We start from the raw sequence: 72,089 nt of genomic DNA, 5'->3' as shown, positions 1-72,089 counted from the left end.
CAGCTCTGGGAGGTGGGGAGGCTCTGGTTGGTTGGTATTGTTGTTCTTCCTATGAGGTTGCAAACCCCTTCAGCTCCTTCAGTCCTTTCTCTAACTCCTCCATTGGGAACCCCATGCTCAGTCCAATGGTTGGTTGCAAGCATCCGGCTCTGTATTTGTCAGACTCTGGCAAAGCCTCTCAGGAGACAGCTATATTAAGCTCCTGTCAGCAAGCACTTCGTGGCATCTGCAATAGTGTCTGTGTTTGGTGTCTGTATATGGGATGGATCCCCAGTGGGACAGTCTATGGATGGCCTTTCCTACAGTCTTTGCTTCACACTGTGTCTCCCTATTTCCTCCCTTGAGTATTTTGTTTCCCTTTCTAAGAAGGACTGAAACATCCACAGTTTTGTCTTTCTTCTTCTTGAGCTTCCTATGGTCTGTGAATATTATCTTGGGTATTCCGAGCATTTGAGGTAATATCCACTTATCAGTGAATGCATACTATGTGTGTTCTTTTGTGACTGGGTTACCTCACTCAGGATGGTATTTTCTAATTCCATCCATTTGCCTAAGAATTTCATGAAGTCATTGTTTTTATGTTTTTGATCTTAGCCATTCTGAATGGTGTAAGGTGGAATCTCAGGTCGTTTTGATTTGCATTTCCCTGATGACTAAGAATGTTGAAAATTTCTTTAGGTGCCTTTCGGCCGTTCAATATTCCTGAGTTGAGAAATCTTTGTATAGCTCTGTACCTCATTTTTAATAGGTTTATTTGATTCTCTGGAGTCTAACTTCTTGAGTTCTTTGTATATATTGGATATTAGCCCTTTATCAGATGTAGGATTGGTAAAGATCTTTTCCCAATCTGTTGGTCTCCATTTAGTCCTACTGACAGTGTCCTTTGCCTTACAGAAGCTGTGCAATTTTATGAGACCCCATTTATTGATTGTTTATCTTAGAGCATAAGCCATTGTATGTTCTGTTCAGGAAAATTTTCCCTGTGCCTATGTGTTTGAGTCTCTTGCCCACTTTCTCTTCTATTAGTTTCAGTGTATCTGGTTTTATGTGGAGGTGTTTGATCCAATTGGACTTGAGCTTTGTACATAGAGATAAGTATAGGTCAATTTGCATTCTTCTACATGCTGACTTCCAGTTGAACCAGTACCATTTCTTGAAAATGTTGTCTTTTCCACTGGATGGTTTTAGTTTTTTTGTCAAAGATCAAGTGACCATAGGTGTGTGGGTTCTCTTGGTCTTCTATTCTATTGATCAACCTGCCTGTCTCTGTATCAATATTATGCAGTTTTTATCACTATTGCTCTATATTGAGGTCAGGGATGGGGATTCCCCCAGAAGTTCTTTTATTGTTGAGAATAGTTTTTGATATTCTTTTTTTGTTATTCCAAATTAATTTGCAAATTGCTCTTTCTAACTCTATGAAGAATTGAGTTGGAATTTTAATGGGGATTGCATTGAGTTTGTAGATTGCTTTGGGCAAGATGGCCAATTCTACAATATTAATCCTACCAAACTATGAGCATGGGAGGTCTTTCCATCTTCTGAGATCTTTGACTTCTAGGTTGCCCACTCTCTCCCTACTTATTCAATATAATACTTGAAGTCCTAGCCAGAGCAATTAGACAAACAAAAGGTGATCAAAGGGATACAGATTGGAAAGGAAGAAGTCAAAATATCACTATTTGCAGATGATGAAATAGTATACTCAAGTGACTCCAAAAGTTCCACCAGAGAACTCCTAAACCTGATAAACAACTTCAGCAAAGTGTCTGGATATAAAATTAACTTAAACAAATCAGTAGCCTTCCTCTACTCAAAGGATAAGCAGGCTGAGAAAGAAAGTAGGAAAACAACACCCTTCACAATAGTCCCAAACAATATAAAATACCCTGGTGTGACTCTAACCAAGCAAGTGTGTGACAAGAACTTCACATCTCTGTAAAAAGAAATTGAAGATCTCAGAATATGGCAAATTCTCATCAAATTCCTGCGTCCAATATGTAAATGGACAGTGTTGTTGCACTGGACATCCTCTGGGAGCTACCAATACTTTTTTGATTTCATTGAACACATTGCCATGATGTAAGTCTGTGGCTGGAGGAGAGAAGGCATCACCTCACCATGAGCATGGGAAGTTCTAACCTGGCAGTGGCTAAGACTCTGAAGGTCAAAGATGCTGTGCAGCAATTTCCTCCAAGATAAAACATTCTCTCCTGGGAGGAGGTTCCTTATGATTGGGGGGTGTTTTAAAGGGAGGTGTTTAAGGCTCATGCATAAACAACTCAGAAGCTTTAAGAAACCCCAGAACCTGACTCAGTTGCACTGGGCCACTACCTAATCTAACTTATATGAGGACCCTGGAGATGCTCTTTTAGATAACCCAGGCTAGAAAGGGCAGAGACTAACTGAGATTTACGGAAAAGGCACTGTCTAATCTGTGGAGCTGCCTGCGGGTTGTGCAATAAGCTTTGGCTTTCTAGCTTTTGTGAGCCATGACCCATGCTTGGGAATGCATTGGCCATGTGCAGCTATCTTTGATCATTTCTGCTCCTGTGAGTCACCCCTCACCTATACCTATAGGTAACCTCAAGAAAAGTCACTGGGTCGCCAAATTGGACTTTGGCAGTATCCTTAGTTTAGTCTATCTATCTGCTGTGAGATCCCTATCTGAGATGAATAGACATCTGGTCACCTCTCTCAGAAATAATGTCACACAATTAAAATATCATTGATAATAATAGCAATTTATTTTTAATGCTGGTGATTGAACCAAAGGTATTACATGTTCTAGGAAAGCATTCTAGCACTGAGCTTATATATCCTTAGCTCCAAAATAGAGCTTTGAAAACAAGTTTAAAGCTTTAAAGTTGTTCCAGAAGATCCAAAACCACTGGATCCAGAGAAAGAGTTGAAGATTTAAGATGAAGTAAGAAAGATGTTTTTGTATGGGGAGGAGGCCACATATACCTTTGATAGTCTCATCCTTTCTTCCCAGACATGCCCACAAAGACACAGACATAGAATTCTGTAAAATGTTCGTTTGGTTATGAGACATGAGTACTTCTTCCTAAGGACTTTTCCAGAATGTTTAGGGACCTAGGCAAAATGTTAAAAATACTGAAAATTATACGGAAATTTACCTTGACCCTCTTTGTAATTTGTCTTCCTCAGCCATACTGGCGTAATTTACAGCTGGGGAGTCACGTTGTCACTCTACTTATTTCCAAGATCCACCTCCTGTAGACTCCCTTCTCAAGTAAGATGCATGCAGAAGCTGGATGCACCTGGCCGGAGACACAAATCTAGATAATGAATCAGAGGCTCTCACTGTTCAGTACTTTTAAGTCCCCTGTGTACAGTTAATGTTTTAGGAGCTAGAGCCTAGCCTCTCCATCACTTGTTTCTCTTATATGTCTGAGGTAACTTTCTACTTATAAACTGTTGTCCTTGTGGGCTTAAGTCAGCTTTCAACAGAATTGTGATTCCAGGCAGTATGTGGAAAGAATGTTTTTCTTTCGGTTTAACTGTTATTATAGTTAGATGTTTATAATTGGGTTATGGATTAAGGGATATTACTATGATAGATATCTGATTTCTAAGTTCTCCCTGCTCATCATGAACCTAATGCTACTGGAGTGAATGACAAATGCATATGATCTTGGATCATATGCAGAATCTCCAGTCTGCCCCTGTGAGTGGCTTTTCTCTGGTCCAGTGGCATTTACCTGACATCTGTCCACTGGAGTTCCTCAAGGAAAGGCTGTTCTGAAGCCCACATATTGCTTTATTGAAAATACTCAGAATCATTGTTGAGAAAGGAATAAACTCCTCACAGGCATAGACTTGGAAATGCAGAAACACTGGCACCCAAAAATAATACTGATAATATTGTGATCTCCTGAGATTAACTTTATATTTGGATCAAACCTTCTCTCCCTCCTCTCCTCCTAGTCTCACCCTCCCACCCTCTCCCCCCAGTAAGTATATTGTTAAGAGACTTTCAAAAAGATTTTTTTTGTTATTCTTAATTGGGTATTCATCTCTATGTGTTCAAGAGTATAGATACCTGTAGAAGCTGGATGTATCAGGTACCCTGGAGCTGGAGTTATTGAACTACCAGTGTGACTACTAAGAACCAATTTCTAGCTGTTTGGAAGAGTAGCAAGTGCTCTTAGCCACTGAGCTATCTCTCTAGCCCAAAGGCAACACTTAGAAGAACTCTCCTGTATGTGTTTAATGGTATCCTTCCAAAGATACCTTTCTTCTAATACTACTAGATCTGTGTTTTACAACCTGAGTCATGACCCCTTGGAGGGGGAATTGAATGACCCTTTCATGGAGGAGATCACATATTCAATATCCTGCATATCATATTTTTACATCACAATTCATAACAATAGCAAAAATACAGTGTTAAAGTAGTAGCGATAGTAATTTTATGGTGAGGGTCACCGTCACGCGAGGGGCTGTTCCCTATTAAGGATATCAGCATAGGGAAGGTTGAAAGACACTATACTAGAGTCTAGCACCAGCTTGGCGCAGTGCTTTAGAAATCAAATGGCATTAGCAAAATCCTTAAGTTCTTACTGGGTACAAGCACCTTTACTGTAAATAAGTTCCCAAACCATCTTGGTGAGTTAGAGTCCGAATGGTCTTTCTATTGTGATCCCATTTTTTAAAATACAAGTTGTGCAACCTGGACTTCAGAGGAGTTAATAAAATGTGATTCTGAAATAATACTGAATGTTTAAAGCTTAGTGTGCAGGGCATGGAAAAAATGCCTCACCATTTTTCTTGCTGTCATTTGAAAACACAGACGTACATTCATCACAGTCTTGGGGACACATTTGGAAAATGCCAATACCTCCATTGCCTATATGTCTGTCATAATTAATGCTGATGGCTTCTGCAGTACTGTTGTACTCTGCTCACACCATGAGTCCTCTTTAATACCCTGGTCTGTAGCCAAAATAACATTGGTGGCTCCTTCCAATATTCTAAATATTATCACCTCCAACTTTCTCCTAGGTCTCTTGCTCAGTCCTTGGACCCAAGAATAAATACCCAATTAGTCCTCTTGTCTCATGAACTTTCTCATTGTTTCTTTTTCCCGTTTCATTTCTTTTAAAAACAAATTATTCTGGTTAGTTTTAAATCAACATAACATGAACTAGAGTCATTTGGGAGGAGGGAACCTCAATTGAGAGAAAAACGCCTTCTCCAGATTGAACTGTGGACAAACTTGCAGGCCACTTTCTTGGAAAATTATTCATTCAAGAGGGTAGCTCATGAAGGGTGGTGCTAGCCCTTTCTGGGCTGGTAGTCCTGATATAAGATGCTATAAAAAAGCAGGCTGAACAAATCATAAGGAGCAAGCCAGTAACAGCATTTCTCTACAGTATTTTCTTCAGTGACTGTTTTTAGGTACCTTCCCTGACTTACCACAGTGATGGAATATGTCCTGAGAATTACAAGCTGAAAATCAAACAAACAAACAAACACCAAACAAACAAAACCCCACAAACCTTTCCTTCCTTAGAATGATGGTATTTTATCATAACAATAGAAACTCTAACACACACACAGACACACACACATGCACACATGCACACACGCACACACACAATTTTAAGAGTCATAAATACAAATTTATAGCATGAACTTAGAAATGATATAGAAGTCCGTCTTCTTGAAGGTGAAAAGTCTTTTGTGTGAGACTTCTCTTCTTGGATACATGTATGTATTTTCCTGGTAAGATTGGCAAAAGAGGAGCATTTTAAACTTGCAAACTAATTCTCCTCAGTAATGTCTTCCGTGTGGCATTCTCTTGCAGGCAAATGCTTAACATTGGGATCCTCTCTATCTCTCCCATCTACACCATAAGATGGCTCATTGCCATGCATGGGGAGAGGGCCACATGGCAGCTTGCAGAGGGAAGGCAGGAGGCATTATCAGCTGCTATATATCCTCTAGATTCTTCTGTTTTTATCAGAGTGATGTGCACAGAGGCTGATTTCACACCATCTAGATTTCTAGAAATGGGTGCTGGCTTGGATCTTTGAAGTCTGTGATTCTGGTCAATTTCTTTTTACTAAAAATCCTCACATACTGCTTCATCTTCGGACTTCTACTCTGTGGCACTCCAGTTGTTGTCTTACTTCCTTTGCAAGCTCCCTGCCAGGCATGCAGAACTCCACAAGCGACAGAAGTCGTACGGAACTGGAGGGGAGCCGGAAGCGGAACCTCAGGCTCATCTGCCTTGCCGTCTCCATCTGTCAGAGACACCTATTCCTGCTCAGTGCTGGATGTGGCACCAGAATGACATGCCAAGTTACTTCGACAAACCTTGGACTTCCATGGCCTGTGCCAAAGAAGTGCAGTCCTTGTCTGGGTCTCAGGGCCCTGACGGCCTCACTCTCATTCCATCTACAGTTCGCAGCAAGATCTGGAAAGCAGGACACAATGAGCTCTGGGTGCATCTCTTTCCAGCTTTGTCCCTGGCTAGGGGTGTCATTTATTTCCTCTAACAGTCTGGAAACATTGGAAGATAGAATGCTAGATGATGCTAAGGAGTACAGAATAGGAAAAGAGAAGGAAACACTTCATTTAAAAATTCCAAGCAGTCAAGCAAGTGTCCCTGTGGTATAGTGGGGCACCTTTTGTGTATATACTCGAGTGTATATACCCTGTGGTATAGTGGGGCACCTTTTGTGTATATACTCAAGTGTATATACCCTGTGGTATAGTGGGGCACCTTTTGTGTATATGCTCAGGAGTGGTATAGGTGGGTCTTGAAGTGGAACTATTTCGTTTTCTGAGAAACCATGAAATTCATTTCCAAAGTGGTTGTACTAGTTTGCACTCCCACCAGCAATGGAGGAGTGTTTCCTTAACTCCACATCCTCACCAGCATGTGCTATCCCTTGAATTTTCCATGTTAGCCATTCTGACTGATGTAAAATGGGATCGCAGAGTTTTTTTATTTGCATTTATCTGAGGACTAAGGACTTTGACCATTTCTTTAAGTGTTTCTTGGCCATTAGAGATTCATGTTGAGTAATCTCTGTTTAGCTCTGTACCCCATTTTAAAATTCAGTTGTGTGGGTTGTTGGTGTCAAACTTCTTGAGTTCTTTATAAATTTTGGTTCATAGCAGCTTTATTTATAATAGCCAGAAACTGGAAACAACCTAGATGTCCCTCAAGTGAAGAATGGATAAAGAAAATGTGGTACATCTACACAATGGAATACTAACTCAGCTATTAAAAACAAGTTCATCATGAGATATGCAGGCAACTGGATGAAACTTGAGAATATCATCCTGAGTGAGGCCACCCAATCCCTAAAAGGACATGCATGGTATGTACTCACTTATAAGTGGATATTAGCCATAAAGCACAGGATACTCATTCTCTACTTTACAGACTCAAAGAAACTAAATAAGAAGGAAGCCCCAAGTGAGTATGCTTGAATCTTACTTAGAAGGGGGGATGAAATAGTCATAGGAGGCAGATGAAGGGAGGGAACTAGGTGGGAGAGGGGACGTGGTGGGGAATGGAGAGGGGGGTTCAAGATCAGGTGTGGGGAGAGATAGGGGATATGACAAGAAAGTCATGAGAATTAATGGAATCTGTAGCTGGCAGAGGGGTGGGGTATGTGCCAGAGACCTGGGATAGAGGAGATGCCCAAGAATCAATGGAGGTGACCTCAGCTGAGATGTATAGCAATGGGGATATAGACCCTGAAGAGGTCACTTCCTGTAGTGAGGTAGAAATCCCAGTGGAGTGATAGGGACATTAGCCTACCCACAAAGCTTTTATTTATCCTGCTTACAAGAGATGCAGGGCTGGTGGATGGAGCAGAGACTTAAGGAATGGCCAGCCAACTACTGGTCCAACCAGAGACTCATTCCATGAGCAAGTGCCAATACCTTACACTATTAATGATACTTTGTTATGCTTGGAGATCAGAGCCTAACATGGTTGTCTTCTGAGAGGCTCCAACCAGCAGCTGTCTCGCAGCCAAACAGTGGATGGCGCTTGGGGAGTCTTATGGAAGAGATGGGGGAAAGACTGAAGTTCCCGAAGGGGATAGAAACTCCATAGGAAGATCATGAGAGTCAAATAACCTGGACTTTGGGGGTTTTCAGAGACTAAGTTACCAATCAAAGAGTATACATGGGCTGGACCTACCCTACCCTCACCCCCACCCCCACTGCCCATATAGCAGATGTGCAGCTCAGTCCTCATGTGGGTCCCAAACAACTGGAGTAGGGCTGTCCCTTAGGTCAGTGCTTGTCTGTGGAACCCATTTCCTTAACTTGGATGTTTTGTCTGGCCTCAGTGGGAGAGGCAGTGCCTAGCCCTGCATAGATGATATGCCAAGGTTGGGGGATACCCAGGGGCACCTCCATTCTCCAGAGGAGAAGGGTATGGAATATGAAGGAGAGACTGTGGGAAGGGGTCAGAGATCTGGATATAAAGTGAATAAAAAATGTTATAAAAAATATCAAAGTAGGGGATGGAGAGATGACTCAGGATTTAAGAGCACTGGCTGGTTTTCTGGAGGACATCTGATTCTCAGACCTCACAAGAGGCCTACTACCTGTAACTCCAGTTTCAGAGGATACAGTGCCCCCGTCTGGCCTCCACGGGTACTGTATAACATGGTGCACAGACAAACATGCAGCCCAAACAACCACTCACTTAAAATAAATTAAATAAATAATCCTTTAAAAATTCAAAATAGTCCCACAGAAAATAAATTTATATAGTTGTAAAAATTATTTTCTTAAGAATAACACCCTTGGAATAAAAAATGACGGTGTTAGAAAAGGTACCCTTGTTCTGATTCTTTATCTATTTGTAGACTAATCCTACTTGAGGTTTTCTACAATTATTTCTGTGAGTATTTCTCTGGGCCTGGTAAGTGAGTGAAGAAGCCTTTTCTATAGCCTCTACTACCTGGATAAATACATCATCATCTCATAGCTGCCAATCATTGAGGATGCTGCTGATGTCTGTGATGATGCTTGTGTAAGGACACAATATCCTCTCCTACTATGGAAATATTTAGAAAAGAGTCCATGAGGAATCTGAGCACCAGGGTGAAAACTTGACCTCTCTCCTTCCACAGCTGCTTCCTGTTCTGTCTTGGCTATGCTCATCATGTGTAAATGTCTCTACACAGTAGGCCATGAGGAAACAGCTAGGTCAGTCCCTTAAAGGCTATTCGTAATTCACATGAAACCTCTAGGGATGTTTTCAGCTTTAGAAAACCATTGTGTATTAGCATGCCTCTTTTGCGATTCATTATGGGCTAAGTGAAAGGACAAATCTAACCTCATTGTATCTCTTTCAGAATCTGGGATATGGTTATGGAGTCAAGCCAGTAATCACAATTTCTTCTTCCAGGATACCTTTGTTTGAATATTAGAAGTCTCCTTTAATTCTTGTGCAAATGCAAACTTTATGTTTACTCTGGGGTTCCTATCTCCACACATGCAGCTGCCTTCTCTGCTGCTCTTCCTTTGCTGTCTTGCATTAGAGAATCTGTGATCCCCAATATGAGGCCCTCATGAAATGAGGGCTTCTAACATTTCTTTATGGAGAGGAAGGAGCTCAGGATGGGGCTCATGCCTTCACAAACATGCAGCCCAAACAACCACTCACACAAAATAAATTAAATAAATAATTTACAAGCCTTCACAAAATTCCCCAAAGATCATTCCCTCTCTGCAGTTGTGTGAGCTGAATGATTGATTGGGGTTTTGGTCCCTTTTGCCTGTAGTTTCCCAGGGGATACTTCAGTGAAGCAACTGTCTGAATGTTACTCATGCTCCCATAAGAAACCCTAATAAGCTCATTGGTTCACCAAGCTAGACTTGGACAGAATCCTTTGGTGCCCTCTCTGTCTGGGATGAATTAAATGTTTCTTTGGACTTTTGTAGGGAAAGCCCTGTGAAACACATAATTTAAATAATTTACAAATATATGCTTTTCTCTTCGGTTCTGCCTAAGTGGACAGAAATACTTTGTGAGCTTTCTGCTCTCTGTCTCTGTCTCTGCCTCTGTCTGTGTATCTCTGTCTGTCTGCCTGTTTGTCTGTCTGTCTCTTAGTGATTTGGTGGATAACATAAAGTGATAGAAACACTCAACATGTTTGGTCACTGTTTTCAATTTCCAAATTATATTATTGATTATATTAGATTTCATCTATATGAGAATCATCTGAGTAAATTTTTCTGATTATGTTTTCTTCCTTCTTCCTTCTGTGCTTCTTAGAATTAGTTTCTCATGGTTCATGTTCTTTTTCTATAACGTGTTACATTGCTTTCTTATGTCCTTTGCTATCAAACTGGGATAGAGTAAATTAAATGTGGTAAGATGGATTGAAACTAGCTCCCCTCCCTGCTCAAATTAGGATCACTCTTAAGGTCTTGGGAGACTACACCATCTACACTGGTTAACTCAGAACCATTCTCATGGTACTCACATTATCATGTGAGTACCTGATAATAACAGCAGGATGAGTAGCCATCAAATGCTCCTTCGGCAAAACAAGCCAGCTCTTTATCAAAGTTCTCAAGAAGTCAGTTTAACAGTCACAGAAAGATGAGGAGGGCCATGCTTTCTTCGTGTCTGAGTGGTCTGCCTATCCCTGGGATAATCTGTTCATCTAAAGCAATTAATTAATTCTTCGTGGGATGAGATACACATGTCCACAGTTAGGGAGGAAGAGTGTCGACCTCTGTGGTAATAGTAAAGAACAGGCAAGAGTGAGCAGAGGCTATTTATTCAGTGGTTGCCACAGAGAGAGAGCCACTTGTGCTTGGCAGAGACTGCAAAGGCAAGAAGACTGGGAAGCTTAATAGCGGGAAGAAGAGAAGGCTTCAAATGTGCCCTGCTGGAGGCAGTTGGCACGGGGAAGTTGTAGGCTAACTAGAAGTGAGGTGTTCCACATGATTGCCTTGGGGTGAATATTTGGCTTATTCTCTTTAGACCCAAGTGGGAAATGGGGACAAAAATTATGGATGTTGCCAGTTTTTAATCAATTTTTGGCTGTTTGGGGCCAATTTTTACTAGAGCAGTTGTTTAGCTTCTTGAATGGTGTCCTGGAGCTCGCGAGCTGACATCTTACAGATCTGACATATCAGGCTGGCCTTCCGGCTCCTTTCCTGACTCATTACTAAAGACTGCAGGGGTTCTCTTGTTACATATGGTCTGGCCACTGTCCATGTGTGTGTATTCAGCCCCTCGCTTCACTAACGGAGAGCCAATTCAAACCAGACCGTATGTTGTTCCCTTTCACACATTTATGGTGCTAGGGTTTGTCTCTGTGGATCCAGAACTTCGGGCAAATAAAACCAACTGAAAACTCTGGCTCACAATGAATGCATTACAATTTGCAAGAGTTAATAGGGCACTGTGGCATTTCTCAAATGAGAGAGCGGTTCCTGAGGGAAGAAGGTAGACACTGCTGCTGCTTATAGATAAGCTGAAGGTACCTGAAGCAAAAGGTGAGGGGATGACCACGGCAGGAGAGGGCACTTTCCCAAAGCCTAACCTGAAGTGGCAGACCTCACTTCCTAGTTTTTCTTGTTTTGTTATGCTTGTCTGGTTCACATTGAAAACAGTGATCATCTTTGTAGTAGACAAAGGTTATATAAGACAGATGGATAAGGTGACACCAAGAAGGAAAACTATCAGATTAGCTGGTTGGGCCCTGGATGAGAAAGGCTGAGGACCGTCCTTCTTCTTTTCTATGACATGAATACTGTTTAATGAAAAGATCTGAAGGATGGTAAGCATGTTCCTTGAGCAGGTTAGACTGCTTTTTTGGATACTGCTCTGGAGTTCCTTGCAAATTAAGGGAGTATGTACTACCTAGGCAATATTTAAAAATATCCCTAAAGCAAAAATCCAGCAATGGATACACAAATTAACATATTAGATAACATTAAGTTATCTAATAACCAAACTCCTTTGGATTGTGTTTGTACTTATTTGAGTGAAGGCTACTCTTACATAAGAATGATTTCTACACTGAGACTTTAATATAGGCATTGAAATAAAATGTTTAAATATATTTATTAACTTCTAATGAATAGGTTTCCTTTGCCAAATATTTTATTCATCAAGAGGTCGTAATAATTAAAACCCCGAGAACTTCCTATAAATAGGTTTATGAGATGTTCCATTTCATGCTAAAAGAGTTCATCTGATACTACTAGTCAAATGAAGATTTCTGATTTATGCTCTTGCTTTCAGTGCCAGGTCCTGATCATGGTAGGCAAGTGATTTGCCAGGAATCAACATACCAAGCCCTTAGCTTGAACCTTTTAGGTTATAATACTGTGCATTATGAAAAAAGAAAACCAGGTAGGTCTTTGATAGTTGCGAGCTCAGGTTTATGCTTTTATTTTTTGACTTATATAATTCCTTGCAACATAACTATAGTTTTGATACAAAAGGAGTATGCCATTTTATAGGTGGAAAAGATTTAATACTAAATTGATTAGTTTAATTTAGATAATAAAGTTGAAACTGAGAAGAGGAAAAGTCAATACCATTTTAATGGTACCTTTCAAATGTTCCACTTATCTCTATGGAATGCATATTTGGGAGTGATGAATAAATTTGCCGTAAGTACACAAGTAGAAATAGAAACTGCGATACGAGGGTTTGTGATTTCAATGGTGGAGAAGAACAAAAACAGCAACCCAGTGGCCAGGCTTGGAGGCTGGGTTCCAAGGCAGAAATTGAATTCCTACATAATGTCCAAACAGCATGCAATTTAGCTGATATGTGGCGTTGAACCACAGTTATTTAACTTTATATTACATCTGCTTTTAATGCAGTGCTTGATCTGAAGTAGGGCATGAGGATGTAGCTCAGTTGGCCAAGTGCTTGCCCAGCACGCGTGAAGCCTTGATTTGATTCCCAGCGCTCTCTAAACAGGGCAGAGTAGGACATGCCAGTGATTTAAGCACACGTGAGGTAAAGGCAGGAGAATCAGAAGTTCAAACTCATAGTGAGTTTGAGGTTAGCCTGAGGCCTGTCTAAAATGATTGTCAAACATACAAACACAGAAGTGACCAGAGTAGTCCGGTTTTAAATGTGATAACGCCAACCAGGTGGCAGGAAGGGAGGAGAATTCAGGGCAGCAATCGTACATTAAAATTTAGCTGACAGGACCTATCTGTATTATTTGTATGTATATGCTTTTAAAGATGACTTCTTTTGTTTATTTTTGCGATTGTATTTTAATTAGAACATTTTCCCATTTTCCTTTTTCACTTTAGATCCTCCCATATACCGCCATATACACATTTTCCCAAATATATATACACATTTTCCCAAATATAACCCGGAGTCAATATAACATTACTTGTCTGCATGTTTAGCACTGGATGCACGATTGGTTTGCTCTTTCTTGGGGAGGCCCACCTCTCCTACTCCCAGAAATAAATTAAATGTTGTCAGAAATAATTTTAAGTGCTGATCATGGCCAGACACTGACCAAAAGGTCCTCGGACTACAGAGATATAGTATTGCTATATGAGTCTCTCATATGGACGGCACATGTACACTCTTATTAAGTCACGGGCTGTATGCTGTGGCATCACATTTTCTCTTACTGTCTAGGTCTTGTCTGTGCTTCTACAGTGACTGGTCCTGTGGAGGTGAGGTTTACCTTGCTCAATCAGAAAACAGCGTAGGTGTTCAAACACAACCAGCATGAGCATTGCTGCATCTGTGCCGTCATCCTTCCGAGAAAGGCAGAGTGGAGCATGCTTTGTTCTCTCCTGTGTCCTGTTCTACCAAGGTTAACTCGCTGATGATTTGAAAAATGATAGTTTCCTCTCTCATAACATGTCATCTCTTCACCTCCTGCATTTATATCCCAAATTCTGGGGCCATATTCTCCATGTGCAGTATAATTTCTGTCTCCGACTATTTTAAAATCTTTCCCAATTCACAGTCATTTAATATGGATCTTTAATTTATCCTTTGCCGTATTCCAACAGAGATGGGTCTACTCTCGGAGTTCATGGTATTCGTTATTAGTGGTCTCCTTAGAGGTCCCATTGCCATCAGTAGTTCAGTATCTGAAACCACATTTAAAACTTTATTTTTAATTAAAATATTACATCACTTCCTACTGCTTCTTTTCCTTTATCCAGCCCCTTCCACATTTCTGCCCCCTTAAATTCATGTTTTCCTTTTTCTTAGTTATTGTTACACACACACACACACACACACACACACACACACACACACACACACACACCATTCTAAGTCCATTTAGTATTATTTTTATGCATATGCATTTTAAAGATAACATCTTTTTCTTTTACATATATTTGGGATTGTATTTTAATTGGACCATTTTTCCATTTTTCCTTTTCCCTTCAAACCTTCCTGTATACGCCTCCTTGCTCTCAAATTTATGGTCTCTAATTCATCTATTGTTACTGTATGTGTATATGTATTTGAATGTACATATATATTTCTATATGTCTATGTTACATTACTTGTTTTCAGGGCTAACCATTTAGCCCTTTCTTTGTGTAGGATTGAGTCCTTGAGGATTTTTCCTGCAGAAGTTGGAATGTTTAAGTACAACTTCTCGATCCTCAGTACTAATGGGCTCAAGCCCTAGGAGCCACACTGCCAGGGTTGTTTCTTTGTCCTCCCAGTCCTGACCTCTGTACCTAGAGGAACGCTTTGCCTTGCTTTGTGTAGTGGTCTGAGATAGTCTCCATTTCTTCTGCTATCCTAATTCTACATCAAGTATAACCCTGACCAACATTCAGATGTACCTAGGAGTTTCCCTAGTTAAGTAGTCCACCAGGACCACACTTCTATACTAACCTACTTCACCATCAGTAACTAGCAATGTCGCAGTATGCTTTCAGTTTGGAAAGCATCGTCACACACAGCTATTCCATGGTTCAGTATCTATCTTCAATCTCTTAAACTAGCATATGTTTAGCCTGTCCCCTTAGCTAGTGATAAGCATTTCTCATCTCATTTTTCAAATATTATTTGGATTGCAGAAATGTCTCTTTTTATGCTTTTGAATTGAGAGAAGTGGTTACTACAGAACACAGCATAGATTAGGTTTTTATTGAATATTTCAGTAAAAATGAACTCTTTGTCTGGTGATAAGGGCTTCACTTGGTGACAGAAATGAGAACAGAAGAGTTTTATGTAAGGACAGGTTTAAATTGAGCTAAACGATTATACATGGATCAATTACTGAGCCTTGGGGAGAAATATAAGCCACATTAAATCAACAGTGACAAAACCCATCATCTGTCATCTATCTCAAGGATTAGAGATTGAAACAGTGGGATTATTTTTGCTTTGTCTGCAGAATACATGACAAGTAATAATCTTCTATTTATAAGAGATATTTACTCCTGAACTTTACATTATTTCCCCATTTATTTGTAAAATTATGTGTAGTAGTTCAATAGCTGTTGAAGACATTTCTGCTCAAAATAAAACTTCAGTGTAAGAGCATGTGAGATGACTTCATCCATCCTTTTCTTCTTGTGTGTGTTCATACGTGTGGAGGCCAGGGCTCGAGGGCAGATTTCTTCTTCAGTCTTTTCGTGTGTCTTCACCTTAGATGTTGGGAAAGGCTCTTTCACCATACATGGAGCTTACTAATTTGGCTGGATGGGTTATCTGACAAGCCCTAGGATCCTGTATCTGCCATTTTCATTCTCCATCCTGCCACACTGCTGGCTTTGTTTGCTTTTTGTTTCTTTGCTTTTATGTAGATGTTGGAGACTTGTCTGGGGTCTTAATGGTTGTACACTAAGCACTTTATTGACTGAAGCATCTCCATGGCCCTGTTTCATCAATCACTATAAATCCATCATATATATTTTTTTAAAAATTCAAAAGATGACATCTATATTTTAATGTCCTTAAAGATATGTTCGTCTCTCGTGTTCCAAGCAGCAAAACCTATTTAGTTATCTCACTTAGTGAGGCTTTCTGGGAAGGAAACTGGAGGTGAGAAACTATTTCCTCAACTGCAGATAGGTCCCTGTGCCTACTTCTTGACTCTTCTCTGGTGGCTTGTATATATTGATGACTTCTGCTGCTCCTTTTTCTCTGTGGTCTCCTGACTTTTATCTCCTGTTGTCTGTTAATTCTTTTTGGAATTGTTTTGTTGAATTTCCTTGAAAAACATCTGACTCTGTAATTTATTCCCCTACTTGTTCTTAAACTCTCGCTAGTGCACTATGATTTGAGAATCAATCTTTGGTTTAATTAGCTATGGCGAGAATGGTAGGTGACGTGATGCTTAGAGCAGGTTCTCATTAGGCTATATTTTACAGTTATGTTTATCCCAGGCTGGATTTTACCCCATTGGTTTAATGTGACTGTTTCATTAGGTACCAAGATAGGAAGATGTGGGGATACTGGAACTTCATGCTGAAAAATTTATAAGCCCGATTTCAATCCAGAATATCATTGCTAATTTAGAGGCAGACATTCAGCTAGCATTCAAATTAGATATTTGTGTCTGCCTGACCAATTTGTTTTTGTTCTCAATGAGAAATATAAGGTGGTGTGCTGATTGGCCTGGGAAACATACTCTCAGGTTCTTCGGAGCATTGGAATGAAGTGTTAGTACCTCCCAGCTCATTCCGATTCCTGCCCATGACTCCTCGCACAACTGGCTGAATGGAAATTGGCTCTACTTCTGATTCAATAGACTGGTACTTGGTACAGATTTATTGAATGTGAAAGTTCTCCTCTACTGAAATTTTTGGTGGAAATAAAAATCAATTCTTGCCAACACCAATCTATCTCTCTTGAGTTTTCCTTTGTTACAAAATAAACATCTTCTTTGCATTGCTGACGTAGAGACAGAGCATCAGCTTCTGAAAGTGTGCAGAAGTGACTGTTACTTCTGATCTTGTCCTGCATCTTACAATATACACAGGTGGCACAGCTATCACCTTCTTCGGTTCTAGATACCTGGATTTCCATACTTAATACCTTCTTTCAAACTACCATCACCCAAATTAGGTGGGTGGGTCAACCTATCCATGAAATAATTGAGACATTAATTTAATAGGACCATTAAGTTAATATGAATCTAATTTTAGACATTAAGATTTCGGATCCCACTTAAAATAATTTATACACTTCTGGTCAAGCAGCCCTCTGCTGTTATAAAATGATTTCCCTTCTTCTGTATTAGTTGTGTTTCTATTGCTGTGATAAAACACCATGATCCAGGTAACTTACAGAAGAAAGAGGATATAAGGGTTTATATATTGAGGATTAGAGTCTGTGATCACAGAAGAGGCAGCAGGTGGCAGATATGGTGGCTGGAGAAGAGGCTGAGTTGAAAGCAGAAGCAGAGAGAGTTGGAAATGGGCAGACACAGTGGCACTCTTCCTCCATAGGCTACACATTTCTAACCTACCCAAACTGTGCCTCCACCTGGGCACCAACAATTCTTCATTCTTTTCTCCTTATCTGTTTATCTGTTTCTTTTACTAAATCTTTAGTGGTATGGGGCCTAGGTGGAGTCTAAGTGCTAGGAAATAATACAGCATCTGATTCATGGATGGTTGAAACTGATTTGTCAAGATTTATTTGATTCAGAATTTTTCCTACAAATGTCTGTGATGAAGACTGATCACAGAATTGAAGGTTTTCCTGAAGAGTTAGCTTAGATCCTTAATGCCTTGAAATAACACCATCAGGGTCCTCTTCTAAGCACATGACATCAATATTGATTCAGTTTTATATTTGAGAGCGAACCAACAGAATGCGTTTTAAGAACATGTTCCAGCCTATTACTTTAGTGTTTGGATTTGAATGCAGCATTGAAAACCTTGACACACTCACCACACTGAATGTCTCCTTACTGGGCATGAGTCAGCAAATAAAAGTCCTTAATTCTTAGAGAAATGAAGTTAGTTTTTGCCCTGCATGAAGAAGCTGTTTCTTTATATCTTTTTGTGATGTCATGTGTGTGTGTGTGCACATACATGTGTATGTATCATGTCAATTCCCCTATCACCAATGCACAGCAAGGCAGTCTCTCTTGAAGAGCTATTATCTACTGTTAGTTGCAGTACAAAGTAGGTTCTCATGTATTGTCTGCTACACTAATTAAATTGAGCGAGGTTCTGAGACCCTAGCTGTAGTGGTAGAGCTAATGGCTGCATGTATTAGGGACAGCATGATACAGTTGAAGAAAAATGCCTTGCTTTAATTACTTCATTGTAGCTGTCAAGGAAAGAATGACTTTTCTTTCAATTTGGAAGTAAAGTCTGTGATCGTATGAGTTGAAAAGCATTGTTTTAGGTCTCCAGACTAACTAATGTTAAGTAAACATTTTTTTCCTTCATTGATTATATCCATTTAGGGACTGCAAAATCACTGCTTCTAATGGGATTCTAAATTGGTATTGATACTAACTGTAGTTATTACACTGTTGAAAAACGAGCTTTAAGAAAGATGCATTAGAAATATGGCATCTAGTCACTTAAAAAAAAGCCCAGCAGAACCAACAACTACCGCTTGTGCTGAAGATCTTGTAATAAAATAGACATAGAAAAACAGACACGTCATCCAGAACGTTCTTGCAGGCACAAGGCCCTGTCTTCTATGTTTCTAGTCATATTTCCAGTACCTAGAAAATTACCAGTCAGAGAGTAGGTTCTTAAATGTTTGATGAATGAGTAAAAATTATATAAAATAACTTTTCATCCATATTCTCCGCGGTACTTAAAGTTTACATTGAGACAATTTGTTAGTTCATTAGGATTGGACATAATATTGAAGCTACGCAACTAGGCCTAGACATTTGGTTGATTGGTAGAGCACTTACCTAGCATGCCTGCATTAATTTGTATGAATACCCCCTTTCAGGTATTAATTTCCAGTTAGAAATTTGAGAATTAGGTTTTAAGAAGGCAGGAAATTGCTATGAGTAGTGCCACTCTGAAGAAAAGTAGCTGTCTTGTGGTTCTCTCCAAAGCAGCATCCTTACTGCTCAGCTAGGGCAGCTAACACTGCCCGATCTCTATTTGTGTAAGAAATATAATCAGAGTGCTACACCAGTATGCAGGTGAGAGGTAAGTTTTAAAAGAAAATGGGCTATTAGTTGGATTCACACCAGCATTCATGCAGATTTACTTTTCTCATTGAAAATAGATACTTTCGGATCCCACCTTTCTCCCAGTTAGCATTTGTCAGTTTTAGTCACCTGTTTTTCCTGTTTTTTTCTCTCTCTGACTTCCTGCTCATGTTCTACTTCCAGCAGGCTGCATCTATACATTTTGTCAGTGCCTCCTCTTTAAATATGCTGCTCTTCAAGGCTGGGGTTTGCAACGCAGCTTCTCGGCCCTCCCATTCTTTTAGCAATCAGTCTCCTCCTACCTCTTGGCTCCAGTTACTTCATATGTGCAAATAACTGAAACCTGGAACTTTGCATTGGTGTGGGTCTAGAGGCCTCTATGTCATCAGCTTGGCATCATCTTCTCTACCATGTTTCCAGAAGCTTGCAGCTTGTTCATGACTCAACCAAACATCCTATCTATCCTCGAAACCTTCTCAGTGGACATCACTGAGGCAGTGTGCCTGGGCTGAATTCTCCATCCAAGACTTGAATCTCCAAGAGTGTGATTTGGAACAACAAACTATTTCTCACCTCATAATTAATGAAACATAAATAAAAGCACTCATACTTATTTCAAAATTGTTACTTTATTTACAGTATATATGGAAAGCAGAGAACAACAATGGACAGATAAAAAGTATCAATGAACTACACCACCATTTCCTACCCCGTTGCTGTAAAACAAACAAACAAACAAACAAACAAACCAAACACCCCCCAAAGCTCATGAGTATCATCTTAAAAAAAACTCTCACTTTCCAATGATTTCTCATTTCTATCCAACCATACATCAAGTTTTTCGGTAGCTAGTTATATTAGTAAGTTTGGGGCCATTGATTTAAGCCCTTTCCTTGTAATCAGCAGCTTTCAAAACCAGAAACTGAAGCTATAGGACTCTGATTACTACCTACAAGAGTGGGATCTGAACCATATCTATCACCTTGGATAGTACATGACATTCTGAACTGTATAGAAGGCCACCAATAAGTAACTGTTTAAACCTTATAAGGTTTCTATCTGAGTTAAATACTTTCTGATGGAGAGGATATTTGTTGTCCTTTCCATAACCCTCGATCCAAAATAGGCTTGCCAAGTATCTGGACAGGTAGATACTCCCTGGGAAAAGCTACTTGGCATATGGAATTTAGAAATAATATTCAGAATACATTAAATGTGAACTGAACGGTCCATATCTTTTCTCACCCTTTAAGGACTTTCACCTCACTGTGTAATAAACTCTATGTGTTTTCTCTGAATTTCTTCTTTTAAATATTTAAATATTTATTTATTTATTTATTTATTTATTTATTTATTTATTTATTTATTTATTCATTATGTGTGCATATGTGCATGTGTGGGAGAAGGTGCCTACTAAGTCCAGACTGGGGTACTGGGTCTCCCGGAAGTGGGGTTACAGGTGAATGTGAGCGCCACACAGTTGCTAGGAACCAACCTCAGGAGTGTCCTCTGAAGCGTTTCTCCAGCCATGGTTCTAAATTCTTCTGCCTGAGATTACAGGGAGCGGAGAGCTGAGGGCATCCCAGAGTAAGACTGGTAACAAAGCCGTAATCCTTTCCTTCCTTTTCTGACTAAGGGTCTCTAAAAGATGCTTGTATGCCGCTTTGGTTATTATTCAGTCTTTATCTCAGGTCTGAACCGGAACTTAGAAATTCACTTTCTTAGTTTATTTCTGTCCCCATGTAGCTCACCTCTGGAGTATGACCAACACTATCAACAACTATCTGATCACAACCCAGCGTGTTCAAAGCCCATTATTTCTTCCTAATTAGAGCTAGTAGAGAGGTTATGTCTCCCAACACTGGGACAATGAGATGAGAGATGCCACAGGTGCTGAGGCTGACTGAGGATCTATTCCCCTAGGAGAGAAAGAAAGAAAGGAAGGAAGGAAGGAAGAAAGAAAGAAAGAAAGAAAGAAGGAAAGAAGAAAAGAAAGAAAGAGAGAAAGAAAGCCCCTGAGCTCATCCACAGGCCCAGCGTGAGGCTATTTAGACCCGTGGATGAGGATCTGTTTTGAGTTATTTTTCCTGATGATTCCTTAATTTCAGAAATCTAGATTGGAGTTTGGAAGCATTTCAGGGAGTCAAACTAAACAGAAACAGAACATTAGATAACATAATGTGTATATCTGGCTGGGGAAACAAGAAAGTTATATGTTAATTTTATTAGCTGGTTTCATGAATCTTGTTTAATGTAACTGTAGACCTTTGGTGAAGACATAGCAGGAGAGGGGATGTTCTATGTTGTTAGTAATACTAACTTGAAGCCCTGACTGGAAGGAAGACATTCCAGAAAGAGCCTTGCATGGTCCTACCTTCAGATATCAGGAAGTTACTCTTTCCTACTTGCAAAATTAGTGTATTTAATAGGAACTCAGGAGTTTGAAACTTGAAGGCAATCTCTAAAAGGATGGAAAAGATTTTATACTTCACCCACCAAAAGCATTAGTGAAGACTTCTACCAGTGTGTGGGATGTAGGATTCCTACACATTCTTGTAATACTATAGAGTTAGACTCTGGCTGTTGCTCAGGCCATAATACTGTGAAGTGGCTCTCTGACTTTCACAGATGTCCATAAGCATCCCGTTGAGACTCTGTGAGTCTCTAGATAGCAGACTTCCCAGGACCAAGATCTCTCACCTGGAAAGTGAGTTTATACCAATGACCATACATTCTGTTTCCCACCCTGCCTCTTACCTGGAAATCAGAGTCTGCCTGCAGGCTAGTGCTATGAAACTTTCTCCATCCTCAGAATGGTTTAAGAAGAGACCCCAGTTCTAACATAGAGTCTCTGATTCTTCTTTTCAGAGACACAGCTATATTGTCTCAGGTGCTGGGACTGGGATGCTCCTCAGCTCTCCCACTATGCTTTTATCATTCTGTCTTTCTATCCATGGTGTTAGTAACAATGCATTTTATAAAAAAGTTAAGGAGAGCAGGAATATGTTTGGTGGATGTGCAGTCAGGTGTGGGGCAAGGGGGTGCCTCTGCCAGTCCATGCTGAGGTATCCCTTCCCCCTGAGGGACCAGCCACATGATGGTATAGTATAGAATAGAGCTTATTCAGGGCATGGGCAGGAGAGAGAGAGAGAGAGAGAGAGAGAGAGAGAGAGAGAGAGAGAGAGAGAGAGAGAGAGAGAAGAAGAAGAAGAAGAAGAGGAGGAGGAGAAAGAGGAGGAGGAGGAGGAGAAGGAGGAGGAGGAGGAGGAGGAGGAGGAGGAGGAGGAGGAGGAGGAGGAGGAGAGGAGTCGAGGCTGGCTGGCTATGAGCACATGCAGAGAGAGCAGGAGGGGAATGGAGAAAGGGGGTGGGGCTGGAGAAAGAGGACAGAGCAAGAGCAAGAGGGCAAGAGAGAGAGGAGGGGGCAAGCACTTCCTTTTATAGTGAGTCAGGCACACTTGGATGTTGCCAGGTAACTGTGGGGTGGAGCCTAGAATAAAAGCCAACAATAACATTCCCAATAAACTCCTTTCTTTTCAGCAATCCATTTCAGTATCTCTTTGAACCCCCATCTCCAGTGGAAACATTTAATTTCTTTGTCTAGCTCTTTATCCAGGACTCCAATCCTTTGGTAGGTGGAGAGCCTAGGCTTTTAAACTTTTTTTTTTGGAGTCTGTCTTAGTATTATGTTGCTATATAAAGAGAAACCATGACTATGACAACTCTTATAAAGGAAAACACTTAACTGAGGGTGGCTTACAGTTTCGGAGGTTTAGTCTATTATCTTCATGGTAGGCAGCAAGACAAAAGAGAGATGGACATTGGGACAGGCTTGGGCTTTTGAAACTCCAAAACCTACCCCCAGTGACACAATTACTCCAGCAAGGCCACCCTAAGGCCACACCCCCTAATCCCTCTAAAGTAGTGCTACCCACTGTTGCCCAAGCATTCAAATATATGATCCTATGGGGCTATTCTTATTCAAAGCACTGCAGAGTATATCTTCAAGATCTATACTCTTCCATTCCCACTAAACAGGCTAATTTTCTAAGTGGAAAACAAAATCTAATAGCCTGATAGTAGAAGGGAAGGTCACAGTGTGGAGCCAATGTTCCTTAGCAAATGTTATTTCTAGGTGCCTATACGAGGACTTTATAGATCCAGGTGCCCAGTATTGGAAGGACTTGCCAGTGTCACATTAGCAAAACCTAAATGGAAAGTATTGTTCCTCATGTTTATTTGGTTATGTGTTAGTATTGCAAGAAAAACAACAACAGCAACAACAACGACAACACACACACACACACACACACACACACACACACACACACACACACAAAATACCTTCTTTTCTCAAAATGATTTTCACCTTAGTATTATACCTACTCAAGAGAATACTCTGGAACAGAAAAGATTACAATGGCCTCTGGGCATACTTTCCTAACAATTAAATTGGGCTGCCTTAGAAAGCCATTTCAAAGCCATTTTCTGTTTGAAGCAGTCAGCCCGTACAATGTGAAAAGATGTAGTTGATTATCTTCCTATAAAACAAGGAAAAGGCCTTCAGGTGATTTGACTCAGAGGAAAAGCATGACTCTGGGAGAGAGAAAGAAAGCTTTGGGGTTAAGGGAAGAGGCATAGTGCAAAGGCAAGGAAGGAAATCTAGAGTACACAGGGAAATGAGAAAAAAATCTAGGTTAGGTACACTGGGAAAATCTGCTGGCGTCAAACATTCTGGGAATGCTTGCTCCTTTTCCTAGTCAAGGACAAAAGATACACATAGCATGGGAATCAACTGGCACTATGTTTTCTCCAGGGAAATGTCAGGTTGATGATCTCTTAACAAAATACTACTTATAACAGAGGTTTTGAATATTTTGTGTAGTGCTGTTCCAGTGTCTTAACTTAGTTTCTATTCTGTAGCTGTGAAGAACATCATGACCATGGCAACTCTTAAAAAGGAAAGCATTTGATTGGTGCTGTCTTATAGTTTCAGCAGTTTAGTCCATTATCCTCATGGTAGGGAGCATGGCGGCATGCAGGCACACAGAGTGCTGGAGAAGGAGCAGAGAGTTTTATATTTCTTTGACCGTTGTCAGAGAGAAATTGTACTGCTGATGTGTTAAAGAGAATGGGCGTGTTATTCAGGGCTGTTGTAATGGGGTGAAAGGGTGAAGTTTAACTTCACAGCTACAAAAGGGAGAAAAATTTCAAGCCATGGGGGTGAGCTAGTGGGCAAAGTCTTGAAGAGCAGTAGGTAGGAGGTTCGTGGGTGTGATTAGGTCACCTATGCTTGCTAATTGTCCATTATTGCAGTCAGGCCCAGTCTAATGACTTTTATCATTGCTGGGATAAAGTACCCTGACAAAAGCAAGGTTAGGCGAGGATTTGCTAGTTTTGCTGTATGGTTCCAGAGAAATACAGTCCTTTATGGTAAGGAAGACATAGCAGCAGGCTAGGACAGCATGGTGGCAGAAGCATGGGGCTGGCTGGTCATCTGTATCTGAACTCTGGAAGCAGAGCAAGAATATGAAGTAGGGCTAAGCTATAAACCTGTAAGGCGCACCTTCAGTAACTCCTTCCTTCGAGGCAGTTCACCTCCTAAAGTTAATCCAACCTTTCCAAAGGATACCTTCAGCTTGGGACCAAACACAAACAGCTGAGCCTTTGGGGGGCGGGGGTTGCATTTCACATTCAACATGTAATGGGCTTCTATGGTTCCACAGAAGGTAGGAAGCGGGTATTAGCATTTCAAAGAGACAGTTTCCAGGCCCTTGTAAAAGATAATCTTGAACTATTACACTTCCTGTTAAAGTCGACAGAGCATCAGTAATTGCCCATTAAAAGAAAACTATTCTTCTGTTCAAAAGGGTGAAGCTGCTGGTGGAGACCTAACATTCCAGTTGGGCAGGGTCATTGACCATGATAAGGGGCTATTCCTTAAAATGTGGGTTTCACCTAAAGTTATACTAAAGAGGTGAGAGGAATAATGAGTCCTTTAATAAGATACTCTTGGTTGAGAGTTGGACTGATGAACTGAGACTTTCCCTGGGGACCTGGACATATGGAGAAGGAACTTCTTTAAAGCCATGAATATGCCCGGTAGAGTCAATCATGGTCTGGGGATAAGGAATTGGGAAGCTGTGGCTGGTTATCAGTCCCCAGGCTGCTGTGTGCTCAGTCTGTATTATCCTTGAGATACTCTATGTCCTCTCAGTGCAACATTGTCTGATTAACTTACTGCTGACTTAGTCCCACTGTATGATAGTTAGATGACTGTTTTATCCCCCTCACCCTGGGAAATAGTATATAAGATGCTATACTTCTTAATAAGCTTTCTTGATATCAGACAGAGCTTATGCAAGACCCCTTGATCCCGAACTTTTAAAAATCTTTTCTATCCTCTATTCTGCTTATCCATTGGTCTCCTGGTCCTTTTTCTCAGGACCTGTCACTGAAGAATGACTTCCTGGCCCAGGTCAAGTATACTTTTTCTTCCCAGAATTTCTGCTTGCTATTGCAGTCCTTCTAAGCTGCCATGAGGGTCTTTTGGTCTGTCTACCTTTCTGAGGCGTCGCTCAGCTTCCTTTATTTCTATCTCTTTCTTTATGATGCTGATTTGAACCGAAGTATACTTTTTCTGATACTTTGGGTGTACTTACTCTTTATTTAAAGTCTCTTTCTTCATGTCTGGCAGTGAGGTGGATCTTTGTGAGTTCGAGGCCAGATTGGTTTACAGAGTGAGTTTCAGAACAGTCAGACCTTCAGAGAGAAACTCTGCCTTGAAAAACTAAAACGAGAAAAGAAAGCCTTTTCCCGCCTTCCTCCTTCCCCTTCCTTTTCTCTCCTTCCCCTGTGGCTGATCTCTGTGCTATCTTAAACAGTAGGCCTACTTTTTCCTTATGTTCTTTAGTTGCTGAGATTTACGGCTTGCCTGCTCTGGGGTGTTTTTCTTTTAAATCCTAATAAAATTGTCCTCTGGCTTTTTTCTTTTTTTTTTTTTTTGTATTAATTTAGACTAAGAACACCTGGAGTTCTTCAGCATCAAAATGATTTTCATCTCAAAGGTACAGAGAAGTGTTTGGAATTGTGAAGTTCTTAAAGTAAGTGCCTACCTTAGAAAGAGAAAAGTACTTGCCTTATAGTCAAAAGGAAGCAGGTTTAAATTTCAGTCAGGTTGAGTGAAAGATTAAGACTGTCTTGGACAATCTTGGTTAGGTCTGGGCTCTTATGTTTAAGAGGCTAGAGAAAGAAGCTAGATCCAAATCTAAATGGTCCTGATGTGGTGGTAGACATCTTTAATCTCAGCACCCGAGAGATATAGGTAGGAGGACCAGGGTTTGTGGTCTTGTTTCAATAACTATAACAACAACAACAACAACAACAACAACAACAACAACAACAACAAGAGTTAATGATAAAAAAATTAATGAGTAACTGACTTGAAGAATAAAGAGTAAAATAATGGATATATATGATCAAAATACCTTGTCTAAATGCATTAAACTTTCAAAGAATAAATAAAACACTAAAAAAGGAAGAAAGGGTATGTTTCGTTACTTATGACATGGATTTTCAGATAGAAGTTTAGGAATATTTGTTTCAGGACAGAAAAATGCATTTGCTTATCTCCCTTAATCTTCACTTTGTCTCATGGATCCTGACACAACACTAACTCTGTGGAGAAACACCAGGTGCCTGCCAGCAGTTTCCAGGACTAAACCATTCTTCACATCCTACAAGAGTCTTGAAATCTACACAGGAAAAGAATGAAGAGTTTTCTTACATAGGTGGAATATCTCCTGGAATTTATTGGCTTTGTTGAATCACATGTTTTCCCCTAAGCAATTGCATGACCACAGAGGTGGCTAGGTGACCAACTCCTTACACATTTGGCTGGGAATAACAGGACATTGATTAGTCTGCAATGATGTTGTAACAAAGGACCACAAACCAGGTATCTTAAAACAACAGGACAGCCAGTATTCTGGTTGGGGAGGCCAGAAGGTTAAAATCAAAGTATATGCAGATTCCCATGAGGCTCCCAGGCAGGAGTCATCTGGTGGCTTCTCTGAACCTCTGGTGCTTCCGGTAGCCCTGCGCATTTCAGCTGCACAAGTTTTAATTCTGCCTCCATCATCTGATAACATAGCCCTCTCCCGGATGTTTCTTGGCACAAGATTTTCCTCTTGCAATGTTCCAACTCATGTTGGGTTAGATCCTCTCTTATCCTACATATTTATATCTACAAAATCCTGTTTCAGGGATAATTTTTATAGATATCATGGGTTAAGGCATCAACATCCTTTTGTAGATCCAATCCAGTGCATATAAAATTGGATTTCTTTTGCTATCAAAAGGGTTGGGGGTAGGTGCTGCAGAGGTAACCAGGAATGATCATGTTGTTAGGAACGGTACAATTTGTCATCTTACTCTGTTTCCCATCTTTTACTCCAAGAATTCTTTGTTGGTAAAATTTTTACTTTAGTAATTTTGCTATCCTCATAGGACATGCCCTGTTTTCAACCCACTGGCTCTAAGACCTCCCTTTCCTCCCTGTTAGGTTTGGATCATTATGATCACTCTCTTGTACATACCCAAAGCATATTCTTCCTCCTTTCATTGGTGAAATCCATTGTACAAACCACGACATTGCCTAAATATCACACTTGGTTGTGCAGCTAAACCTGAGTCAGAACATAGCTCTAGAAAGCATACTTAATATGAATGAGTCTCACTTGAAACTGTGACCATAGCCCTAGTGGCTTTAAACCACTCATTAGACAACCTATTTTAAAATTTTATTTTTATTACTCCTCCATAAATAAAAATGACTTTATTATTTTAAAAAGTTAGACAAATTATACAAATAGATGAATTACCACATGATCTTTCCCCAAATGTGTACTTGTATGTAATGTTTCCTTTTAGTTTTTGCATATGTGCAGTGTACGTTGTGTGTGGTGTTATGTATATGTGGTTCATGCATATGGATGCACAGTTGAGAGTATGTATAGGTGGAGGCCACAGTGGGATGTAGTGTCTTTTTCTGCTTCTCTCTGTCTAATTCCCCTGAGGCAGGTCTCTCACTGAACTAGAACTTCCCCCTTTTGCTGGAGTATAGGCAAGTGTTAAGGATTTGCCAGCAAGCTCTTGGAATCTACTTGCCCTAGCTTCCCAATGCTAGGATTACAGAGATGTGAAATGAGGCTTATTGATTCACCTTGGTGCTGTGGATTAGAACCCACGTCCTCATGTCTGCAGAATCTTCACACTTACTCTCTGAACCATCTCTCCAGCCTCTATATATGTAATGTTTAAACCAGATTTATTCATGGTGGAAGCATCAAAGTCCTTTCTAGTTTTTTTGGTATATAATGGATAGTGGACCTACAGTTATCTTACTGTGGAATACCACAACAGGTTAGACATGGCTCTGTCTTCCTGGTAAACTCTTTCCTCTCTTTGGAACCTACTTTTTATCTTCTTTTATTCTCAGACCCTCAACACCTGCCTATACAATCCTTGCCTGTACTCCTATTGCCAACCTTGCTTCATTTTACTGATGAGAATAAGAAATCAGAACCTTTGTAAAAACTATTGATATATTGTGGGCATATAAAGGTGATCTACATGAGGCGGAAGAGTACGGGGTTGGGAAATCTTCTAGAAGAAAGGTTACAGATGGATAGGTTTGTCTTTGATGGCAGTAGAAAGAATTCACCTTTTTTGATGTGAAAGAAAACAAACTTTATGCTTACCAGTACTTTGGTAAGACTCCATTTTGCACAGCTTCTCAGATGAAATCACCTGTCTTGTTAGGGGAACAGTACATCTCCTGAGGCCAGCTAAGTCTTAAAGATAGTAAGAGAGGGCATGTCTTTGACACATGGACAGAACCATCGTTCTTCAGTGTGGTTTGAGTACCTAAGGAGGCAATGTTCCTGTGCTTTAGTCATCTGAGGGCCATGTGCCAGGCATCTCACAACCATCACTAGAGTTCAAAGCTCTCTGATAGCAGACTAGCCGTTCTGATAGCAGACTAGCCGTTCTGATAGCAGACTAGCCGTTCTGATAGTAGACTAGCCGTTCTGATAGCAGACTAGCCGTTCTGATAGCAGACTAGCCATTCTGATAGCAGACTAGCCGTTCTGATAGTAGACTAGCCATTCTGATAGCAGACTAGCCGTTCTGATAGTAGACTAGCCGTTCTGATAGTAGACTAGCCGTTCTGATAGTAGACTAGCCATTCTGATAGCAGACTAGCCGTTCTGATAGCAGACTAGCCGTTCTGATAGCAGACTAGCCGTTCTGATAGTAGACTAGCCGTTCTGATAGTAGACTAGCCGTTCTGATAGTAGACTAGCCGTTCTGATAGCAGACTAGCCGTTCTGATAGTAGACTAGCCATTCTGATAGCAGACTAGCCGTTCTGATAGTAGACTAGCCGTTCTGATAGTAGACTAGCCATTCTACCATGTTACTCTTCCCATCCTTGCCTTTCTCATGGAATCCCCCTCAAAGGAATTGGCTTTCATTTTCCTTTCTTCTTGTCTTCTGCCTTCCAACTGCACAATGTCTTTCCCATGAGGCCTTGTGTGGTGTGCTGTGCATATTATTTATGTGGGAAATTTATTAAAACATTCTTCCAATGGCATTAGCCTCCCTATGTAATCACTCCTTTGTAAGTTAGATCTAAGTGCAATGCAATTGGAAAGTCAGCTAGCATTTGGCTAATTACAAAAGGACCACAAAACAGCCTATAACTCTATATTCATTTTTAATGAATTTATTATAATTATTTCTTAAAAGTAACATGCTTTATGGAATGTACCCTATGTCTTTGAATTGCAGAACTAATCCTTATCTGTGATTCTTACCCAGATGCAGACATAGGAGTGTCTTCCTCCTTTGTGCATCTGATCTATATCATGCTTTTTTTTCAAACACATTTATAATTAATAAAAATTTAGTCACAAATAATGTATCAGTGTTGCATTAAGGAAAAGGAACAAAAAGCATTCTCCTTTGGAAAAAAATTAGCCAAAAGCAAGCCAAGATTTGCATTCTCTATTTCTCCCTTCCTGAGTCTTCTGAGCTTCCCTGCCTATGTCTGTTGGTTGTATGAATCTGTACCCATGCATGCCTGAATGCTATCTTGTGAATTTGTCTGTTCCCATGTCCGTGTCTGTTTGTGTATGCTCCAGATTTTATTGAACAGTACAGGAAGCTATTAAGAAAAGGGATAGCTGGCTGCCGCCGCAGAGAGCCCTTGGGCAGCACCCCGCAAGCAAACTTGAGCCTTGGGACCACAGGTAAGACCAACTTGTCTGTTGCAAGAGAGCTGCCTGGTGAGATCGGGACACACAGAGGCAGAGTTCATCTAGGACCGGGCACGTCCTGTGTTTGCCGGAGGTCCCATGCCCGCGGATCCCGGGCCCGCAGCAGCTCTCTGTTCCCAGACCCTGTGGGAAAGAGACCTCACCACCTGATCAGGTGGGCACTCCTGAGGCTGCAGAGCGGAAGAGACCACCAACACTGCCCACCCCTGCCCACATCCCTGGCCCAAGAGGAAACTGTATAAGGCCTCTGGGCTCCCGTGGGGGAGGGCCCAGGAGCGGCAGGACCCCTGCCTGAGACACCACCGGAACCTGAGGGAAACAGACCGGATAAACAGTTCTCTGCACCCAAATCCCGTGGGAGGGAGAGCTGAACCTTCAGAGAGGCAGACAAGCCTGGGAAACCAGAAGAGACTGCTCTCTGTACATACATCTCGGACGCCAGAGGAAAACACCAAAGGCCATGTGGAACCCTGGTGCACTGAAGCTCACGGAAGGGGCAGCACAGGTCTTCCTGGTTGCTGCCGCAGCAGAGAGCCCTTGGGCAGCACCCCGCGAGCAAACTTGAGCCTCGGGACCACAGGTAAGACCAACTTGTCTGCTGCAAGAAAGCTGCCTGGTGAGCTCAAGACACAGGCCCACAGGAAGAGCTGAAGACCTGTAGAGAGGAAAAACTACACGCCCGAAAGCAGAACACTCTGTCCCCATAACTGACTGAAAGAGAGGAAAACAGGTCTACAGCACTCCTGACACACAGGCTTATAGGACAGTCTAGCCACTGTCAGAAATAGCAGAACAAAGTAACACTAGAGATAATCTGATGGCGAGAGGCAAGCGCAGGAACCCAAGCAACAGAAACCAAGACTACATGCCATCATCGGAGCCCAATTCTCCCACCAAAACAAACATGGAATATCCAAACACACCAGAAAAGCAAGATCTAGTTTCAAAATCATATTTGATCATGATGCTGGAGGACTTCAAGAAAGACATGAACACACTTAGGGAAACACAGGAAAACATTAATAAACAAGTAGAAGCCTACAGAGAGGAATCGCAAAAATCCCTGAAAGAATTCCAGGAAAACACAATCAAACAGTTGAAGGAATTAAAAATGGAAATAGAAGCAATCAAGAAAGAACACATGGAAACATCCCTGGATATAGAAAACCAAAAGAAGAGACAAGGAGCTGTAGATACAAGCCTCACCAACAGAATTCAAGAGATGGAAGAGAGAATCTCAGGAGCAGAAGATTCCATAGAAATCATTGACTCAACTGTCAAAGATAATGTAAAGCGGAAAAAGCTACTGGTCCAAAACATACAGGAAATCCAGGACTCAATGAGAAGATCAAACCTAAGGATAATAGGTATAGAAGAGAGTGAAGACTCCCAGCTCAAAGGACCAGTAAATATCTTCAACAAAATCATAGAAGAAAACTTCCCTAACCTAAAAAAAGAGATACCCATAGGCATACAAGATGCCTACAGAACTCCAAATAGATTGGACCAGAAAAGAAACACATCCCGTCACATAATAGTCAAAACACCAAATGCACAAAATAAAGAAAGAATATTAAAAGCAGTAAGGGAAAAAGGTCAAGTAACATATAAAGGCAGACCTATCAGAATCACACCAGACTTCTCGCCAGAAACTATGAAGGCCAGAGATCCTGGACTGATGTCATACAGACCCTAAGAGAACACAAATGCCAGCCCAGGTTACTGTATCCTGCAAAACTCTCAATTAACATAGATGGAGAAACCAAGATGTTCCATGACAAAACCAAATTTATACAATATCTTTCTACAAATCCAGCACTACAAAGGATAATAAAGGGTAAAGCCCAACATAAGGAGGCAAGCTATACCCTAGAAGAAGCAAGAAACTAATCGTCTTGGCAACAAAACAAAGAGAATGAAAGCACACAAACATAACCTCACATCCAAATATGAATATAACGGGAAGCAATAACCACTATTCCTTAATATCTCTCAACATCAATGGCCTCAACTCCCCAATAAAAAGAAATAGATTAACAAACTGGATATGCAACGAGGACCCTGCATTCTGCTGCCTACAGGAAACATACCTCAGAGACAAAGACAGACACTACCTCAGAGTGAAAGGCTGGAAAACAACTTTCCAAGCAAATGGTCAGAAGAAGCAAGCTGGAGTAGCCATTCTAATATCAAATAAAATCAATTTTCAACTAAAAGTCATCAAAAAAGATAAGGAAGGACACTTCATATTCATCAAAGGAAAAATCCACCAAGATGAACTCTCAATCCTAAATATCTATGCCCCAAATACAAGGGCACCTACATATGTAAAAGAAACCTTACTAAAGCTCAAAACACACATTGGACCTCACACAATAATAGTGGGAGATTTCAACACCCCACTCTCATCAATGGACAGATCATGGAAACAGAAATTAAACAGAGATGTAGACAGACTAAGAGAAGTCATGAGCCAAATGGACCTAACGGATATTTATAGAACATTCTATCCTAAAGCAAAAGGATATATACCTTCTTCTCAGCTCCTCATGGTACTTTCTCCAAAATTGACCATATAATTGGTCAAAAAACGGGCCTCAACAGGTACAGAAAGATAGAAATAATCCCATGCGTGCTATCGGACCACCACGGCATAAAACTGGTCTTCAATAACAATCAAGGAAGAATGTCCACATATACTTGGAAATTGAACAATGCTCTACTCAATGATAACCTGGTCAAGGAAGAAATAAAGAAAGAAATTAAAAACTTTTTAGAATTTAATGAAAATGAAGGTACAACATACCCAAACTTATGGGACACAATGAAAGCTGTGCTAAGAGGAAAACTCATAGCGCTGAGTGCCTGCAGAAAGAAACAGGAAAGAGCATATGTCAGCAGCTTGACAGCACACCTAAAAGATCTAGAACAAAAGGAAGCAAATACACCCAGGAGGAGTAGAAGGCAGGAAATAATCAAACTCAGAGCTGAAATCAACCAAGTAGAAACAAAAAGGACCATAGAAAGAATCAACAGAACCAAAAGTTGGTTCTTTGAGAAAATCAACAAGATAGATAAACCCTTAGCCAGACTAACGAGAGGACACAGAGAGTGCGTCCAAATTAACAAAATCAGAAATGAAAAGGGAGGCATAACAACAGATTCAGAGGAAATTCAAAAAATCATCAGATCTTACTACAAAAACCTATATTCAACAAAACTTGAAAATCTTCAGGAAATGGCCAATATCCTAGACAGATACCAGGTACCGAAGTTAAATCAGGAACAGATAAACCAGTTAAACAACCCCATAACTCCTAAGGAAATAGAAGCAGTCATTAAAGGTCTCCCAACCAAAAAGAGCCCAGGTCCAGACGGGTTTAGTGCAGAATTCTATCAAACCTTCATAGAAGACCTCATACCAATATTATCCAAACTATTCCACACAATTGAAACAGATGGAGCACTACCGAATACCTTCTACGAAGCCACAATTACTCTTATACCTAAACCACACAAAGACCCAACAAAGAAAGAGAACTTCAGACCAATTTCCCTTATGAATATCGACGCCAAAATACTCAACAAAATTCTGGCAAACCGAATCCAAGAGCACATCAAAACAATCATCCACCATGATCAAGTAGGCTTCATCCCAGGCATGCAGGGATGGTTTAATATACGGAAAACCATCAACGTGATCCATTATATAAACAAACTGAAAGAACAAAACCACATGGTCATTTCATTAGATGCTGAGAAAGCATTTGACAAAATTCAACACCCCTTCATGATAAAAGTCCTGGAAAGAATAGGAATTCAAGGCCCATACCTGAACATGGTAAAAGCCATATACAGCAAACCAGTTGCTAACATTAAACTAAATGGAGAGAAACTTGAAGCAATCTCACTAAAATCAGGGACTAGACAAGGCTGCCCACTCTCTCCCTACTTATTCAATATAGTTCTTGAAGTTCTAGCCAGAGCAATCAGACAACAAAAGGATGTCAAGGGGATACAGATCGGAAAAGAAGAAGTCAAAATATCACTATTTGCAGATGATATGATAGTATATTTAAGTGATCCCAAAAGTTCCACCAGAGAACTACTAAAGCTGATAAACAACTTCAGCAAAGTGGCTGGGTATAAAATTAACTCAAATAAATCAGTTGCCTTCCTCTATACAAAAGAGAAACAAGCCGAGAAAGAAATTAGGGAAACGACACCCTTCATAATAGACCCAAATAATATAAAGTACCTCGGAGTGACTTTAACAAAGCAAGTAAAAGATCTGTACAATAAGAACTTCAAGACACTGAAGAAGGAAATTGAAGAAGACCTCAGAAGATGGAAAGATCTCCCATGCTCATGGATTGGCAGGATTAATATAGTAAAAATGGCCATTTTACCAAAAGCAATCTACAGATTCAATGCAATCCCCATCAAAATACCAATCCAATTCTTCAAAGAGTTAGACAGAACAATTTGCAAATTCATCTGGAATAACAAAAAACCCAGGATAGCTAAAGCTATCCTCAACAATGAAAGGACTTCAGGGGGAATCACTATCCCTGAACTCAAGCAGTATTACAGAGCAATAGTGATAAAAACTGCATGGTATTGGTACAGAGACAGACAGATAGACCAATGGAATAGAATTGAAGACCCAGAAATGAACCCACACATATATGGTCACTTGATTTTTGACAAAGGAGCCAAAACCATCCAATGGAAAAAAGATAGCATTTTCAGCAAATGGTGCTGGTTCAACTGGAGGGCAACATGTAGAAGAATGCAGATCGATCCATGCTTATCACCCTGTACAAAGCTTAAGTCCAAGTGGATCAAGGACCTCCACATCAAAGCAGACACACTCAAACTCATAGAAGAAAAACTAGGGAAGCATCTGGAACACATGGGCACTGGAAAAAATTTCCTGAACAAAACACCAATGGCTTACGCTCTAAGATCAAGAATTGACAAATGGGATCTCATAAAACTGCAAAGCTTCTGTAAGGCAAAGGACACTGTGGTTAGGACAAAACGGCAACCAACAGATTGGGAAAAGATCTTTACCAATTCTACAACAGATAGAGGCCTTATATCCAAAATATACAAAGAACTCAAGAAGTTAGACCACAGGGAAACAAATAACCTTATTAAAAAATGGGGCTCAGAGCTAAACAAAGAATTCACAGTTGAGGAATGCCGAATGGCAGAGAAACACCTAAAGAAATGTTCAACATCTTTAGTCATAAGGGAAATGCAAATCAAAACAACCCTGAGATTTCACCTCACACCAGTGAGAATGGCTAAGATCAAAAACTCAGGGGACAACAGATGCTGGCGAGGATGTGGAGAAAGAGGAACACTCCTCCATTGTTGGTGGGATTGCAAACTGGTACAACCATTCTGGAAATCAGTCTGGAGGATCCTCAGAAAATTGGACATTGAACTGCCTGAGGATCCAGCTATACCTCTCTTGGGCATATACCCAAAAGTTGCCCCAACATATAAAAAAGACACGTGCTCCACTATGTTCATCGCAGCCTTATTTATAATAGCCAGAAACTGGAAAGAACCCAGATGCCCTTCAACAGAGGAATGGATACAGAAAATGTGGTACATCTACACAATGGAATATTACTCAGCTATCAAAAACAACGACTTTATGAAATTCGTAGGCAAATGGCTGGAACTGGAAAATATCATCCTGAGTGAGCTAACCCAAACACAGAAAGACATACATGGTATGCACTCACTGATAAGTGGCTATTAGCCCAAATGCTTGAATTACACTAAATGCCTAGAACAAATGAAACTCAAGACAGATGATCAAAATGTGAATGGTTCACTCCTTCTTTAAAAGGGGAACAAGAATACCCTTGACAGGGAAGAGAGAGGCAAAGATTAAAACAGAGACTGAAGGAACAGCCATTCAGAGTCTGCCCCACATGTGGCCCATGCATATACAGCCATCCAATTAGACAAGATGGATGAAGCAAAGAAGTGCAGACCGACAGGAGCCGGATGTAGATCGCTCCTGAGAGACACAGCCAGAATACAGCAAATACAGAGGCGAATACCAGCAGCAAACCACTGAACTGAGAATAGGACCCCCGTTGAAGGAATCAGAGAAAGACCTGGAAGAGCTTGAAGGGGCTCGAGACCCCATATGTACAACAATGCCAAGCAACCAGAGCTTCCAGGGACTAAGCCACTACCTAAAGACTATACATGGACTGACCCTGGACTCTGACCCCATAGGTAGCAATGAATATCCTAGTAAGAGCACCAGTGGAAGGGGAAGCCCTGGGTCCTGCTAAGACTGAACCCCCAGTGAACTAGACTGTTGGGGGGAGGGGGACAATGGGGGGAGGGTGGGGAGGGGAACACCGATAAGAAAGGGGAGGGGGGAGGGGGATGTTTGCCCGGAAACTGGGAAAGGAAATAACACTCGAAATGTATATAAGAAATACTCAAGTTAATAAAAAAAAAAAGAAAAGGGATATCTTACCAAAAAAAATGTAATGGAAGTTTATAAGGAATGAAGCTTTACTGAGTCCAACTGACAGAGAGCACAAACAATCATGCGCTGTCAAGCAATATCCATATACTGCTTTCAATATTTATTAGGTTGTTTTCAACCCATTTGCTGTTTCCAGCGCTTATTACCTCAATGTATATGCATTACTTGTGGGTCAGGGACATGGAAGAACATATAATTTAAGATTATATCTATTCCTTAGCTTAGGTTGTAAATGTTGATTACAGGGGAAACCCAAGGTTGGTTGTTGCGTTGTTCTCTTGAAGGCAGGTTAAACAAAAGGGCTGAGCACACAGGAAGAGAGCAGTCCTATGTGACCTCGAGCTACATTATTAGCTTTTCTGCGAAGTCCAGCAAATGTTCTAGTCTTTTCGAATGAATATTTTCATAAAGATGCATTGCTACAATATAGTTTTGGAAGTGCTAAAAGTGGAGGAATTGGCTTATTTTCAGAGCAAGGCAGCATCAGCATAACCATTCATAGTGTCCCTGGTGTTCAACACTGAACTATATCTCACTTTACTGGAACGCTCCCTAAGTGTGTGTTTTCTTTCCTAGATGTAAAATAATCCTTTAGGCTATTTTCAAATACAACACATTTTTTTCAGTGGAAGACAACAATTCACTCTTATTTATGCTGAATATTTCTTTTACAGTACTTTCTCTGATCCTTTGGTTTATCAGGTATTGGTCTTACTTCTGGCTGTTGTACCTGGAGGCTAGCCCTGGTTCTCACCAGATCCTGAGATACTTCTGTCCAGGCTCCTTAGGTAATGTACTTGGAAAACCATGGGATGAAAAATTGTGAAGTCAGCTAATATTCTAAATGTTTCTGTCTTGTTCTGTTTCAAGGAAGATGCTTTGACAATGTTTCTGATAAATGTAAACTGGTCACTCCTTTAAATAAATGACTATTGATTTATGAATGTCATGTCTTATTTTTCAGGACTGCCAATGATCATCCTGCTTGGTTTCTCAGAAGAATAAATTCTTATACACTCATGACAGAATCCAAGTCCCACACATACCCTGCCCTGCATCCAAGAACTCACAGCGCGTATGGCAGTCTCGACACTGTCTGGGAGCTGAAGCAGAGGATGAATTACTTGAAATTGGAGTGCCACTGACAAGGCCTACAAATCTGCTGATTCTCTCAGTTCTTGAAGAAAAAAAATCAATTGTGTCGGATCATCTTGCTGTATGATAGGAAGCACTGTGGGAACAAGTCAATTCGATGTTAATTCAGTGCCTCGGATTTGACACTGCTTGACACGGATCTAAATTTTACTTTCTGGCCCCTTGAAACAACCATGATGAGCTGCACTGCTGTCATAACTACGGTCTACTATTGCTCTTACTAACACCGCCCCTGTCACCACAACTGCTTTTTCAACTTCTACTAGCAAAGGCATCCAGAACTGAGCAGGTGCTGCTGCGATGAATCTCACTAAACAATCACAATGGCTCTTATGATATAGGAATTATTAAAAAATAACTTCTTTTAAATTCATGGGTCAAAGCACATGGCTTTGATGTGCTTCTGGTCACATAGCAAAAACTCAGCAAAGCAGAAATTTAACAATGTGGGAGGCTTTAGAATTATGTATCACCTTGGCCAGTGTGCATCTAAATACCGCCAGATAAGAGGTTAGTGCTTCAAAACAACACAGACTTCTTATGCCTAAACGCCTGGGTGTGAGTAATGTGCATATCATTGTCGGCAGCATGAAATGTACATATAAACTTCACCTCTCCTTCAATATATCTCTGTCTCTTTTCTGTCTTTCCTCCCCAGCAATAGGGTCTCTTGTATCCCAGGCTTGCTTCAAACTCATGACAGCTGAGGCTGACCTGAAAATCCTCATCATTCTTCTTCTACCTTCCCAAAGCTTGGATTTTAGGCATGTACAACCATATCTGGCTTTATGATCATATCTTTTAGTTTTCCCTATAGTTAATTTCTTTTGTTAGCAGTGTTACTTTCTTAATGCCTCCACCCAACTCCACTATTTGCCTAAAAAACCTACTGGAACTGCTTAGTCCAAATGACTTCTTTCAAGCATCAGGGGTAGAGCAGGGTTTTCTGTTCTTGTTCTACTATCTGCTGTTCATCCTACATGGTTTCGCTCTTGATGAAGGGTCAGGTTCCTGACCATCACAACTCATCTACTGGGGCCGTTATTCCTTGACAATTCATTCACCAATTCAGCAAAATGTATTTAGTGATGACATAACATATGCAAAGCCCTGTGTTGTGCTTCCATTCCGGCTGCAAAAGAAGATCGGAAGCATGCTTTGTGCAGCTCATATTTTACCAGGAGAGGCAACTGATTAACAAGGAAGCCGAAGAGACATAACTACGGATTCATAGTGTTTGAAGCAGGAAATGAGGGAAAGGAGAAAAGGCAAGAGGCAGGAAATAAGCAGCCTGGATCTACTGAGGATAGTCATGGGGACATCTGTAAGGAGGTGTCCTTTAAACAGACCCACAGTTAGCAAAGTGCTCTAAAATTACATTCTGTAGATGGTTGCACAATCCCAAATATACTAAACTACCAGTGAGTCATAAACTTTAGTCATATGAGTATCACGGTATGTAAGCTACATTTCAATCAAGTTGCTAGACCAATGAGAAGTAAAATCCAGGAGGCGGTTACTCTATTCCCTGTGATTGCTTGTCGAGGGTTCTATTATATAAATTGGACATGTCTTTAGCTTTGTCCATTGATTTACTTTCTTAAATGGGTAATCATTTATCCATCTCTATAAAAACTTTCATATTTCTGTTGAAATTTTCCTCCTTTATTCTATATCTTTGTGGGTTTATGCCTTTCAACAAATTCTTTTTGGTATAATCTCTTTTTATTAATTATTTTATTTATTGACATTCCAAATGCTGCCCCCTTCCCAGTCCCCCCTCCACAAGTTCTTCACTCCTCCCCCCTTCCCTTTGCTTCTGAGAGGATGCTCCCCCACCTATCCACCCACTCCCACTTCACTTTGTTAGTATCCCTCTTCCCTGGGGCATCAAGTTTCTACAGGATTAAGAGCATCCTTTCCCACTAAGGCTAGACAAGGCAATCCTCTGCTACGTCTGTAGTGGGGGCCACAGACCAGCCCATGCTCCTTGGTTCGTGGCTTAGCCTGTGGGAGATCTGGGGGTCCAGGTTAGCTGATACTGTTGTTTTCCCTATAGGTTTGCAATCCCCTTCAGATACTTTACCCCTTTTTCTAATCCTTCCATAGGGGTCCCCAACCTCAGTCCAATGGTTGGCTAAAAGTATCTATATTTGTTTCAATCAGCTGCTAGTACAGAATCTCAGAGGACAGCCATGCTAGGCTCCTGTCTGCAAGCATCAGTGATAGTGTCACGGTCTGGTGCCTGCACATGGGGTGGATCCTAAGTTGGACCAGTCTCTGGATGGCCTTTCTTTCAGTCTCTGCTCCACTTTTGTTCCTGCATTTCCTTTAGATATGAACAATTCTGGGTCAAGAATTTTGAAGATGGATGTGTGGCTCCATGCTTCAAATTGGTGCCATATCTATCTCCTGGAGGTGGTCTCTTCAGGTTCCATTTCCCCACTGTTGGGCATTTTGGCTAAGGTCATTGTCATTGGGTGCTGGGAACCTCTCACATGCCTGGTATCTCGGTCTTTCTAGAGGTTCCCTGCGCCCCCCACTGCTGCATATTTCCGTCCATTCTCCTGGCCCTCTGGGCTTCTTTCTTTTCTACCCCATACCTGATTCTGCCCCCTTTTCCCTTCCCCTCCCCTCTCCCACCAGGGTCCCTCCTTCCCTCTACCTTTCATGATTATTTTGCCCCCTTTCTAAGTGAGATTGAAGCATCTCACCAGGGGCTTCCTTCTTGTTAAACTTCATATGGTCTGTGAGTTGTATCATGGATATTCTGAACTTTATGGCTAATATCCACTTATCAGTGAGTACATACTGTGTATGTCCTTTGGATCTGTGTTACCTCATATAGGAAGATATTTTCTAGTTCCATCTATTTGCCTGCAAAATTCAGGATGTCCTCATTTTAATAGCTGAGTAGTATTCCATTGTTTAAATGAACTGCATTTTCTATATCCATTCTTTGGTTGAGGGAAACTGGGTTGTTTCTAGCTTCTGGGTATTATACATGAGGCTGCTACGAACATAGTGGAGCACGTGTCCTTGTGGTATGGTGGAAGATCTTTAGAGTATATGCCCAGGAGTGGTGTAGCTGGGGCTTCAGGTTGAGCTACTTCCAATTTTCTGAGGAAACACCAGATTGATTTCCACAGAGGTTGTACCAGTTTGCAATCCCACCACCAATGGAGGAGTGTTCCTCTTTTTCCACATCCCCACCAGCATTTGCTGTTACTCGAGTTTTTGATCTTAGCTATTCTGATTGATGTAAGGTAGAATCTCAGAGTTGTTTTGATTTGTATTTCTCTGATGACTAAGGATGTTGAATATTTCTTTAAGTGCTTCTCAGCCATTTGAGATTCCTCAGTTGAGAATTCTCCGTTCCCATTTTTTAAATTGGGTTGTTTGGTTATCTGGAGTCTAACTCAATATACTCTTTATATATTGGGGATATTAGCCCTTCATCAGTTGTAGGGTTAGTGAAGATCTTTTCCTAATCTGTAGGCTGCCATTTTGTCTTATTCACAGTGTCCTTTGCCTTGCAGAAGCTTTTCAGTTTCATGAGGTCCCGTTTATCAATTGTTGATCTTAGAGCCTGAGCCATTGGTGCTCTGTTCAGGAAATTTTCCCTGTGCCAATGCATTTGAGGCGATTTCCTCCTTTCTCCTTTATTAGATTCAGTGTATTTGGTTTTATGTGGAGGCCCTTGATTCACTTGGATTTGAACTTTGTACAAGGTGATAGATACACGTATTGTTTTATCTTCTTTGTCAAAGATCAAGTATCCATAAATGTGTGGGTTTATTTCTGGGTATTCAATTCTATTCCATTGATCAACCTGTCTGTGTCTGTACCAATACCAAGTGTTTTTAATCACTATTGCTCGGTAGTACCACTTGAGGTCAGGGATGGTGATCCCCAGAGGATTTTTTTTTTATTGTTGAGAATTGTTTTTGCTATCCTGGGATTTTTGGTTATTCCATATGACATTTATAATTGCTTTTTTCATGTTTGTAAAGAATTGAATTAGAATTTTGATGGGGATTGCATTGAATCTCTAGATTGCTTTTGGTAAATGGGCCATTTTTACTATGTTAATCATACTGATCCATGAGCCTGGGAGATCTCTCCATCTTCTGAGGTCTTCGAGTTTTTCTTCATTTAGTCTTTGAAAAATATTTATTTTATACCTGGCTGTGTATGTACATGAATGTGCATGGATGTATGTGTGTATGTATATGAGTGCATGTGGCATGTGAGTACGGGGCTCACACAGGCCAGAAGATGGCCACAAGGTCTCAGGTCTCTTGGAATTGGACTTAAAACCCCCAAAACTATTTTTTTATTTTTGATGAAGAGTCTTATTAGGTTATACTGGCTATCCTGGAACTTGCATGTAGGTCATCCCAGCATCAAACTCACAGAGTTCTAATTACCTTTGATTTCTGAGTACTGGGATTGAAGTCCTTTGCCACACCTTTCCTGGCTGCTCTCTGACATAATTTTGATGGAATTGAAGAGAGAGCAGAATAGATTTTCTTATTTAACCTGAAAGTTGATGAGTAACTCCAGGTGTATTTTCCCCACATTGTATGCCATGAAGGCTATTGATATGTATGTATGATGTGGATGTAGGGAACACATATATAGTTTATATAGCAGTTTCAGTCACATCAGTAATTTTCTTACTATGCTTATTATAGCCATCCCTGTATCTTATTAGTATTTAAAATTGTTTATACTGACAACTGCGTTAGTTAGTACTTTTGTAAAAGGTCAAATAGATAGCATGTGTGGTACGCTGGGCATTTGACTTCTCTCAGAATGGTGATGGGAATGCTGAAATGTTCATCATCAAACCAGGTTGTTTGATTTGAAATGCATCTCAACCACAATTAATAATCAAACCCAAAAGGACAAATCGAATCCTGAGTTATATCTGACGAGCCAGCCACACAAACAAAAGAAGAGCACTCTGGCCCAATAAGTTGGAGACCCAAAAACACATGAGTGCCCATGGGGAAAATAGAGGGTGAGTCTGTAGGAGTAAGCTTAGCTCAACCATCAAGTCAATCTGGTAACTTTTATGATGTTTATGTGAGGGAAATGCAGGCAGCAACCATTTACCATTTCTGGCCAACAGTTTCTATTTGAACCCGAGAGCTCCATCATTTCTGCTGCCACATCCACGGTTTGCTCATTGCTCTCTGATAGGCTAACTAGCTGTCACTTTGTAGGACAGTGGTACAGGACAGAGATGAGGAGTGTTGCTGCTTTTCTGGCTGTAAGTCTCGTTTTCTTACTGGTTTGGACAAACTGCCCCACACTTTTGTGCTGTAGGGTCATCTTATCTTCTCTGAACAGCTACTGCTGTCTCCCAGGGAACACTCAGTAAGCGTGTTTGCCCACCGTGTGCGTTTCTGGAGTGTGCAGGAACATCTGGGTCTCATGTTCAATGTCAAGCATTCTCTCCCACGTCCTCCCTGCTTAGCTATTCCACAGTACAATTTCTCCTTCTCTTCTACTTTGCTGTGAACCTTTCCTGAGTCATTTGAAAAGAGTAAAGCTATAATGTCTCTGCATATAGGATTTTCCCACCAGAATCATTTGATTGTTTCTGACATTAGTATTTTATCCTTGAAGGTGGGGTGAAGAAGAATTTTATTTTCTTTCTGTCTTCTCCTGCATGTTCCACAAGGATGTTCCCCACACAGCATTTAAAGTGTTTCCTATTTCCCCTCTTCTTTGCCTTTCTTTTCCCTGACTTCTTCTAAATCATTGTGTTTAGCAGCTTACTTCTTTTTCACTCTTTCTTTGTTCTTATGTTCCTACATCCTTCTGAACCTCTGCACCTTCCTTATCTATCTATCTATCTATCTATCTATCTATCTATCTATCTATCTATCTATCTATCTATTTACTTTTGAGCTAAAGATTGAGCCTAGGGCCCCACCACACAGATTGTCTTAGTCACTGTTTCATTGCTGTGAAGAGATGCCATGACCACAGCAATCTTTATAAGGGAAAGCATTTAACCAGGGCTGGCTTACAGTTCAGAGGTTTAGTTTATTATCGTCATGGTGGGGAGCATGGACTGCACACAGGCAGACATGGTGCTGGAGAAGGAGCTGAGAGTTCTGCCTCTAGATTGGCAGACAGCAGGAAGAGAGGTCTTGGCTTGAGCATTTGAAAACTCAAAGCCCACCTCCAGTAATACAGTTCCTGCAACAAGGTCATACCTCCTGATAGTGCCATTCCCTGGTGAGCCCTATGGGGTCATTTTCATTCAAACCACCCACAGTAGAAGCATGTACTTCCCTTTGAGCTATGCCCAGGTCCTTTTTGATTTTGAATCATGAAGTGAGAAATGGCAGACCTAGGGAACTCTTTTCTTTTTCCTTTCTCAACAAGAGCTGGTGGCTCTATCTACATCAACATACATGGAAAGAAAACTATGGTGGTCTCTATGTTCTATGTTGGGCTCAGCCTAGAGAATATTCACACCTTGATTCAGTGATGGGTAGTTAGAGGAAGAAAGGCAAAGGGCTTTACATTTATCAAATTAATGTCTTAATACATCATTTCTAATTTAATGTGAGAAGAGGGTTCTGAGGCAGAGGCAGGCTCATGGAATACCAAGCCTTCTCAGTGCAAGTCATAATCAATGTAAGTGTAATGTGCCATAAGTTTTTTTCTGTGTTCAGCAGTCTGACCCTTCCTTGTTAGGCCCTGTAACTCCAGACCCAGACCCTCTCTTTCCAGGAGTAGATAGTAATTATTTTAATCCAATCACAATAATCCCATCTCAATTGCCGTATCTTTTTTAAAAATCATAATTTAAAGCAGTCCTGCACTTCCCCATGTGGCTTCCATCAGAAACCCGTGTGAGCTGGCTCAAATTAACTCCTTTTGAAGGACCAGGAAAATTCAGACCCCCTAGCAAACAGAATAGAGCCAAAAATGTAGGTTAGCCAGTTCAGTGACTCTGTTCCAGGAACTTGACTGACCATAGAACTGATAATTACATCAGCCAGTTCGACAATTCTCTCCTAGGAACTAGCTGACCATAAAGGTAGATTAAAATCTTAAAGAACAAGCTTGAGAAGCATGAAGCTTCTCCTAGGAACTGGCGAACCATAAAGTTAAACAATCTTGAGAAACAGGAAGCTCCTCCTTGTGATTTTTCACTGGTATTCTCGACATTTTCCAATGACACCATCCCTACCCCCATTGGGTTGTGGTTTCTTCCTTTAGATACCTCTTCTCTCAGCTACTCATGGTCGAACTCCTCTACCTCTGTGTGGGATATGAGTCTCGACTCCAGTGCACTGGTTCCTATCAATTAACTTTGTATAAATTACAGCAAGGATGGCCTTACGTGAGTTCTTGGGGAGTCACGTCATTCCGAGACTTGAGTGAGGGTCTCCCCGCTCTGGGGGTCTTTCACTCTCACCAAATGCTTTTCCACTTCTTGTCTGGGAGCAATGTCCTCTCCTTTCCAATCTGACAATGCTTTCCCCTCCTGAAGTCAAACAGCGCTTAGATGAGACACTGTGTGTGTGCCTTAAAAGGGAGAAAGAATGGCCAAGGTACAGCAAATCCCTCGGAAGCCCTGCCCACCTTTGTATTTAAGTGAGATAATATTTATTTTAATTTCGTAAGCATATATGAAAAAGAATTTTTGCATAAATGAACACTCAAATCCTTCGTGAGTTGTAAACGGGTTGAATTGGGCAATGGATATCCCCAACCCCCAGAGATCTTAACCATGGATGAGGAGGCCAACCACGGGACAGTGTAGTATAGGAGGGAGTTAGTAAAGAGTGAATGCAAAACTCCCTTCCTTCTCAGGTGCTGTAGCAGTGGTTGGACTTCATAGTTTATAATTGGATTGGGAGTGGGAAACAGGCGTGAGATTCTGGGCTCTGCTTTCCATTTCAGCTTTGTTAGCATTTTCCCCACTCTCAGTAACGTTACGGAGTAGATGTTAAAGAGATAGAAACCTGAGATTGAACGTTAAGTAATGCCCCATGATTACAAAGCTAATATGATCTGACTATGGCATGAGCTATGCCTTCTAAGTTCTTACCCATACACAGCACAGATTAATAATTTAAGACGTCAAGGGAGCAGCATAAAGCACATTTTCAGAAGGGGCTCTCTCTGAATTGCTACCATGAAGTACTGTAACCTCCTGTCGCAAAGGCATATTGACTGATTCAGAAGAGCTTCAGTTCAATACTCCATCTTTGAGCATCCCACAGCAGGCCAGGAGGCAGAGGTCTGCAGGCGCTGCTGCTTCATGCATTGCAGTTTTGCTACATGACAAAGCAAAAGGATATAGGTTTTAATTTAGTTTGGTTTGGTGTTAGAGTCTCCCCTCCTCGCTAGTGTTCTTTCTCCAAAATTCACGTCCCATGAATTGCTTTCTTTTCCTTAGCTCAGCTTGAGAAGCCATAAGTGAATGCATGTATTATGGAGACCTGCTTTTGAGATATGGTGTTCAGACATCTCTTTTAGAAAACATATTTTCCTCAAATAAGAATCGCACAGACAGCATTATTGTTATATCAGTGTTTACTTCTTTCCTTTTGATAGTGTATCCTAAAAGGTTAGATGATCCTAGGGAAGTTATCCCCTACCACATGTTTAGCTCTTTCTCTCCTCCCAAGTACTAGATAGCCTGGTTAGCCTAGAGCCTGCGAGGAATGCTGAAACTGCTTTTTTTAATTATTAAATTTGCCTTAATGGCCAAGAGTGAAAGTGTTATGAAAGTGTTAGAGAAATAATAGGATCATTTTTAACTAATCGTTCTCCATTGCTATTGTGTTTGATAAGGCGATTTGTAAGTTAAATCATGTAAAGTTGCCATTCTGAGAAGTCTAAAGATGGCGACATGCAGTCAGTGCCTTACAGTTTAGTGTATTCTTTGCATTTGGCTTCCTGAACTGCTGTGAGTTTTGAATGTATGTGTGGTTTCATGGCAATTTCATTTTTTATTTTTCTATAAGTTGTCTGGCACAGACTAATCTGAATATGAATTTTATTTTTAAAGTTTCTGGAGATTTAGTCACTGACATCCAACGTTCCTTTGCAAATGAATTATGTGGTGTTTCCATTCTTGATCTTGTTTTATAGCATGTCATCTTAGGGTGTCGTTTAAATGACTTTGTGGAGCTACTGCTTGAGGAACAAAAATGAAAAGAAAATCCATTTCAGTGGTGTGGGTCAGTATAATCAAGCTTTGGATTCAAAAGTAGCCTTAGCTTTTAGAGTGACTATATATCCTTTTTCCTCCTTTATCACCTCCTCTCCCTCTCCTCCTCTCTCTCTTCCTCTCCCTCCTCCTCTCCTCCTTCTCTTCCTCTCCTCCTTTCCTTCTTCCTCTCCCTCCTCCTCTTCCTCTTCCTGTCCCCCTCCCTCCCCCTCTCCTCTCCTCCTCCCTCTTCCTTCCCCTCCTGTTCTCCCCCTCCTCCTATCCCTGCTCCTCTTCCTCCTCCCTCTCCTGTTCTCCTTCTCCACCTCCTCCTCCATTTGGTGGTGCTGGGGTCAAATTTAGGTTTCTCTGCAGGCTGGAAAAGGACATTACTGTGGAGGTATATCCATATCTGATTTGTATCACATCTCTTATTTTATTTGAATTATGCTTATACGTTTTCTAGAAGTAGATTTTGTGATCTATTGGAGGAAAATTTAATATGATTTTAAAATAAAAAATAACTTCAAACCAGATTTCAGTCCTGGCATAAACATCTTTCCTTTATTGTATGGGTCTGTAATTTTTATAACTTGTACTCTTCTGAAGGGAGGGGCTAAAATTATTTAATTGCATATTAGTTTTTATTAAGAGCCATCAAATGTAAACTACTTGAAATCAATGAATTTCACTTTATTTTTTCTCCTTTTCAAGTGCCCAGGACTTAAAAATATTACTATCTTCAGTGATAAAAGCAAGCCTTACAATCATCTGGATATTGATTGCTTCAGTAGGAAAAGGAAAAGCGTTTCCTAGGTTACTGAAAATGAGGTGATAACAAGAGCACCTGCCCTCAAAGGTTACAGACCCTTGGACGCAGCCTGGAGCTCACTCGCAATGCATTGATCAGCACAGCAGTGCTTCTGCCTCTACCCCAGTTTGGTTCCCTAAGGGCAGAGCAGTGGCCCTGCTTCAGTCTAAAGATAAACACTCTCCGTCTCATCTTTAACCACTTCATGGAACAAAGGTACTTGGACAGTCTGTGCCTGTGTGTGTGCATGCGTGTGTGTGTGTTGAATATGTGTATGGTGCCTTGGGACATGTGTATGACCACATATGCATGTGAAGAGGCCAGCAGAGGACATCTCTGATCTCCAGAGGAGGAGGTCTCAAAATGCCTAACATAGCATTTTGGCTGGACTGGCTGGTCAATAAGCTTTTCAGGATCTTCCTGTCTTTGATATGTAGCTCTGGGGTTACAGACACATATAGCCATGCCTTGCTTCTTTTGTATGGATACTCAGGATTTGAATTCAGGTCTTTGGGCCCTCATACTTTCAGGGTGGGTGTTGTTCTTATTGAATGAGCCATCTTTTCAGCCTGTTTGTATTTTTTAAAGAATTATTTATTTCTGTATATGAGTACACTGTAGCTGTCTTCAGACACACCAGAAGAGGGTGCCAAGTCCCATTACAGATGGTTGTGTGCCACCATATATATATATGTAAATGTACACACAAATCACACAATTTGGGATTCATTTCTTCATTCTAAAGTTTCCCCTTTTCTTTTACTTTAAAGTCACATTCAGATGGAGATGGCAAGGCTATTCTTCATTGTTATTTCTTCTTCTGTTATTTTTATTCTTTCTCCTCCTAATTTCCACATTTTTGTGTGGTTGAAAAGATCAAAGGACTCTATTGCTTTTGGAGTATGGGGTTCAGGAGGGTTCAGAGCTTTGGGTTGGTCAGATCTGTTTCAGGTTCTGGCTTTGCAGGGTGACACTGGCCTTGCGGATTGCCATGCCATGCCATGTGCAGATCAGGATGGTACTTGTTTTTGTGGATCCTGTGCCTGCTGCTGCTGAAATGGCAGTGTATTCTTGCTAATTGTGGTCCTCATGTAAGAAGTGGCTGGCTTTTGAAGACTGGATCTGTGTTTCATGATCATGATGACCCCTTTGGCATTGGCCACAGGCCCAAGAGTCTTTAGGTGAATCAGCTCCAAGGAATAGTGGCCCTTAAAACTACAGGTTTTGGTGCTATATATCTGCTTAATGCTCTTGAATAACTGTAGCAGTTCTGAAGGACCATCCATTGTGGATGCGCAGGCATGTGAAGCTGTTCCTCTCCTTGTGGTGGCTAGAGACAGAAAGAATTCCAACTCTGATTCTACTGGTTTTCCTCTCCAGTTTCCTCAACATTACTTTGTAAACCAGTTTAGCATATATAATACATTTATAATAGGCTTATGTAATTCCACACTACATCATTGGTTTTAATTATCATAGCTGCTACTGAGTGTTGAGTATAAAGCACCATTACTGCAATGCTAGTAATTAAACAGAAAGCAATTAAAATTGCTAGGTTTCAAAATCTATTATTTGTTCTCACTTCAGCTTAATTTTGGGGTTTACTATAACTTTTATATTTTTCAGTTTCAAGATTTTAATTTATTTATTAATTTAACTTGCCCCCCCACCTCCCATGTAGCAATTTAGAGAAAATATCCATGAGGAAAGAATAATCAGTAGTGTCACCAAAGAAATACTGAGAGAGATAAAGAGAAATTTCTTTTTTCTTCAATGTGTTTGCCATTTCAATACATCTCTCCATTATTCCCACCAATCCTGTGAAGCTCTCTATTCATGATCAAATTCTCTGTCAGATTAAGCGTCCCATGTGCACAGCACATACATGATATCTCTGGTCAACACCTGTGTTAACTACATATCAACTCTGTATCAGGGGCAGATAATGTAACCTCAAACACATTAACAGGAGCAATGAAGCTTCATATGTTCAACCTTGTCCCCGGGTGTGAGGAAGAACTAGCTAAAGAACAGGTGGTGAGGGAGGACCACAGCCTGCCTGAGACAAGATAGGTGCTCATAATTCCACTGAAGCAGGGCATGGTGGCTTCCACCTGTATTCTCAGCACTTGGAGACTGAGGCAGAGAAATTTCTCAAGTAAATTATTTACATCATTGTTAAATGAGATAAAAGTTTCTAAGTTGTGTTAGGCCAGCTCCCTTTTTCTACTTTACATTTCCCATGTGGCGCCAGCATGCGCTCAGGTCTTTGGGAGTACAAACGTCAAAAGCACCATGTGTCCATCTAATCTCCTCCATCTTTCTCAGAATGCAGGGGGTCCACACTCCTCATTTTTCTCTACAACTCAGCTCAGTTGCTATTTTAATCCGAGGCTGTTCTCCGTTTATGGTTTTCTTCAGTCTTTCCTCTGGGTTGAATATAAACATTAGACGTCTATTCTAAATGTTACAGTAGTGGGGTGAGCGGTTATACAGAACTGCTGACAACTATAGGCATGTCCACTGGGCCAACCTGGTCCTGGTCCTTGGCTGCTGATATCTGGTATAAGTAAGTAAGCTTCTTCTTCTTCTTCTTCTTCTTCTTCTTCTTCTTCTTCTTCTTCTTCTTCTTCTTCTTCTTCTTCTTCTTCTTCTTCTTCTTCTTCTTCTTCTTCAGGGGATCTTTTTTTTAATGTAAAGTGTTTTTCCAATGTTTAACATAATAATAGATGTACACTGCCTTGGAGGTAATAGCATTTATTCTAAAATTTAAGCAATATTCTTAACTTTCTGTACTTTTATACTCTGGCCTTTTCATTGGCTATCAAAGGCCACCATACTGGGGCTTGCTTACAATTTCAGATGTTTAGAGTCCATGATTATGTGGCAGCAGGCACGCAGGCAGACAGGCAGGCAGGAATGGTGCTGAAGCAGTAGGTGAGGGTTCACATCTTGAAACAAACAACTATGAGGCTGGAGGAGAGGCAGAGAGAGCTAGTTTTAAATGGCATGGGGTTTTAACACCTCAAAGCCTACCTGCAGGAACATGCCTCCTCCAACAAGGCCATACTTGCTAATCCAAATAGTTTCAACCACCATGGACCAAGTGTTCAAACATAAGAGCCTACAGGGGCCATTCTCACACAACCCATTCCAGTCTGTCAATTGAGTATTCCACATCACAGTGGTACCAGCTTGATCCTTCCATTCTGCTCAGATAGATTAGAGGTCAGAGAGAGTGCTTTTTTTTTCTTGTCATACTAGATGGTACATCAAAGCAAACCAAGTCTTCAGCTTTTCCCTTCTAATTAACCATACCCGTCAGTGGATCACCCAGCTAGGAAAGAGTGAGCCATGGACACCTATGATGTACCTGCATCGGGAATTGGTAGGCAGAGCCTCTCTGAGAGTTCTGCGAAGACTGCAAAAAAGATACATGGCTCCTTTTGCAGATACATCTTTTTAATCAGCGATGACCTCAATATGTCATCCCATATTTTTGAAAGGATGCTGAAGTACAACAGCTACTTCTTAAATTTGAATTTGCACATTTTCCTTTTATGCAGCCCCCAATTTTCCTATCAGTCATGGTTCCTAATATCCCCCTATCTCCAGCCACACTGCGAGCTCTGTCAGTTATGGAAACATTGTCACGAAGGAGCAGTTCTCTTTTTCTTGGAGCGATGAGAAGCAGATTGCAGAGGCAGACTATTGGAGACTTGTCGGAATGCTCTTCAGTTCAGAACACTTCAGCTTAGCTTTTGAATTATTATTCATTATGTTACGTTGACTGGTAAAGTGCTTCTCAAGTAATTGATTCTGCAAAAATCATTCTTTGCTTGAAATAATTGTCAATTTCTTCATTTGTGTATAGCTATACACACAAGGAGCTTGAGTGGTAGCAATGCTTCAATGTGGCTCTTTCACCATTCACACTTGTGCTGTGTAATTTTTCTGTAGAAACCTCTTATTGAGGTTTGTCATCTCATTTTGAAATGATTTATAGTTTGTTTCTAATCCAATTTTTTCTTTATTACCTATTAACAAAACATCGACAACAGCGTCATCAATACCAACAACACCCTGAGGATGCAGACAAGGTGACTGAGTTTTTGCTTGACTTGGTGGTCTGTTTCTTAAGCACAATAGACAGGGATGCACACCTCCACTTTGTATGCTCAGCTGCATAGGGAAGAAAGTGTTATTTGACACTGGACTTTATTTCACTTTGTCTAGGTTTACTTTTTGCATTTTCCCCCTTTTTTCTTCTGTTATTTTGTTTTCATTAGCATTTTTATTGGTTGTTTTGTTTATTTACATTTCAAATGTTATTTCCTTCCTAGTTTCCCCTCTGAAAACTCCCTATTCCATCATCCCTCCTCCTGCCTCCACAAAGGTGCTCCCCCTCTCACTCCTGCCTCACTGCCGTACATTCCCCTATGCTGGGGCATCTAGCCTTCACAAGACCAAGGGCTTCTCCTCCCATTGATGCCAGACAAGGCCATCCTCTGCTACATGAGCAGCTGGAGCCATGAGTCACTCCATGTGTATTCTTTGGTTGGTGGTTTAGTCCCTGGGAGTTCTGGGAGGTCTGGTTGGTTGATATTGTTATTCTTCCTATGGGGTTGAGAACCCCTTCAGCTCTTCAGTCCTTCCCCTAACTCCTCCATTGGGGTCCTTGTGCTCAGTTTGATGGTTGCCTGCAAGCATCCACATCTGTATCTGTAAGGCTCTGATAGAGTCTCTCAGGAGACATCCATACCAGGCTTCTGTCAACAAGCACTTCTTGGCATCAGCAAGTGTCTGTGCTTGGTGGCTGCATATGGGATGGATTCCTAGGTGGGGCAGTCTCTGGATGACCTTTCCTTCAGTCTCTGCTCCACCCTTCGTCCCTGTATTTCCTTTAGACAGGAGCAGTTCTGGGTTAAATTTTTGGAGATGGGTGGGTGGCCCCATCCCTCATCTGGGGGCCATGCCTAACCTCTGGTTATGGTTTCTACAGGTTCTTTTTCCCCTTTGTTGGGTATTTCAGCTAGTGTCATCCCTGTTGGGTCCTGGGAGCCTCTTGCTTATCTGGTATCTGGGACTCTCTGTTGGCTACTCCCAGTTCCCTATCCCCCATTGCTACACACCTCTGTTCAATTTCCTGACCCTCAGTACATCGCTGGTCTCCCACACCTGATCTTGCTCCCTCTTTTGCCTCTCTCCCTTCTCTCTTCCTCCCAAGTTCCTTAACCTCCCATGATTATTTTGTTCCCCCTTCTAAGTAGGGCTGAGAATTTCTTAGACTGCTTCCCAATGATGGCAGCATCATTGACAATCCGAAATTTTTCTCTCTAGTTTGGGGACCCTGAGATTGGAAAGTTAGTGCCTCAGATTCAATCTCTGGGCCTCTGACTGGAAAGTTAGTGACTTTCAAATACTCTCTCATTCTCTATGACTAATATCACACATCACTATAAACTTCTTGAGAGACAAGGCAAATGACTGCCAGGGTCTTGCATTCCATAACAATGACTGTTATTCCGACTTCCAGGATGGTGGACATTGTTGCATCTGACCTCTGTTAACTTATAGAAGACTTCCATTGAAAAGTTATGTCTTTTGATTTCTGGACTCAACAGGCAATTAACCTGCATGCTATTTAACCCACCCCCCCACCCCAACAAGATTGTATTGAATAAAAAATAGTAGGATTTCTGAGAGGACAGTGTGGTCCCATATCTACCCAAAGGGTAAAGTGAAAGCAGAATTAATAGGTTCCATGGATCTCAGTCTGGCAGGGAAAGCTGGAGAAGTTATAGCTCTAGGATAGGTAGCTGATGTCCATACCAAGGCAGTGGCAGTCATCAGTGTGAGCCTGGCCTGCTAGGTGGATCCAAGGTCTGCAATGAATGCTTCAGGAGAGAGAACTCTTCACCAAGAGTTAGAGCTCAGGAAAACAGTCACTCTCAGGTGGACCTCAGTGGAATTTATTCTATGTGGACTGGGACTATATAAATATTGAAGAGTAGGGTGGGATTTAGTCAAACATCTTTACTATTGGCTCATGTTAGTGATGTTGTATTTGAATGGAGAAGGACTCCAGGTGTTTTCTCTACTTGGCTTATTGTCATGGTCCTTCCAGTAGGATGTTGTGGTTGTGTGTTCCAGAGTAGGTAGAGGTAGGCAGGGAATGGTTCTCAGTTCCTGCCGTGTTATCAATTCTGAGATTCTCAGGTTATGAGCTCACCCAACCTTACCAGAGCTTCTGTTTGGTAGCATTGTTCACTTGCCCCACAAATAGAATGAGAAACAAATATTTTTGTTTTTTAAAGAGTAAAATGGTTTTAAAAACTAGCTGCCAAAATTAAAGACACAGCTCAAGTGTCTCACAGAGATGTTCTCAATCTTAGGTTTGCCAGTTTCTCTTAGGGCTATAAAGCAATCATTATAGTGGTTATAAAGAACCAGGTTATTGTCGGTTCTGTGTGTATGAAGTTCTTATTGTTGTTCAATGTAATTACAGTGTTTTGTGTTATGTGTGCCTAAATTACATACTGAATATAATAAATGTCTTGCAGTGTTCACTATTTGTATTTATATTAGTTGTTTAATTTAACATGTATGGTATCTCCTGTCATGGCTTTAGTAATACGAGAATATCCTTTATTATATAGCTTATGATGTCAATTAATGGTGTATAGATGTCTCAGTAATCAAATGAATGACTAGTTACTGCATAACATAAATCTATTTTTATGTTCCGATCATGTGTAAATTGAGTTGTTTTATCTATTCATGAATTTATACATCCAGTAACATCTACTAATGTAAGAAAGAGGTAAACAAAATTACCATTTTATACTTTCACTTCAAGTAATGTACACACCTTTTCATAATGCAATGTCTACTATGAAATGAACTCAGGGATGGACAGCAATGAGTCTATTGGAAATGATCAATATGAGCATGATGACCTTACCATTTTTGTCATTGTTTTGTCTAATTATTGTCTGTTATTTAGTTAGGCTTGAAAATGAGTGTGTATGTGTGTTCCTACCCTAGTTACTGGCTAATTAATATTGTAGGTTTATATATAACCCAGAAAGAATCTAATGGGAGCAGTATATATCTCGGAAATGCATTTGAATAAATTCCCCTAAGCAAGGGAGAAATAATGAAAGAGAGTGCTACAAACAAAACTGTAAATATAACTTCTCTTTTCCATATGTAATTGTCTTAGAGACTTAATGCCCTTGTCTGCTGACTTAGCCCTAGCCTGGAAGCTTCTAGCCTCCATACAATCAGCCTCTGGTACTTGCTGCTGAGTAAGTTCACCCCTTTCTTGCTTCTTCTGGTCTTCCTTTGGGTGGTTCAACCCAGCTTTTCTGGCTTAAAACTCCTCTCCAAGCTGACTGAGTTATCCTGGCTTCCCTCTCAACTTCTGACTGAATTGCTCTTCTTGGCTTACTCTAACTTCAGCAATCTGTTCTAATATGATGGCTACTTCTCACTTTCTGGCTCAGTTTTTCTTCACTTGTATCTAGCTTGTTCTCTTTCTGGCCAGGAGCTAAGAGAATATATTAGTTAGTGTGACCTAAGGAGTCTTAGTGAATCCATCAACATTGACTTGTTCCAAAAGATTACTGGGTTTTCTCTTTTATTCCTGATATTGAGGCTCTCTGTTCAGAGAGGCCATTTTTCACCTCATTCTACCCTCTATTACCATGGTGGGACTGTCAGCCTTCCTAGACTCACTCAGCTATCACAATAGACTATTTTCCCATGGACTGCATGTTATTCTAAAATACACAGATGACAAAGAAAGCTCAGATTAGAGAAACTGTTTATTGCCTTTTTAATCGATGCATGCATATTAATTAATGTATTAAAGGCCTTCGATATGTTATATTGACTATATTACAGTGGTTCTCAACCTTCCTCATGCTGCAACTCTTTAATACAGTTGCTCCTGTTGAGGTGACTCCTAACCATAAAATTATATTGTTGCTACTTCATAACTGCAACTTTGCTACTGTTAGGAATTGTGGTGTAAATATCTGATATGCAGAGTATCTGATATGCAACCCCTAAGGGTATTGCTTCTCACAGGTTGAGAACCACTGGAAGAGAGCCTTTCCCATCCAGACAGAAGCATTTCCGATTTGACTATCTCATGATTGCATTGCCACATCTCCCATTTTTAATGTCCATTCAGTCATTTAGTTTCACTCATTTATTGCATAATCATGAGCTCGTTACCATGGGACAAGACATTGCTGGGCACCAGCAGTGTGGCCCCGTCATGTTCCCTGCTTACAAAGAGCTCAGAGCTATAAATAGAGAAGGTTGTTTCTTTCACTTAGGATGACTGGAATCTAATTAAAACACTTCTGATCATATTTGAGAGGTGTTATCTAATTTTTCCCCATAGAATGGTCATTTTGTAAATATTTTTAAATAAATGAAATGAAAAGCTATTTTTTTCTTAGTTAAAAAATTAGGGCCGACTAACAATCAAATACCCAATATAATGTATTAAGTTTTGTGATGTAAAGGTAAAAGGTGGGTCCTACTGATCAATGCAGAAATATTTTTAAATAAATGAGATGGAAAGCTATTTTTTCTTAATTAAAAAATTAGGATTCACTAACAAATACCCAATATAATGTATTAAGTTTTGTGATGTAAGGGTAAAAGTTGGGTCCTACAGAGCAATGCAGAAATGCATTGTTCTGAAATAGAGGAAGTACTACAAAAGGGGACATTTAAATTCCTTTCTCATTTGGTTGTTTGTTAATAGCTTCATATATCACATGGCACCAGAGGATATTACAGTGGTGGTGTTCAATGAATTAGAGAAAGCAATAGAAATAATTAATAATCTGTTCATGGACATCATGATAAAACATTAGGAAAATATAATCTGATTATGGCAGTAACAGAAATTAAAATGACATGGTATGAAAACAGTGACAGATGCAGGCAAAAATCATTGGCCAGTGTATTTCTTATTTTTATCTTGGGACGTTTATATGTCTGTAGAATGCTTGATTGAATGCAGTTTTAGGAATACACACACACACACACACACACACACACACACACACACACATTTTTGGCTAGAATTCTAAGGTTTCATTCATCAAAACCCAGATGAAGGAAGTTTTATAACCTCTCTCATTCATAAATTTCCCAATGTTTGATGAACTTGCATTTAGGAAATAATCTAGAGGATACCCTTACATCCACAGAACTTTCTTCCCATTTCAACTGAAAGAAAGTGGTGTGTATGAATGCATTCTGATTAGGGTGCATGTAATCCTGGCTGGTATTTGGAAATCTTGAACCCAGCTTAATTCTTTTGTCTCGGGAGAAGATTTATACGTCTCTCTGGTTTTAATTCTCCCCTTCTTGTAAACCACTAACCACTTTTTATTAAACTACAGGAAGGATGGGGCAAAGGAGGGCACTGGGAACAAGGGAGGGCGAGGGGAATGAGAGAGGGCACTGGAAACGGGGGAGGGCAGAGGGTGGAAGAAGAGTTCTGAATAGAGGTTATGGACATGATTCTGTGCTCCAAGTGTTTCCTTAGTCACTCTTCAGCAAGCACTCAAGAAGGATATTGTGCTACTTTGGCAAAAAGTGCAGACTGATGTCTCCAAGTGAATGCTGTGCCTTGTAAGAGGCCTTGATGGTCAGTTAAAGGTATCTGGGTTTCTGAAGAGAGTGTTTGATTTGAAGCCAGAGGAGGCCAGGGAAGCAGTGGGACTTGCCGCCTCTTCTGTAAGGGCTTGAAAGAAACTTGGTTCCCAGGATTTTCAAGTGTGAGGCGGTTCAAGGGGGTTGCCTGCAAAAGATTTCCTGAATAAATTCAAATGGCCTCAGTCAAAGGAACTGGGCACCACAGATCTGTTAGAAAACTGCACAGTTACACAGTGACTTGGGTAGATTGATGTATAAAAAAAAGACAGTGAAAAGGATCATGTGCGTTCTGAGAACAAGAGTGCTACACAGTGCTTTTGTTTGTGCCGTGTGGTGTCAGCTGATGGCTATGCATTACCTCAGATCTAAGAAGCCTGCAGAGAGGCTCTGGGGAAGAAGCTGTACCTCAAGGAGTATCTCATTAGAAGGAGAGATCTCAGGGCTGGGGATTTAGCTCAGTGGTAGAGCGCTTACCTAGGAAGCGCAAGGCCCTGGGTTCGATCCCCAGCTCCGAAAAAAAAAGAACCAAAAAAAAAAAAAGAAGGAGAGATCTCACAGAGATGTGTAGAAGACACACACCAAGTTATTATCACTAATTATCTTGCCAACAGTAGTTATAGGAATATAGCCTGGTGATGAAGACTGTGACAGGCTGATCTTAAGCTTTTAAAAGTTTATACATTTTTATTACTTATATATCAAAAACATTAATTAAATATTAAGAAAATAGAACAGGAGGGTTTCATTTTTCGAAGACATTTAGTTTATTAAGTTTATTATTATAATATGCAGCCTCAGTACATTTTCAGTGGAAATACTGAAATGTGGAGACACAAGATCACAATGTAAAACCTCATATCAACAGCTGCCTTCTCTGTAAGAGGTGTAGAGTGGCCTTCAATTCCACACAGCCATCATTCTTTCTCTAAGAAGACAAGGCCATCTCCAAGTGCATGCCATACTCATCCTTGCTATAAGAGGAACAGAGTGGTCTCTGAGTACACACAACAGTTATCTTCTCTATGAGAAGACAGAGCCCTCTCCTAGTGCGTATAATAGACATCCTCCCTGTAAAAGAACAGAGTGGTCTCCAAATGTTTATCTTCCTGTGAGTCATGGTGCTTTTTAATTTTCTCTCTGGCTCTCACGGCATCTCTGAGCACAGCAAAGGGAGCAGGAAGTAATGCTTGTTTCCATTTCTGGAGGAAGGAAATTTGCAGATGGAAAATTGCCTACAGAGAACAGTTGGCTAAATTTTGGAATAGTCATATGATACACCGAAAGAGATGGATTAATTCTAGAAAGATTCTGTAAGATGTAATAATAAAAGTACAAAGGAAAAATGAACAGGTTGCAGATGTTACCAACTTCTACCAATAGTGATAGGATACCAGTTGTAGTCTCAGGGATTTTGTCTGTGCAATGGGAAGAAAAGTAATTTCATGTGTTTTAATTGTATCGTGAAACTTAGCACACAGAAAAGGATAATATATACACACATATATGCAAACACATATACACATGCATACACACATACCACACACACTTAAATTACAAAAGTCTGTGGGCTTACCTACTGGTTTTCTCTTTGGTCCTGCTGCAGTTTTCAGGTAACCAAGATATGTCTTTTTTCTATCTTATTACTTTGCTTTTTAAAATGTTTTACTTTCTGTATATTCTTTCTAAACAATATATTTATTTGTTGGTTTGGGAAACATATCCAAAACCAAAACTTCATTGGATTTAGTCTTTATCATGTCCATAACCCTTCTAGTCTGATAGAGTCCAGGAAAAATGGGACTCACATAACAAAGCATCTAGCAAAAGTGGTATTGACTACTCTGCAGAAATGCAGCAAGGGAAAGTGATCCAGTTGGTGTTTTCTTCAGATTGCTATGGCTGGCTTTGTAGGTCTCAGATTTAGAAGAGAGAGAGCAGTTTTGTGAGAAAATAGTGGTTTGCGTCAGGATTCATAGAATTCACTGGAAGCAGGACCTTTCATCAACATATAATCAAGGTCATTGAAAAATGCATATGTCATGGCTGGCTTTATCTAGGAATCTGTCCTCTGGTACGCTGGATGCTTAGTATCTTTGAATGACTGCCTCTTAAAGGACAGTTTTCCATGCTTTGATGGTTACCATGGGCAACAGCCTGGGATCCTTCATCTCTGTCCTGGGGATTTCTTTTGCTTTTTGTTCTGTCTTATGGCTCACTTTCTTCCTTTAATTTATTATATATTATATATTTAGTTCTTATATATTTATATATTATAAATATATATTTAGTATTTTGTCTACTTGCTTCCCTCCATATATATATATATATATATATATATATAATGTTTTGCCTTTTTGTATGTCTGTGTACCATGTGAAAAACTAAGAGGCCTCACTCAGAGGCCATAATAGGGGGTCAGAGCCCCTGGAACTAGAGTTACAGACAGTTGTGATCCAACATACAGAAACTAGGAGCTGAACTGAGATCCTCTGCAAGAGCAGCAACCTTTCTTAATCGCTCAGGCACGTCACTTTCTCTAGTGCTCTTTTGAGAGAAGATGGGAGGAATATAGATCCATGTAAAGCCATAAGTCTGAAATTACCTATAATTTGATTGGGTAAAAGTTTCTTTTCAGAAGCCATCATCTTTTAGAATTCTGATTATTATCTTGATTTCAGGGTTATTGAGAAATCTAAGACCATTTTGAATTCTCATACTTCCTATGTAATACATTCTTTACATGCAGATTTTCCCCCACCAATGCTCTGAAAAGCTGTTAGATCTCCCTCCCTTCTCACTCTCTTTCTTTCTTATAATGGTGGGGGTAGAACTCAGGGCTTCACACAGACCAGGCAAGAGCTCCTACCACCAAAAGCACTCCCAACCCTATTTTCTAAAATGACATTTTAAATTTGATTTTGTGACTACTTGCCAGTATGTATGTATACACATTACATGTGTACCTCACGCTCATAGAAGCCAGGAGAGGACATTACGCATGGCTGTGAGCTTCCCTGTGAGTGCTGAGGACTGAACTGAAGTTTAGGCTCAGCCTTTCTTTAGTCCCTAGGCCTGCCTTCACATCTTATTTTGATGGAATTCTGCTAAGTGAACTTGTAGTCTTCGTGCCTCATCCTCCTGGATAGCAGCTTAAAGACCTGAACTAACAGACTGATTTCTTCCTTTCTGCTGCCTCTGTTCAGTTTCTTGCCACAAATGTTTTAGGAGTGCCTCTACTCACCATACCCCTCTCAAAACTCAACATGATCTTTTCCATAGGGTCTAGTTTATCTTGCTGTAGATTGTTTCATGTCTTTCCAAATGGTATTTAAAGGACTTATCTTTAAAAGTTCTTCTCTTCTTAATATTTTGCGCCCTTGGATTCTTTAGTACATCTGTTTGGTTTCTGTCTTCCAGTATTGAGCTTTGCCTGAGATGAGTTAACTGCTCATCTCATTCAGTGTCATTATGCTTTATTTCAGGGTGACCTTAGTGGAAATTAAGTGGAGGTCATCTCTAATGACAGTGTCTGTGGGCTTTCCTTCTTGACCTGGTCAGATGGTATGAGGCAACCTTACAGACTGGTTTCTTAGGTTCTGGCAGTGCTAGAGTTGTGCGTTCAGAATCTCAAATGAGCACAGATGCACTATTTGATAGGTAGACACACTGTACATAGATACCTACACGTTGAACTCTTCACAGTACACCTGTAGTCAGAAAGTATCAGAGATAAAATCCACAAATTACTTCTGCCAAAAGAGAAGGGAAGTTGCCCAGGACATGGTTAAGAATTTGCTTTTTCAGCTTTCCTGAGGTCCTTTTTGATTGTAACCTCCTTGGCCAATTCCTCCTTGTTTCCTGAATCATTCAATCATAGCACCTCCCAAGCTTGCACTATTCTGTGGGTAAATAATATTCCTCAGTGTTCAGTGTTTTTTCTTCTACAAACTTGGCGGTCAGCCTTTTTTCTATCTACGGAGTTGATTGGTGACATTCATTACCTGCACAGCTCTTGGTGTTGTATTACTGTCCTCTCTTCTTTGTCAGGTCCATACATTTTTTTTAAATAAACTCTGGTTTTGGTTGGGTTTTTGAGAGAAAGTAAAAGTCAGTGAATTAAGGTATCCTTTTGAAAGTAAGGTGACTCATGTGTTTAAGTTAATGTTTATTACTGTAACAGTCTAAAAAGATTTAACGTGCTGATTATTTTGACATGAACATCAAATGACTTGTGATAATGAGCAAAGAGAAATAAATTATTGTCCTGTGTCCTTTCAATGGCAATAGAATTGGTTAAATAAAACAGAAATTTCTCCAATTTTTTAGTTAGACTTACCAATAGGAAAACTGAATAGGTGTGAGTGCCCAGGAAGTGAATATTATTGACTGACAAGCAACACATATATGTATAATATCCATATAACATATAGATTTACATATAATGAATATTTGCAGCTAATGCCACAGAATGATGCTTTAATCCATGATGTATCACTTATAACCATAACCTATAAGATTATATTCTCTATTGTCATCAGAACAATAAATTTGTTTAAGTTGACTCCAATGATGCTCACACAAAAAAATGAATACCTTTGTGATTAAGTGATATAAGATTACATTCAAGAAAACGGGGGTGGGGGTATAGTGAAAGTTTATTTTTCATGAAACATAGTCATGGAAACCAGCTTGTATGACACCAAGTGTACTGGCTAGTTTTATGTCAACTTGACATAAACTGGAGTCATTTGACAGAAGGGAACCTCAGTTGAGAAAATTTCTCCTTAAGATCAAGCTATGGGTAAGCCTATAAGGCATTGTCTCAATTGGTGATTGATGGGGGAGAGCGCAGCCCATTGTGGATGGTGCCATCACCTGAACTGGTGGTCCTGACATCTTTAGGGAAGCAGGCTGAACAAGCCACGAGGATCAAGTCAGTAAGCAGCCCTTCCTCCATGGCCTCTGAATCAGCTCCAGACCTTCAGGTTCCTGCCCTGATTGAGTTCCTGTCCCGAATTTTTTCAATGATAGACTACAACATAGACATGAAAGCTAAATAAACCCTTTTCCCCTCAATGTGCTTTTGGTACCTGTGTTTCATCACAGTAATATTAACCGTATCTAAGAGAAAGAGAGAGATTAGTACCAGAATCATGAGGTATCACTATGACCAACTCGACCATGTGTTTTTGGGAGGATTATGGAAACACTATTAGATTCTCAATGTTTAGAGAAACTAAGTATTTTAAAGAGAAAACTTTTAATGTGTTTGAATTTGTAAAGACTCTGGGACTTTAAAAGTTATTTGTTTTATTTTGCCTTATCAATACTGACAGATCATCTTGAGGATAAATAAGAAAGGAAAGATAATGACTGAAAAGTAATGTTTGTGTGTCAAGTTGACAAAGTTTCAATTGTACTGATTGGTTTTATATCAACTTAACAGGTTAGAGTCATCTGTGAGGAGGGGACCTCAATTGAGAAAATGCCTCCATAAGATTAGATTGTAGGCAAGCCTGTAGGGCATTTTCTTTTCTTTTTTTCCCCATCATTATTAACTTGAGTATTTCTTATGTACATTTCGATTGTTATTCCCCTTCCCGGTTTCCAGGCCAACATCCCCATAACCCCTCCCCCTCCCCTTCTATGGTGTTCCCCTCCCCATCCTCCCCGAATTACCGCCCTCCCCCCAACAATCACGTTCACTGGGGGTTCAGTCTTGGCAGGACCAAGGACTTCCCCTTCCACTGGTGATCTTACTAGGCTATTCATTGCTACCTATGAGGTCAGAGTCCAGGGTCAGTCCATGTATAGTCTTTGGGTAGTGACTTAGTCCCTGGAAGCCCTGGTTGCTTGGCATTGTTTTTCATATGGGGTCTCAAGCCCCTTCAAGTTCTTCCAGTCCTTTCTCTGACTGCTTCAACAGGGGTCTCATTCTCAGTTCAGTGGATTGCTGCTGGCATTCGCCTATGTATTTGCTCTATTCTGGGTGTGTCTCTCAGGAGAGATCTACATCCGGTCCCTGTTGGCCTGCACTTCTTTGCTTCATCCATCTTGTCTAATTGGGTGGCTATATATGTATGGGTCACATGTGGGGCAGGCTCTGAATGGGTGTTCCTTCTGCTTCTGTTTTAATCTTTGCCTCCCTATTCCCTGCCAAGGGTATTCTTATTCCCCTTTTAAAGAAGGAGTGAAGCATTCACATTTTGATCATCCGTCTTGAGTTTCATGTGTTCTGTGCATCTAGGGTAATTCAAGCATTTGGGGTAATATCCACTTATCAATGAGTGCATACCATGTGTGTTTTTCTGTGATTGGGTTACCTCACTCAGGATGATATTTTCCAGTTCCCTCCATTTGCCTACGAATGTCATAAACTCGTTGTTTTTGATAGCTGAGTAATATTCCATTGTGTAGATGTACCACATTTTCTGTTTTCATTTCTCTGTTGAAGGGCATCTGGGTCCTTTCAAGCTTCTGGCTATTATAAATAAGGTTGCTATGAATATAGTAGAGCATGTGTCTTTGTTATTTGTTGGGGCATCTTTTGGGTATATGCCCAAGAGAGGTATAGCTGGGTCCTCAGGTAGTTCAATGTCCAATTTTCTGAGGAACCTCCAGACTGATTTCCAGAATGGTTGTACCAGTCTGCAGTACCACCAACAATGGAGGAGTGTTCCTCTTTCTCTACATCCTCGCCAGCATTTGCTGTCACCTGAGTTTTTGATCTTAGCCATTCTCACTGGTGTGAGGTGAAATCTCAGGGTTGTTTTGATTTGCATTTCCTTATGATTAAAGATGTTGAACATTTCTCAGCCATTCGGCATTCCTCAGCTGTGAATTCTTTGTTTAGCTCTGAACCCCACTTTTTTTTAAAGGAATAATGAATTTTATTAGGAGATTGAGTATACATAGCATCATACTTTTAAAGATACATTATGGAGAAGATATGAAAGTCAATAAATTCCATGAATGTACATAAGAATATTCTTAGTATCTTTAAAACAATGCTTGTACTCTAGTTATCTCTAGTTATGTATCTTTGCTCACTTCCTCAGACTACCATTCTGTGTGTCTGGAAAAGGAGCAAGGAAATTTTTTTTTTTTATTAACTTGAGTATTTCTTATATACATTTCGAGTGTTATTCCCTTTCCCGGTTTCCGGGCAGACATCCCCCTCCCCCCTCCCCTTCCTTATGGGTGTTCCCCTCCCAACCCTCCCCCCATTGCCGCCCTCCCCTCATAGACTAGTTCACTGGGGGTTCAGTCTTAGCAGGACCCAGGGCTTCCCCTTCCACTGGTGCTCTTACTAGGATATTCATTGCTACCTATGGGGTCAGAGTCCTGGGTCAGTCCATGTATAGTCTTTAGGTAGTGGCTTAGTCCCTGGAAGCTCTGGTTGCTTGGCATTGTTGTACTTTTGGGGTCTCGAGCCCCTTCAAGCTCTTCCAGTTCTTTCTCTGATTCCTTCAATAGGGGACCTATTCTCAGTTCAGTGGTTTGCTGCTGGCATACGCCTCTGTATTTGCTGTATTCTGGCTGTGTCACTCAGGAGCGATCTACATCCGGCTCCTGTCGGTCTGCACTTCTTTGCTTCATCCATCTTGTCTAATTGGGTGGCTGTATATGTATGGGCCAAATGTGGGGCAGGCTCTGAATGGGTGTTCCTTCAGTCTCTGTTTTAATCTTTGCCTCTCCCTTCCCTGCCAAGGGTATTCTTTTTCCTCATTTAAAGAAGGAGTGAAGCATTCACATTTTGATCATCTGTCTTGAGTTTCGTTTGTTCTAGGGATCTAGGGTAATTCAAGCATTTGGGCTAATAGCCACTTATCAATGAGTGCATACCATGTATGTCTTTCTGTGATTGGGTTAGCTCACTCAGGATGATATTTTCCAGTTCCAACCATTTGCCTACGAATGTCATAAACTCGTTGTTTTTGATAGCTGAGTAATATTCCATTGTGTAGATGTACCACATTTTCTGTATCCATTCCTCTGTTGAAGGGCATCTGGGTTCTTTCCATTAACCCCATTTTTTAATAGGGTTATTTGTCTCCCTGCGGTCTAACTTCTTGAATTCTTTGTATATTTTGGATATAAGCTCTCTATCAGTTGTAGGATTGGTAAAGCTCTTTTTCCAATCTGTTGGCTGCCGTTTAGTCCTAACCACAGTGTCCTTTGCCTTACAAAAGCTTTGCACTTTTATGAGATCCCATTTGTCGATTCTTGATCTTAGAGCATAAGCCATTGGTGTTTTGTTCAGGAAAATTTCTCCAGTACCCATGTACTTCCCCACTTTTTCTTCTATTAGTTTGAGTGTATCTGGTTTGATGTGGAGGTCCTTGATCCACTTGGACTTAAGCTTTGTACACGGTGATAAGCATGGATCAATCTGCATTCTTCTACATGTTGACCTCCAGTTGAACCAGCACCGTTTGCTGAAAATGCTATCTTTTTTCCTTTGGATGATTTTGTCTCCTTTGTCAAAAATCAAGTGACCATAGGTATGTGGGTTCATTTCTGGGTCTTCAATTCTGTTCCATTGGTCTATCTGTCTGTCTCTGTATCAATACCATGCGGTTTTTATCACTATTGCTCTGTAATACTGCTTGAGTTCAGGGATAGTGATTCTCCCAGAAGTTCTTTTATTGTTGAGGATAGTTTCAGCCATCCTGCGTTTTTTCTTATTCCAGATGAATTTGCAAATTGTTCTGTCTAACTGTCTGAAGAATTGGATTGGTATTTTGATGGGAATTGAATTGAATCTGTAGATCGCTTTTGGTAGAATGGCCATTTTTACTATATTAATCCTGCCAATCCATGAGCATGGGAGATCTTTCCATCTTCTGAGGTCTTCTTCAATTTCTTTCTTCAGAGTCTTGAAGTTCTTATTGTACAGATCTTTTCCTTGCTTGGTTAAAGTCACACCAAGGTATTTTATATTATTTGGGACTATTATGAAGGGTGTTGTTTCCCTAATTTCTTTCTCAGCTTATTTCTCTTTTGTGTAGAGGAAGGCTACTGATTTATTTAAGTTAATTTTATACCCAGCTACTTTGCTGAAGGAGTTTATCAGGTTTAGTAGTTCTCTGGTGGAACTTTTGGGATCACTTAAATACACTATCATATCATCTGCAAATAGTGATATTCTGACTTCTTCTTTTCCAATCTGTATCCCCTTGACCTCCTTTTGTTGTCTGATTGCTCTGGCTAGAACTTCAAGAACTATATTGAATAAGTAGGGAGAGAGTGGTCAACCCTGTGTAGTCCCTGATTTTAGTGGGATTGCTTCAAGTTTCTCTCCATTTAGTTTAATGTTAGCTACTGGTTTGCTGTATATGGCTTTTACTATGTTTAGGTATGGGCCTTGAATTCCTATTCTTTCCAGGACTTTTATCATGAAGGAGTGTTGAATTTTGTCAAATGCCTTCTCAGCATCCAATGAAATGATCATGTGGCTTTGTTCTTTCAGTTTGTTTATATAATGGATCACGTTGATGGTTTTCTGTATACTAAACCATCCCTGCATGCCTGGGATGAAGCCTACTTGATCATGGTGGATAATTGTTTTGATGTGCTCTTGGATTCGGTTTGCCAGAATTTTATTGAGTATTTTTGCATCGATATTCATAAGGGAAATTGGTCTGAAGTTCTCTTTCTTTTTTGGGTCTTTGTGTGATTTAGGTATAAGAGTAATTGTAGCTTCATGCAAGGAATTCGGTAGTGCTCCATCTGTTTCAATTTTGTGGAATAGTTTGGATAGTATTGGTATGAGGTCTTCTATAAAGTTCTGATAGAATTCTGCACTAAACCCGTGTGGACCTGGGCTCTTTTTGGGTTGGAAGAACTTTAATGACTGCTTCTATTTTCTTAGGAGTTATGGGGTTGTTTAAATGGTTTATCTCTTCCTGATTTAACTTCAGTACCTGGCGTCTGTCTAGGAAATTGTCCATTTCCTGCAGATTGTCAAGTTTTGTTGATTATAGGCTATTGTAGTAGGATCTGATGATTTTTTGAATTTCCTCTGATTCTGTAGTTATGTCTACCTTTTAATTTCTGATTTTGTTAATTTGGACACTCTCTGTGTCCTCTCATTAGTCTGGTTAAGGGTTTATCTATCTTGTTGATTTTCTCAAAGAACCAACTTTTGGTTCTGTTGATTCTTTGTATTGTCCTTTTTGTTTCTACTTGGTTGATTTCAGCTCTGAGTTTGATTATTTCCTGCTTTCTACTCCTCCTGGGTGTATTTGCTTCTTTTTGTTCTAGAGCTTTTAGGTGTGCTATCAAGCTGCTGATATATGCTCTCTCCTGTTTCTTTCTGCAGGCACTCAGAGCTATGCGTTTTCCTTTTAGCACAGCTTTCATTGTGTCCCATAAGTTTGGGTATGTTGTACCTTCATTTTCAATAAATTCTAAGAAGTCTTTACTTTCTTTTTTTATTTCTTCCTTGACCCGGTTATCATTGAGTAGAGCATTGTTCAACTTCCATGTATATGTGGGCGTTCTTCCCTTCTTGTTATTGAAGAGCAGCTTTAGCCTGTGGTGGTCTGATAGGATGTAGGGGATTCTTTCTATCTTTCTGTATCTGTAGAGGCCTGTTTTATGACCAATTATATGTTCAATTTTGGAGAAAGTACATGAGGTCTTGAGAAGAAGGTATATCCTTTTGTTTTAAAAGGATAGAATGTTCTATAAATATCTGTTAAGTCCATTTGGTTCATGACTTCTCTTAGTCTGTCGACATCACTGTTTAATTTCTGTTTCCATGATCTGTCCATTGACAAGAGTGGGGTGTTGAAATCTGCCACTATTTTTGTGTGAGGTCCAATGTGTGTTTTGAGCTTTAGTAAGGTTTCTTTTACGTATGTAGGTGCCCTTGTATTTGGGGCATAGATATTTAGGATTGAGAGTTCATCTTGGTGGATTTTTCCTTTGATGAATATGAAGTGTCCTTCCTTATCTTTTTTGATGACTTTCAGTTGGAAATTGATTTTATTTGATATTAGAATGGCTACTCCAGCTTGCTTCTTCTGACCATTTGCTTGGAAAGTTGTTTTCCAGCCTTTCACTCTGAGGTAGTGTCTGTCTTTGTCTCTGAGGTGTGTTTCCTGTAGGCAGCAGAATGCAGGGTCCTCGTTGCGTATCCAGTTTGTTAATCTATGTCTTTTTATTGGGGAGTTGAGGCCATTGATATTGAGAGATATTAAGGAATAGTGATTATTGCTTCCGTTATATTCATATTTGGATGTGAGGTTATGTTTGTGTGCTTTCATTCTCTTTGTTTTGTTGCCAAGACGATTAGTTTCTTGCTTCTTCTAGGGTATAGCTTGCCTCCTTATGTTGGGCTTTACCATTTATTATCCTTTGTAGTGCTGGATTTGTAGAAAGATATTGTGTAAATTTGGTTTTGTCATGGAATATCTTGGTTTCTCCATCAATGTTAATTGAGAGTTTTGCTGGATACAGTAACCTGGGCTGGCATTTGTGTTCTCTTAGGGTCTGCATGATATCAGTCCAGGATCTTCTGGCCTTCATAGTTTCTGGCGAGAAGTCTGGTGTGATTCTGATAGGTCTGCCTTTATATGTTACTTGACCTTTTTCCCTTACTGCTTTTAATATTCTTTCTTTATTTTGTGCGTTTGGTGTTTTGACAAGTATGTGACGGGAGGTGTTTCTTTTCTGGTCCAATCTATTTGGAGTTCTGTAGGCTTCTTGTATGTCTATGGGTATCTCTTTTTTTAGGTTAGGGAAGTTTTCTTCTATGATTTTGTTGAAGATATTTACTGGTCCTTTGACCTGGGAGTCTTCACTCTCTTCTATACCTATTATCCTTAGGTTTGATCTTCTCATTGAGTCCTGGATTTCCTGTATGTTTTGGACCTGTAGCTTTTTCCGCTTTACATTATCTTTGACAGTTGAGTCAATGATTTCTATGGAATCTTCTGCTCCTGAGATTCTCTCTTCCATCTCTTGTATTCTGTTTGTGAAGCTTGTATCTACAGCTCCTTGTCTCTTCTTTTGGTTTTCTATATCCAGGGTTGTTTCCATGTGTTCTTTCTTGATTGCTTCTATTTCCATTTTTAATTCCTTCAACTGTTTGATTGTGTTTTCCTGGAATTCTTTCAGGGATTTTTGTGTCTCCTCTCTATGGGCTTCTACTTGTTTATTTATGTTTTCCTGGAATTCTTTCAGGCATTTTTGCGATTCCTCTCTGTAGGCTTCTATTTGTTCTCTAAGGGAGTTCTTCACGTCTTTCTTGAAGTCCTCCAGCATCATGATCAAAAATGATTTTGAAACTACATCTTGCTTTTCTGGTGTGTTTGGATATTCCATGTTTGTTTTGATGGGAGAATTGGGCTCCGATGGTGCCATGTAGTCTTGGTTTCTGTTGCTTGGGTTCCTGCGCTTGCCTCTCGCCATCAGATTATCTCTAGTGTTACTTTGTTCTGCTATTTCTGACAGTGGCTAGACTGTCCTGTAAGCCTGTGTGTCAGGAGTGCTGTAGACCTGTTTTCCTCTCTTTCAGTCAGTTATGGGGACAGAGTGTTCTGCTTTCGGGCGTGTAGTTTTTCCTCTCTACAGGTCTTCAGCTGTTCCTGTGGGCCTGTGTCTTGAGTTCACCAGGCAGCTTTCTTGCAGCAGAAAATTTGGTCTTACCTGTGGTCCTGAGGCTCAAGTTCGCTCGTGGGGTGCTGCCCAGGGGCTCTCTGCAGCGGCAGCAACCAGGAAGACCTGTGCCGCCCCTTCCGGGAGCTTCAGTGCACCAGGGTTCCAGATGGTCTTTGGCTTTTTCCTCTGGCGTCCGAGATGTGTGTGCAGAGAGCAGTCTCTTCTGGTTTCCCAGGCTTGTCTGCCTCTCTGAAGGTTTAGCTCTCCCTCCCACGGGATTTGGGTGCAGAGAACTGTTTATCCGGTCTGTTTCCTTCAGGTTCTTGGCGCTGTCTCAGGCAGGGGTCCTGCCGCTCCTGGGCCCTCCCCCACGGGAGCCCAGAGGCCTTATACAGTTCCCTCTTGGGCCAGGGATGTGGGCAGGGGTGAGCAGTGTTGGTGGTCTCTTCCGCTCTGCAGCCTCAGGAGTGCCCACCTGACCAGGCGGTTGGGTCTCTCTCTCACGGGGTCTGGGGGCAGAGAGCTGCTGCGGGCCGGGTCCGTGGGTGTGGGACTTCTGGTAAACACAGAACGTGCCCGGTCCTAGAGGAATTCTGCTTCCGTGTATCCCAAGCTCACCAGGCAGCTTTCTTGCAGCAGAAAAGTTGGTCTTACCTGTGGTCCCGAGGCTCAAGTTCGCTCGTGGGGTGCTGCCCACGGGCTCTCTGCAGAGGTAGCAACCAGGAAGACCTGTGCCGCCCCTTCCGGGAGCTTCAGTGCACCAGGGTTCCAGATGGTCTTGGCTTTTTCCTCTGGCGTCCGAGATGTGTGTGCAGAGAGCAGTCTCTTCTGGTTTCCCAGGCTTGTCTGCCTCTCTGAAGGTTTAGCTCTCCCTCCCACGGGATTTGGGTGCAGAGAACTGTTTATCCGGTCTGTTTCCTTCAGGTTCCGGAGGTGTCTCAGGCAGGGGTCCTGCCGCTCCTGGCTGATGCTTTAATATTAACAGTATCTCCAGTGTATTTGTCCTGGGAAGTAAAATTCTAACATGCTAGAATGGGCTACCTTGATGCGCTAAGAGGTTCATTCCAACAGCATTAGACTTATGTCCCTCTCCTTTAAGAAAATTATCTCCACAAAGCCAATCCCAGCTCAAGGCAGGAAATTGATTTCAGTGTATTCTTCTATAAGTAAGGGCAAGATTTCAGGAGGGCCGGTTCCAGTTTATGAGCATCTTTAGGTATAACGAAATGTTGACAACAGTGAAATGTATGATTTATAGCTGGAAGGCTCTAATTTGGAGCCCTTGTGAATGTTCCATGGTTTATTCATGTAGTCTACTGTCTATGAGCATGTAGTTATTTCTCATCTTGGCCCAATTCTAAAAGTCTTACTCTCAACCCTGTAGTGGTGAGCCATTGATTTAATTGGTCATTATATACTTAAGAATAGGTGAGCTTGGTAAAAAAATAGCCGTGTTTTTATCTTCTTCAGATATTGACAGTTATCAGAGGCGCCGGAACCAAGTTTGGTGTCCATGTAGGTGATGTTTTTTTCTTGTATTTTCCCATTAAGTTAGTTATTCATTCACCTTTCATGCCAACTGCAGCCCCCTCTCTGTCCTCTCCTCCCATCCCCTTGTCCCATTTCCTCTCTCTGTTCTCCTC

This window comes from Rattus norvegicus, chromosome 18 (assembly GCF_021556685.1).
Source record: "Rattus norvegicus strain SHRSP/BbbUtx chromosome 18, alternate assembly SHRSP_T2T, whole genome shotgun sequence".
Taxonomy (NCBI): domain Eukaryota; kingdom Metazoa; phylum Chordata; class Mammalia; order Rodentia; family Muridae; genus Rattus; species Rattus norvegicus.
Note: the sequence above shows the minus strand (reverse complement) of the source record.